Here is a 71400-nt window from a genome sequence, read left to right on the forward strand (position 1 = left end):
CCGCGGACGGAGCAGGGCGTGGTGTCGCGCCGCAGCGCGCCGTAGCTGATGTAGCCCTGCCCCTGCAGCACCCGCCGCACCACCGCGGCCTCCCCGGCGGTGGAGAAGCCGAAGCTGTCCTCCTCCTCTTCGCCGCCGCCGCCGACCACCCCGAGCTCCCAGCTGAGCGGCACGTCCCCGGCCCCCGCCGCCCGGGCACCCCAAGCCAGCGCCAGGAGCAGCAGCGCCGCCGCCACTAGTAGGACGTTCGCGCTGAGGAACCCCCCGCCCCTCGCCATGGCGCGCTCCAACTTCTCCTTTCTTCCGGTGGTGGTGGTGGTGGGGATTCGTTGGCCGCCTCGCTCGCTCGTGGTGGTGGATGGTAATGGTGGTGGTCACCGGCGGGGCGCGGGGTGGTTTATTATACCAGGAGAGAGAGAGGGCGAAGGGAAGGGAATGCGCGTGGGGCCCACGCAAAACCGAGCGGCGCGAGCGAGCTGCGTCGCGTACTGTCTCTCGTTAGGTTTGGAGTTGAGAGAGCCGACGATGGGTTCGACCGCGCGCGGGGTGTGCGTGAAAGGAGTCAAGGACGCATGTGTTTTTCAGCCTTGTCTTTTTTCTTTCATTTATCACCTCATCTTGGTTGTTCTTATGTTAAAATTTAAAGTTTTTAATCTTAAATTTAGGATAGATTTTAGATTTGTTCAGGTAAGTTTATATTTTAGCATGCATTGGAATCACTAAAAATATTTATAGAGGTTTATTCACAAATATTTTTATTTTCAAATATGCCGTGAAGAAGCCAAACAATTACCATTGTGTTGATGCTTATAAGCCAAAGGATTTTATCATAATTTATTTTGCATTATTCACTAATAATATATATATATAATTATTTTTAAGTAAATATGCAGGTTGGTTTTGTCCTATAAATATAAACACCAAGATGACAACCTTAATTTACCAACCCGTGGAGGTCAAAGCGGCTTGCAAGTATAGTATAAAAAACTGACCGAATTGGTGGTTGAACCAGAAATTACCAGAACCGGCATCCTCAATAGTTCAGTTCAGCTTAAAGACCATCCTCATAATTGGCCCAGTTTGACCCGATAAAAAACCGGTGAACCGGCCGATTCACTAAACCAGTCGTTTTTAAGAATTAGACCGGTTTTTTAAATCTGACCTGTTTTTTAATTTGTCTTATTATAGCACTGCATTATGAATTTTATTAGGCTACGTGCTATTTTTATGTTGTAGCCATATAATATATATATATATATATATATATATACATATTGGTTTACTTGTACATATTTTACTAATTTTTAATGATTATATATAAAAATGATATAAATTAGATATAATACTAATAAATAAAAAATCAGCTAGATGAACCGCCGGCCAGGGGGTCACCTCTAGTCCGGGCTTTTACCGGGTTATAATATAACCACTGGGATCCCCGTCCCGGCAAACACTAGTGGAAGCGTGCGGCTTCCTTCCAATAGGCGCTCTCCCCGATCTCTCTCGCATCGCATCGCATGATTACTACCAGGATGCGTACCGGTACTGCCCTGCCTGCCTCTGCTGCATCATTGCACTGACTCCTAACGAACCCAATAGAGTTTTAGATCAAGATTTATTCTCCGATAGAGATTGATGATGGTTTCATTTTCTTTCATATAAGCAACTCAATAATTAGCAAACTACTATTGATGATTAAAAATAATTTATGTATATATTATTTTATGTGTATTCTTATCGATCTATAACTTCCGTCCCAAAATAAGGTTGTTTTTATTTATTGTAGTTTGTCCCAATTAAATTTATTTTTTAATAATTGCATTGGAGTTTGTGAAAGAAAAAAATAAATACATTAAGAATAAATGAAGTATAGGATAGTTGTATTGGGATTTGATAAAGTGAAAGGTATTTTAGTTTTTTTAGATTGTACTGATATGTGTATGATTAGTGAAAAATTAAGTTATTTTAGGATAGATAGAGTAAAATAAAAGGTTATAAAGGAAACTATAATTATAAAAATCCTAAAATAAACTCTAAATTTAAATTTAAAAATTCAAGTTTTAGTTTAACAGCATAAGAGAAAAATGGGATTGTTAGATTTTTTTGTCAATTTGCAGGCATGTTTCTCAAACTATTAAACTATGTGTTTTTTTAAAAAAAATTATATATAAGGGGGTGATTGTTTGGTCAAAAGGTATATTTGTAACTAAAAAATAGTTTGTGAATAAAATATTTATATATGTAATTTTAGTGATCTAAAAGTTAGGGCAGAAAATAAACTTGGGGTGAAAAAAATCTCAAAATCAACTCTAAATTTAAGGTTAAAAATTAAAATTTTGGTTTATAAACATAAGCAGAAGTAAAAAGATGGGCATAAGTTTATTATCTCACAAATTAGATTTTAAAGTTTGTAGTAATCAGTTTTGTCACTCATATTATTAAATAGCTATCACACAAATCGGACAATCTATCATCTTTAATCCTCCGTTAATAAAAGAACACATCATTTCCTGTAACTCCCTCCTCTTCTCAGTCCCAGCATCATTCAAGATGTTCTCCGTAGATGAACCTAATGACAACGACAAAGGTATTCATTCATTAATAAATATATATATATATATATATAATTTATATATGTGTCTAGATTTATTAGCATCCATATTAATCTAGGTTACGCTAGACATTCTTACGTCGCGAAACGGAGGGAATATCAGATAATGCCGATAAGGGTATTAGTCTCCTGGCGCGCGCCTCTGCGTCCTGGCTGCCTTCTATCTCCTGCTCGCTCGTGGCTGCAGTTAGCGTAATGCTTCTTTGTTTTAGCAATTTCTATCTAGTGGGGCGTTGGAAGTTTTAAAGCCTGCACATGATGTGCTTGATAGAATGCTCGTTAGACATAATAACTTCACCATTCGCATTCATTTTGGGGGTTGCAGGCATCCAGCTGGTGTGGATTCAGTGCTGTCCCTTCTTGTTAGATGCATAGGAAGATCATTCTTTTCCAGCTCCGCCAATATTAGTTTGTGGAGCACAATTAGTTTTTTGGATTATGAATGTTTGTATAGGTTTGACTTACTTTTCGGTAGATCAAATGTATTGACACTTTTAGAAGGTAGCTAAATTCCAGTGCGTCTCTACATCCTGGCCACCGTAGGAGATAGTAGTATGATTTTGGAGAAGTTAAATCTCAAGGTAAGTGAGGTCGAATAGATGAAAATACATGAGCAATGGTTATCCTTGCATTTTTGTTTATCTGAGTTGCATTTTGGATATTATTCACAAGTAAACCTCACCATGCAATGAATGTAAAACCCATGCTTTAGACAACGTGTTTTTTCATTTTAATTGAGAGCATGTACATATTTGCTGCAATATTGGCCAAACCACTTCAGGCAATGTTAACCAAAAGCACTTCAGGCAATGTTTTTCTAATATGAACACTATTGGAAATTGGAAATCCCTGATTCCCTATGAGATGGTATGCAAATCTGCACGGACTCTGAATCTCTGATCAGTCTTCTTGGTGAGGCTTTATGGACTATAGATGTTGACCTTGAGAGCCAATATTTGCAGCAAATCTGAATTGTTCTCTCTATTAATATTTATTTGACCATTGTTCCATCAACCTATAGCTTGTGGCCGGCACTAGGCCCTGTTCTTTAGTGGAGATTGTGTGAGATTTTTTGGGTCACGGGAAACTAGGTGAGTCATTAGCACATAATTATAAAAAATAAATTTATTTAACTTTAAAAAATACATATAATTTTTTTGCGTAAAGTTTTAAATCGTTCGAAAAACGTGGTCACGGAAACAGGTGAAGTATCCATCTCAACATGCAGTAAATAACTGCAGATTTGAAGAAAACCAAGCAAGAGCAATGAAAGAGTCGTTGGCAATATGGCCATTTTGCTTGATACCCACAAAGTTTGAAAATAGCCATCTTAAATACCTCCGTCCTATAATAATCTTATTTTTCGTTTTTCCGTGTCTAACGTTTGAACATTCGTCTTATTTGAAAAATTTGTAAAAAAACTTAAAAAAATTAGTCACGTATAAAATACTATTCATATTTTATCATCTAGTAATAATAAAATATATTAATCACAAAAAAATTTCAAATAAGACGAATGGTCAAACGTTGGACACGGAAAAACGAAAAATGAGGTTATTATGAGACAGAGGTAGTATCATTTTAACAAGTGACGTTTTTTAGAACGGTCTCAATGCATAGTTTTATAACATAGTTACCAAGACTATGAATCTCCTCTCTCATCAAATAAAAGTCCTTTATTTAATAATCCTACGAAGTCAGTAATTTTTGGTGATGTGATATCATATTTAATGTATATGACACTCTCAAAAACATGCATAAAACATGCATTGAGACTGGGCTTATAAGAAACAAGAAATTAAAAGAGAGAGATGCACTAACTGGAACAAGATGTTAACAATTCACCAGGACAGGACAGAGTAAATCATCCATGGACTCTGAATCATCCATCAAATTTATACACGATTTATTTATAAATTAAAAATAAAGACGGCCACGAACACACATGTACATCTTTTGACTTTCGATCCAAACCAAAATTCGTTCGCGTCTCGAAAGGGGGAGGAACTTAAAATCGTCACAGAGAACTTGCAATAGACGAACTAATTTGAAATTTTGGATCAAATATCGCGTTTGGAGCAGTAGGTGGGAGGGGGAAGCGAGCGACCGGATCATCAGCCGCGGCACTGGGTGATGGCGGAGCAGCCGCGGGTGTAGGGGTTGGCCTCCGCGCCGGGCTGGCAGTTGTAGTAGGAGGCGCCGCGCACGGAGCACGGCGTCGTGTCGCGCCGCAGCGCGCCGTAGCTGATGTAGCTCTGCCCCTGCAGCACCCGCCTCACCACCGCCGCACTGTCCGCCGCCGCCGCCTCCTCGCCGGAGAACCCGAACGCGTCGTCGCCGCCGCCGACCACCCCGAGCTCCCAGCTCGTCGTCAGAGCAGCCGCCGCGCTGGCTCCGCCGGCCGTGGCCACCGCGAGGAGCAGCGCCAGCAGCAGCACGGAGGCGGCGGCTCTCGCCATGGCGCAGAGGGTGGGGGGGGGGGGGGGTGGGGGGATGGTCTGGCTTGGGTTGCTTCGTTGCTTGTGCTTCGCCGCGTAATGGTGGTGGTGGTGGTCACCGGGCGGCCGGCGATGTTTATAGGAGAGAGAGAGAGAGAGTTGGCGGGGGTTGTTTGGAGCGGACTTGGCGCGGCTGAAAAATTCAATAAAATTAAATAAATAAAATATAGGGAGGTAGTTACTGAAAATGCAAGCCACCAAAACTCCATTTTAAAATCCATCATGTTGAGTTCCATTGCCCCTTATCAATTTCTTCGCCCTTTCGATCATTTTCTCCTGTTCTCGTGCGTGCCCGTTTAAGTTATTAAAATCAGTAAAGCATGGAAAATTAAGAATCCACTATATACCATTTTAAAATTTTCACTTATTGTACAAAACATAAGAAATAAATATGAACTTGAATATAAACTATAAATCAAACATTACATTCAAATCACGCATCAAGGTGTGGCGTGGATAGGTTGCAAGGCCATCACGATCCCATAGTTTTCTTTTTAGGTTATAAGCGGTCATGATTATTTAAATTTATAATTTAATTTAGAGTTTCTTAATTGTAATTTGTGTTTAAATATTTTTAAATCGATAAAAACACACATATATAATTCTAGGTACAAATTACCATTTCACTAAATTTTGAAATAGAGGTTATCTCTTCTCAGAGCAACTTGGGGTAGGAGTGTGGGGTTGTTTGGATTGGATGAACCTGTCTACGGTCACAAATGACTGATGACCGATAGCATGTGCATATGCAACACTATAGAGAGTCAAACGTACGCGTGTGTGTGCGACAATCTATCTGGAAAATGCAGGCAGGGCTGGTCCTCCACCAATTTTCAATTGAAATCCTCAATGTAAATGCTCTCCAATTCTAGCTAACCTATTTTTTAATTGGTCTCTTTTGTTCCCTGTTGTCTCTGAAACAAGATTTGCGATGCTTAATTACCGGACACGTCTCTGTCCCGAATTGTTGGTTATCCCTTTTCTGTTCAACCTATAACCATTACAGATTCTGAAATCAAGAGGGGCAATACACAGCTGGGCTGCACTGACATTATAAATTTAAGTCACTGGGTGAGACAATACAAGTTGTGTTTTTTGTGTTGATGGTTGCCATACATTTTATCACGAACTACCCAACTACTTCTTTCGTTTTAAGACATAAGTATTTTTTATTTTGCTTAGATTATATACGTTAATTGATAAATCTAGACGATGCTACAAGAAATCTTCAAGGAGGATTGACAAACAGCATATTTGCAAACTAAAAATAATTTATGAATAAAATTTTATATATGTGTTCTTACGAGCTAAAAGCCAAGAATGAAAAATAAACTATGATAAAAATACCTTAAAATTAACTTTAAATTTAAATAAAAATTTAAATTTTGGTTTATAAATATAAGTAAAGCGAAAAAATCAAGGTGTTATAATATGATACAGTGAGGCGGTACTTTTCACCGCTTTTACATTGGATATAAATATGATCGACCCATTACCAACTCCGAATCCTTCTGTCGTTCTCCACTCTCTCGTCTTGATCTCGTATTAATTTTTCGCTGTGATATATTCATCGCGGTTTGTTGATATTTCATCTTCTCGTCATCACCTTAGTTCAATGGTGGGTTATAAAGTTTATAAACTATTACCTCCGTTTTATATCGTAAGACTCTCTAACTTTGTCTAAATTCATTACTTGATAATTATATATAGTTTATATATATGTCTAGATTCATTAGCATCCATATAAATCTAGGCAAAACTAGAAAGTCTTATATTATGAAACGGATGGAGTATTACCTATGTTTCAGATTATAAAGTATTTTGTTTTTTTCTAGATTATACGAATACTAGTTAATTTTAACATATATGTGTATGGTTCATATATGAATCTAGAAAAAAAATTAAAACATCTTATAAGCCGAAAAGAATGGGGTACATGAGAAATCTCTAAATACAAAGAAAGGATAAATGCACATATATCGGAACGCTCACTATTGGTGTTGAGGCTTTTTTTTACTATAAATCCTGTTCTTGAGAACAGAACTTTTCAAGCAAATGTGACTTGTTCTCTCCTTTCCTTTTGCAATATTAGAAATGGTAACTCTCGTGGGTTCTACACCTACTACAAGGTCTCCAACTCTCCATAATTTTAGTCGATTGTTTTTTTCATCTGATTTCCTATCTACCTTTTTTAGTAACTAACATGTTTGTTTTATGTTTGTCGTTGTTAAAATTTAAACGTCTGTTTAAACACTTGTCTTATTTAAAAATATGATTATTTTATAATGTTTTTTATTCTTAAGTAAACTTTAAACATGAGTTACAGATCAACAATATCAAATATAAAAAGCATGAGCAAGTATACAAAAAACTAATCTCTGGGTGCAGGACAAAATCGAGGCAGGTACTCCAGATACCATGTGCCCCGTTGACCGAAGGGAAGTCAAGTATAGGTGTGAGTGTGAAACCTATCTGACAATGGAGTCCTAGCTTACACCTAAAAAAGAAAGACAAATGGAGTTCTGCCCCTCATCTTCTGTAGTAAGAGAAGATCAAGAAAGAAACAAATTGCAAGCCCCATGTTATGTGTAGTAGTCCGTCTATTCATTTTTATTTTTATATGATGTTTAGGACGAAAAAAATATAACTATATTTAATTTAATCTGGTTGTCGTAAACGTTATATATTCAAAACCGGAGGTAGCACGAGACATTCTCAAAGTCGATCGATCGATCACGTTGCTACCATTGAAGACTCGGTCTCTTTCATTAATAGCCTCATCGTATCTGTCCGTCTCAATTTGTAAAGAATATATATATGCATGGTGGTGCATGATTGATTTGCACTGCAAATGGTGGAATGAATGGACGGTTCAGACATCTGCGTCCCACAAGGTTTGCTCTGATGATTCTCAGACCGACCAAGCGACAGTCGAGCTCAGCTTTCGATCATTGTGGACGAGGCTACTGTTTCAAATGGAGAGCACTGAGATCCTGTTTGTTTCCGACTTTTTTTTAAGTATATGTCATGTCGAATGTTTGTTAAATATGGACTATTAATAAAATTCATCTCTGGAATATTTCATAAGACGAATCTATTGAGACTAATTAGTTCATGATTAGCGAATGTGATACCACCGTAAACATTTGACAATCATGGATTAATTAGCTAAAAAATTTGTCTAATAAAATAGCATTTATTTATACAATTAGTTTTGTTATTAGTCTATATTTAATACTTCTAATTAATATCTAAATATCCGATGTGACAAGAGACTTAAAAAAATCTTTGAATCCAAACCGCCGCCATCTCGCCGAATCTCTCTCTCCCCCCCCTCTCTTGTTTTTCCTTTTTCTTGGAGCAACATACTCGCCGATGCGAACACTGGAGCGACCGTCTGTCCATACATGATTTAAGAGAAAAACCATATGAATGACTACTAACTATAAGATATGCGTGGGACACACTGAGGAGAGGATGCTCCATGCTGATATGGATTTGATTAAAGAATAAGTAGTCAGCTAAATTGGAACGGAGGAGGCAGGGATATGAACATGGTGGTCAAAGGTGCATAACCCTCACATCAATCGAGGTAGGCTCTATCCATATTTAATTATCTATTTACTATCTCTGTCTCTAAAAACCTTATTTTTAGCTCCTCATATTTATCGTACAAAGACTTCGTTCTAAGCAATCATTTATCGAAATTTAAAAAAAGTCTAAGGCCAAGTATAAAGGCATTCTAATCTTTATGGTTTTCTCCATGTATATGTGAGTTAGGTTAAAACTGAAGTTTTTTTGGGGAAGAGAGTGAACCTATTAACTGGTATATGTATAAAAAAAACTGGTATATAACTTTTACTGATTAAACCGTTTCTAACTACCGATGTACTTACTATTGACTAATCCATTTCCATTCGACCATTCCCTCGTATTAATATTAATAGGCTTTTTACCATCCTTAAAAAGTATCTCAAGATATTAAGAATTTTAGTACATATTTTTGGATACCTTAAGACACCACACATACTTTTTAAGTTTTTTTACCATCCTTAAAAAAAAGTACCTTAAGGTAATACATATTTTAGTGTAAAAAGTATATACCTAAAAAATTATATTAAAATTCTTGGTACCTTGAGATACTTTTTAAGGATGGTAAAAAAACCCATACTTTTTACACTAAAAAGTGTAGTATATTGAGGTATTTTTCGAGGACGGTAAAAAGCTCAAATAATTATGCAACCATATTATACCATCTTAATTAATTGTAGCGTCGCCAGTATACTCGATGAAACCAATAATTAGTGATGATTATATATCGATCGGTCACTCATCGCTCTCCTTGCTGACTAATTAGGGCCCATGATAACCCCACCAGATGGTCCAGATTAGCGCTCAACAGAATCCCATCCAACTGCCGTTGAACAAAGCCAACCTCTTTGATCTACAGCAAACAAGGAACACTAGCTAGCTTTATTCTCTTCCTCTTTTCTTTGAGATGCATACAAACGCATTACGCGGTAAAGGCAGCTAGCCGCTGGTCTCTCTACTCTTTTAAAAAAAATTTTATTGGCCAATGGTTACCTTCTCAGATTTCTTTTCAATGTTTATGATTATGTACTCTGATTAAATTATCGATGCGGCACTAGATGTTTAATTTACAAATTAACAGGTTGAGATTTGATGAGAGCAGAGAGAATACGTAATATACAATGAATCATGGACAGGACAGGACAGGACATTAGCCAAGTCAAAATATACAACGTACACGCTCTAGCTACCTACCTGTATTTTTGTTTGATCTCTTCACGTCTAGCTAGCTGTATGCATGTATGTTTTATAAGCTAAACTGGCATAAGCTAGAGTTACTACTACTAATTATATTATAACAAGTAGAAATGAAAACCCAGCCGAATTAAATAGAAAATTTAAAAAATACCACAACGAGAATGTCTTGCCAAACTGCTCATATTCAATTAACCATCTGCGACGCCCAAACACACGTCATTATGGCTGAACTTGAAGAAAAGAAACAGTCCCGATCGACTTACAGATATCTGTCCAGCTTTGTGTATGTACTTATGTTCCCTTTTTGCCAACTTCTGCCATTGCAGAAAAGAAACGGGGGTGATAAAGTATATTTTTGTAAACCAAAAATAATTTATAAATAAAACTTTTATATACGTATTTTTCGTGGCAAAAAAGGCTAGTGACTTAAAAGGTAAGGTTCGAAAATAAATTTTGGTTAAAAAAATACTAAAATTAACTCTAAATTTAAGATTAAAAATCTAAGTGTTGACTTACAAATATAACCTGAAGTGGAAGATTGATACATTGCAGACTACGGCTGCGTCTAGAGGGAGTGGAAGGTTGGTTAGTTATTCGACGCTTAGTAATAGATTAGTATATGATTAATTAATTATTAATATAAAAAGTGTAAAATAGATTAATATGTTGTTTCAAAATAATTTTTCTATAATTTTTTATAAAAAATATATCATTTAGCAGTTTAGAAAACGTGCTCGTGAAAAACGAGAAAATCTAGGACATACTAGCCTAATACGTTTCATTCAGTCATCAAGGTTGCAGATTATTTCTTGGTATTTATGCATATGTTTTTTAGTGTATCTTTTATAAAAAGTTTTTAAAATAATCATCTTTGTATTTCTAAAGTAGCAGTTACGTCATTTATATATTAAAAATAAAATATTTTTTATCTTTATCTAACAAAAAAAAAGAGAATGTAGCCACAGCCGTGTGTCGTTTGCTGGCCCATCAAATGCTTATTCTAGGTTTTCCTTTTCTTATTCTAGATGGAACCGTTGGGATATATACTGTAGTTCGTTTGGATACAGCTAATGACCAGCTGCCAAATGACCTGCAGTAGCCGCCGGGACGGGACGGGCAGGTATATATCTCTTTCTTGCCTCGTAAGTAGGGTTAATCAGTTAATCACATACACGGGTTATTTAGATGAGGCTAAACTTTTTAGCCCATATCACATCGGATGTTTGGATACTAATTTAAAGTATTAAATATAGACTAATAAAAAAGCTAATTTCATAAATGAGAGCTAATCCATGAGACGAATTTTTTGAGCATAATTAATACATAATTAGCAAATATTTACTGTAATCACATAGGCTAATCATAGATTAATTAGGCTCATTAGATCCGTCTCGCAAATTAGTTCAAGATTATAGATATGTTTTATTAATAGACCACATTTACTATTTATTTATAATAAGTGTCTAAATATCCGATGTGACTAGGGGCTAAACTTTAGCCTCTAGAAATAAACACCCCTCAGTATTGCTGCTCAGTTTTCTAGTAGCACTAACGCCTTGTTTAGTTCAAAAAATTTTGCCCCAAAAACATCAACATTAAGGCCTTGTTTAGTTAAAAATTTTTTTCCTAAAAACATCACATCGAACCTTTGAACACCTAAATAAAGCATTAAATATACATGGACATTAAAACTAATTACATTAAAACATTACACAGATATGGGAAAAATCGTGTGACGAATCTTTTGAACCTAATTAGTATAAGATTAACCATAAATGCTATAGTAACTAACATGTACTAATGATGGATTCATTAGACTCAAAAGATTCATCTCGCGATTTTCGGATGAAATCTAAATTTGTTTTTTAACTAAACTATATTTAATACTTCAAATATATGACCGTACGTGTTGATGGGACCATTCTTCCAAAAAAAATTTAGGAACTAAATAGGGCCGAAACATAGATAAAACGAAAAGCTAATTGCGCAATTTGGGAGAATTCATGAGATGAACCTTTTAAGCCTAATTAACACATGATTAGATATAAGTGCTACAGTAACTCACATGTGCTAATGATGGATTAATTAGGCTCAAAAGATTCGTCTCGCGGTTTCTAGACGAGGCATGAAATTCGTTTTTTCATTTATGTTCGAAAACCCCTTCCAACATCCAATCAAACGTATAATGCGACAACCAACAATTTTTATTTTTCCAATTAAACACCTCGTAATCGGAAGGGATAAGTTTGTGTTTCAGAGTTTGGTTGGCGTTTGCCTCTTGACTCATGTACCTGTATGCTTAGCAATAGCAGGTTATATGGCCTTCTTATGATGGGTGTTGTCTGCGCCTTTGGCTATGGTGTTTGTCATCATACTGTGCTTCCGTGCTGGGCTAAAACTGTACGGTGAGATATGCAATTTGTCTCTTATCTGGTCAAATTGCAGCTCCTACTTCAGTTTTTTATTTCTTGTGTTTTCAATGGTGTCCATGGAATTTCAGTTAAAGGCAGGGAAGTTCTGCAAAGCTGAACATTTTGTGGAGCTAAGATAATTTGCACTCCAAGTGATTTTAAGCAAATTTTCTTAACATGATACGGACTGGGGATTGAGGTCAAGCTCCTTTTCTCTTTTCTTTTTAGGAGTTTTGTCGAAGTCAGGGCAACCAATTTGACCTCTTAAGAGCGGGTACAATAGCTGGCTATAAGCCGGCTACTAATTTATAGCCAGCTGCACACAGGTTCCAAAACAAAATATGTATATGACATGTGGGACCATGTATTGATGTTTGGTAGATAACTATTATACAAATTGACTATTAGATTGACTATAGATGAATTGGAGCTAGTAGTTAGCTATAATATTGAACTTGCTCTAAGGACTCCCTCCACTCCATATTACGAGATGTTTTACTTCTATCTAGATTCATCCATAGATCAGGTGTATATGTTTTATATTTATATCTATATAAATCTAGGGATAGAAAAAGATGTTACAATATAAAATGCAAGTAATACAGTTGTGCATGGCTTTTGTGCGTAATATTTGCAGAAAAAAAATCAATTAAGCCGCTTATATCAGCCCAACTGTCCTACATTCCACCAAAGTGTCTAGCAAACAGCAAAAGGACAGATTTGATGCAGATTAGCTGCTTACTTCTAGGCCGCTTGTACTCTCCCTTGGAAGCCATATCTGACTAATCCTTTTCCGGAAGCTGCGTAGCCTCTCGGGCACATGCTTAATGTCTTCAAAAAGCAGGGAAATTTTTTTATTATGGTACTAATGAATGTTCACTTCTCACATATGGTGCTACTTCTTGTATATACCAAACTTGGAACCACATTTTGCTTATGCTATTAATGTAATTGTTCCATCCAGTCAAACCAAATTGACTCTGTCAGATGATCATATTATGCCTCTGCTCTGGCTCATCTCTTTCCTCGTACTCCCTCCTATCCTAGTGCTGGCCTTCTCTTCAACCCCATCGCTCTGCTGATCACTACGAGCCAGACTCAATTAGATTTGGATTCATTCCAAATAGCGAGAATTAGGATTCTTGATCTTCTCAATCTCTCCTTCAATTAGAGGATCCAGAGATGTGTTGTCATAGTTTTCTATGAATACTTGCTACCACTGAATTTTTTCGATTTCTATTTAAATGTCTTTCTATATGAAAATTGGTTATTTATAACGCACAATGACCCTTTTTAAGCAACCATGGATGAATGGTTAAAGTGCCCAGCTCATAATTGGTAAATTTGTACGTTCAATTTTCGGTTGGATGCACGCGAACCGAAACGTTTCGCTATAGTTCAATGCTAGAGAGAATGGCAGCACTACTGTCCATCTGCCCAACTACACCCTCTTATACATACAACACTGGAGAAGGGCAGGAGTCCAGGGACCAGGGATGACACAGAGAGGAACTAGATGGATGTCAGAGCGAGTTCAATAATATAGTCAACTACTAGCTTCAATTTATCTATAGTCAATCTAATAGCCAATTCATATAATAGTTACCTATAAAACACTAATACATGGTCCCACATGTCATATACAGGGTGTCTTGAAGCACGTGCTGTAGCTGGCTATAAATTAGTAGCTCACTTCTCTTCTCTCTCCCTCTTATCTCTTTAAAATATACTTATAGTTGGCTTATAGACTACTATTGTACTTGCTCTCAGTGGCGAATAGAGAGAATCGATGCCAGTGATGGCACCAGCAAAGGGGAATGGCACAGACCTCCATAGTAGTGTTGGGCAAATCGGAAAGGATCCTCTGACTTAAAGTCAGGGGAGACTTCTCTCACTGACATGTGGGCCATACACGGTGGAGCCCACATATCAGTCTCAATGTTTCTCTGACTTTAAATCATAGGAACCTCTTCCGGGCAAATCTGGGTAGAGCAGAGCAGTTGAGCAGCGGAAGAACAAAAAGGGAGATGAGACAGGGAAGATAAATCACACAATTTTGCATTACATGTGTACATCCCCAATTGGCAGAATGGGAGCAAAACAGCACTGGAGTATGGCTTGATACAGTAAATCACAGTAATTAGTAGCATACGCGAGAAGTTGGGCATTTATTAGTAGCATAAGCAAAATTTTCCCTCAAAATTACATTGGAATGGTCTATACATAGATAAGGGATTTAGTAATACAATGGAGAAGCATATGGATGATCAAACTGCAGCTGTACACACCTTCCTTAACGTTCCAATTTGCTTAGCAGATCTTCAAGTCGTGGAAGCTCCTGTAATATGTCGTTCCAATTCGGCATACCCTAAAAATTAAAGCAAACATACTTGGTTAGTGTAGACTTAGATTCTGTGTCGTTCAAGTCTAACTTATGAAATTCCATTCTCCTATAATTAAGTATAGATTTTCCTGTAACCAAATAAAATCCAGAAGAAAAGAATTACTCTTCCGGATCTTCTCACACGACCATCCAGACGGAGGATTATATAGACATCTTCACCAGGAGTGACACCTTCAGACTCTTGCTGGTCACGTATCCAACTGAACCATAAGAAAGTAGATGTCAACGATCCCTTAGGTATAACAAATTAAAACTTTTGGATATTGAGTTGATGAGTTCCTTTTATAACCATGCTACCAATAGCAGAAAAGAACTAGGACAAATACGTTTTTGAAAGAGGAATTAGGGAAAAACTTGAATTGCTGGAATATTCATCCAAAGGTACTACACAATTTAGTGATGCAAGTATGAAAGTACACATTTGAAAAGCAAGTATCTGCAAACTTGAGAGCAGCAGGAGGGCTACAACCTACAAGTCATTGTACAATGAAGGGTGAGACTTGTATTGACACTGTGTGTTCCTATAGCCTATGGGAGAAGAAGAGGCAGGGACTGTCACAACGATATGATCATTCCAATACTATGTGAAGCAAAAGGTCCATCAGCAGTTGTGGTAGTACAACAGTGTGGCTTCTAGCTATAGCTGCCATTGTGTGAAACAGAAAGAGACAGAGGAGGAAGTACAGCCACAGACATTGGAAAACGTAAAGGGAAGGGGGGAAAAACAAAATAGGAAACGGATATTCTAAACATATATAGAGAGAGGTGAAGTTATTCCTGATAGCAGGGGTGTTTTTGTTGCCAGCCAGAAAGAAAAATACAAGGGGTATAGATTCTTCAAATGAGCAAATGAGATTTCTTTTCCCATATGTAGTACTAGTACTCCAACCATTCAAAGATGTATGGCATATTTGTTCAAAGTGAGATTGAAAAAGACTAAGTTTCACTTATTATTCTCTCAAGCTACTATATTCAACACATGTATATAGGAACTTGGGTACTTATTAAAGGTGTAGTGTAACAATATAATAGGGATATGAAATATTTACATTAGCAAACAAGGCTAATCAAGACGTAGGCCTTAACATCAGTTGACAGAGGATAATACTGCGAAGGTCATCCAAAACATATGACCTACATGTGTGGACTATTTAAGAAGGCAAAGGAGGAAAGCATTGTTGAACAAGACAATCCAAAAAGGAATAGGTGACAGGGCGAGAATTGTGAGACAGGGAATTGTTTTCTTCTTTACCTGCAAACTAGGCCCATTATGATGGTAAATTAACAACAGCAAAATCTATTAGCAGAAATGTGTGACAGCTTTTATCAATTACGACAAGTATGATGTTTCAAGCTGAACATTGTAGGGGTGATCATAAGCTTACTCATTGTGCACTAGTTTTTCATTATTCCATGCCAACTAAACACTCATTTATTGTGTTGTTCTATGTATAGAGAGTGAAACAATCTAAAAGTAGAAGAAAAGGCACCTTTCCCATTGTTCAGGAGAGACAATATCAGCTTTAAATCGGACTTCAGCTTTTAACCGTGATTTTGCTGCAATAGATTCCGTACGCTTCTCAAAGTCATCCTGTCAAGACGAAAATTGCATTTCATCTTCATAAATATAGAGGAAGTTTCATGGTATAAAATATAAAAAATAAAAATCAGGTGGATTCTTTTGTATTTAGCACATATATGTAAGCCTAACCCCAACTGAAGGAACTGATGCAGCAGGTCTTGAACTTCCAAAGCCCCTTGGCATACTTTGGGCTTTCTGAGAAGCACCAAAGATCACAGGAATTAGAAGAACACCTCGTTTGAGCAGTTCAGTCCGATATCTCTCAGCTCTTTGCAATGCTCGAGTAACAGATGCTTTTGAACCTGCCAATATAACCTAAAATACTTGTCAATATAGGGGCAGGAAAAAACAACAAAAAGATGTATGCAGCTCAGGAAATATCAAGCTATCTATTGAGAGTAGAAGATGTAAAGAGAACTATACTAACTGGCCTAGTAATGTCCCGGAGTTGCACAAGCTCAGTAATGCGATTGGTTGACAAGCGCACAGGTAGCCTTGAAAGGGTTTCATTACGAGAAATTTGTGTTATCTGCTGCTCTTCTTTCTTGTTTTCCCAGAAATACAAAGCCACGAGCACAATAATACCTGCAGTGTGCTGATTCAAAAGTTGATTATCTTTTAGTTTAATTAATCATGGAAAGCAATGTATACAAGTTTCATCAATGATTATATTATACATGGAAAACAGAGAAATATCATTAGCTCAAGATGTGATCCTCTAGGAGCTATAACTGAAACAGTGAAAATCTTTGTATACTTTGTAATAACCCTGAAACAACTCAGCATATTTTGTTTGGTTGTCCACCTGCTATTTTTGTTTGGTGTGTCATTAGAGATGCTTTGAACTGGAATGGGATTCCATCTAGTTTTGAGGATTATAATATACAAGTGATAGGGAGAGCTGGTAATAGGAACAGCAGGTTGAGGATTGCTTTACTGATGGGAGTTTCTTGGTCCTTGTGGAATGTTAGTAATGATATGATTTTTCGCAAGAAAATAATTCTGTCTCCCCTTAATATTGTTTATCAAATTCTCTCTTTACTCAGGAATTGGAAAATTCTGATGAAGGACAAGGAGATTGCGGCTGGAAGTGATGATGCAAGCGATCGCTGGAAAAGCTTTGAATCTGGGAAGACAACATGGTAGAGCTGGTGTGGGATGATGCTTTTTCAGTTGTTAGGTGTTCCCTCTTTTCCTCCGTAGTGACTACTGGTAGAGTTTGTAAGGGTGTTCAAGCAATGTCTGCTTTTGTCCTCTGGTGAACGTTTAATTTTCTGTTGCACTCTGTCTGTAAGCTGGTAACCCCAGCAAAATAACCTTGTTATGCTTTCAGTAAAAGCAGGACTCTAAATGAGTCTTTTATAAAAAAAAAACGTGATTGCTATATTTGTATTTTTAATAAAATTTTGTGGCAGTAGGATAAGGATTGATAAAATAATAAAATACTAATATAACTATCGATCATTAAATTAAATGTGCTGAAGCATCTAAGCATCTCATAAAATTTATGGTCCCTCCCATCTCTCTCTGTGAAAGAACATACCATTGGTGTAGATATCACAAGGCTAAACATAAACATGGCAAAAGTGTTTCAATGTACTACCAAGCCAAATAGATTGTGCATGCATATTAGAGCAATTGTCTGGTAAAACATAGGAGACAAGATATATAACTCAACTATGGCTACAAAACTTGAAGTGTCTATCCTCAACAAATATGAAAATGACAGTTTATTTTCTTATGTCAGAAAACATCAGAAAGCATTATTGCCATGTAAAAGGTAGAACAGAAATCCCATGTGATCAAAAGATTAACTATTTGAAACACCTATCTTTTAGGACATATCAATTTACCTCCAATATTGATGGCAGCATTCCCAGCAGTTTCCAGCAGATCAGGGGCACCATCGCCACCTTGAACTGCAAATATAAGTCTAGGAATGGTAAAGAATGTTGAAATTCCAGCTGCTGCAGTTAACGCCACGTAAAAGAACCTTCGGACACCACGAAACGGTGCTTGTACTTCACTAATGAGTTTCAAGTCTCTTCGGAACCCAGAACCAATATCCTCTCCACCACGCAATGCCTGAGGCATTGGTCAAATTTTAGCCACGGTCAGTATATTACTTTCTTACACACAAGGTAGAAAAGCAGTAAAGTACAAATCCACAAACCTCTTCTTGAAGTTCCTTAAATTCCGGTGATGCCCTGAACGGTGCCAGGTCAGGATCATTAAGTATAGTACCAAACTTGAGATTATAATCTCGCAGGGCCGTCCTTAAACAATCTGCAGCTTTGTTGCTTTCTTCCCTGGTCAAACAGGTCCATCAATTAATACAAAAAGGACAAACAAAGCTCAAAAATGAACAGATTGATCAACAGTTTTAACCGTGCCGCCTCACCTAAAAGCATGGCAGCATGCCTTGTTGTAGAGTGCTGCCTGGGCCTCCACAGGATTTGGATCCAGCTCTAGGGCATTCTCAAATTGTTCAAGAGCATCCTTCACCTTTGGTAATGTGCAAACAATACCACAATAGAAATAGAATGCAGTTAATTTTTTTTTTACTATAGATGAATCGTCAATTAAATGATTTCCACAAACTAATGGAGGGATGCAAATGGGCATAGATGCAATGTACTTGTATAGCATGTAATAGAGATTAAACAATCGTGACATGCCCTGACGAGATTATGGCGAAATGCTACCGAATACTGACGCTTCTTCACTAGAGATGCTTCTGCGCCGAATTGGAACACCAATCTAAAGTTCTACTGGGACAATCCTTAGCTGAGATGCTTCATCGTGACGCCTTCGCTTACCCTGCCCTTGGAGAAGAGCTCGAGGCCAAGGTTGACGCACGACTCGGCCGTCGGCACGGCCTCCGCCTCCTTCTCCGGCGACGGCGGGGGAGACGGGGACGAAGAGGCCTTGGAGCGGAAGACGCAGCGGCGGTAACGGGGGAGGAGGGGCGAGACGATGGCGAGGGCTTGGAGAGAGGAGCTGGGGGTTGCGCCGCCGCCGACGCGGACGCGGACGCCACCGGAGAGGAGGGAGAGGTGTGGGCGGAGAGCCTCTGCTGCGGCGGCCGCCATTGCGGTTTCGAAGGTGAGCGGCGTCGTTTTTCCCGTTATATTATCCTCTGTCACAGAAATTATTTGTCCTCTTTTTTTTTTTAGTTTTTTTCCTTAGCCTGTGGAGGAGGAACGAACTGGTTATTTGACCCCAGCCTAGCCCAATGTACATGGTGGGATAAAAGAATCATTATACGTAAAATTTCATTAATGAATAGTCGAGTCTAATAAAAATATATAGGGACATATACTTTATATATGTTTTAATAGATAATGTCATTAATTTTTTGACACACATTTGACCATCTTAACAGATAATAACATTAAATTTTTTACACGCATTTGACTATTTTTCTTATTAAAATACTAATGTAATTATTATTTATTTTTGGGGATTGGATTTATTACTAAACGTATTTAGTTATAACTTATATTTTTTATAATAATTACATTTTAATTACTTTTGTAAATAATAATTACATAAGATTTTTTTATAAGACAAATGATCCAACGTGTAACAGAAAACCAAGTGTTATTTATTAAAAATAAGGATATAGTCCTGGGCCCATTCCCCCATTATTTATCAATAGTGTTATTTATGTAACCAGATTCACTTTTTTTCACGTACATGCTTTCCGAACGGTTAAACGATCTATTTTTTATGAAAATAGTATAAAAAAAGTTGATTTAAAATCATATTAATCTATTTTTTAATTTTTATATTTAATAATTAATTAATCATATACTTATTTATTATTATATTTTTCACGCCAGATAAATAACCCAATGCTGAACCGCCAATGTGGCGAGCAACAAGATCCTCCGAACCGCCGATGTATGTGAGGGAATCTTTAGAGTACTTCCCCCTACTTGCCAAAAGTCCTCATCACACCGGCAGCCTAGCCAGTTAGCTATCGGATAATGTATGTGAGGGAATCTTTAATGCAAACTTTACTTACGTAAAGTAAAGAAGTTACCTATTTGAAGAGTGTTCGCGCAGAGGGAGTTCGGGCGAACGTTCGCTAATTAGTCTTTTCCGCGAAAGAGGCTTTGCACCCACAGGCCGCAGAGCTCTTACCAGGCCGAGCCCACTTCCCCCGCGACATGTAAAAAGCCCAAAAAGGCGCAGCATAGGCGAAACCCTACCAGCGGCACGCAACATATAACCTCTCGCCCTCCACCTTCCTCCCTCTCCTTCTTTCTGGCGGCGGCGGCGGCGGCGGCGGCGGTACGAAGCAGCAGGGATCGCCAAGGAGGCAGGCAGACGACGGCGTGGTCTCCCGCGCCGCTAGCTCGAGTTCGCAGCCATGGTGAGCGCTGCCCCGTCTCTCCCTTTGATCTCTTGGTTCCCTCTCTCTCGTCCATCTCATGAACCCTTCGAGTTCGTAGTTTCCAACCGAACGCTAGCAGAATGGTTTGTTTTTTTGGCCCGTGTGGTAATGTTAAGAGAGATAATTGGGATATTTTGGGGAGCAATTGTTTGGTTACTGGGAACTGATGCGGTATGCGTTGTAGATTGGCGGGCAGGTGTGAGGGCTATGCAATCTTTTCAAATGTTGTGACAGCATATGTATGATGGCTACCTTGCGCTAGGGTCTTCAAGTTGCGTGCAGTGACCTTGATCTAATTGCTATATTTCTTATGAATTTTATAGGAATTAGTTTCCAAGCTATGCAGATAAATAGTATGGATCCTGCTGCTATCTAGAATTATGTTGTACTGTTTTTTGACGCCACAATACTGAGTTTGTGCTTAAGAATATACTTAATGTTGTCCAACTGTTATATCTGAATAGGCGAGGGGATTGAAGAAGCATCTCAAGAGGCTCAATGCGCCGAAGCACTGGATGCTCGACAAGCTCGGCGGAGCTTTTGTAAGTTTATGCAATTTGCTATGATCGCTTCAAATGTCCTGTGCCTATTGCTAGTATTCTATTGTTCAGTATTGTAATTCTCGAAACTGCTTTGTGATTTTCAGGCTCCTAAGCCATCATCTGGACCTCACAAGTCCAGGGAGTGCTTGCCACTGATCCTCATTATCAGGAATAGGTTGAAGTACGCGCTGACATACCGCGAGGTGATCTCAATCCTGATGCAGCGCCATGTCTTGGTTGATGGGAAGGTCAGGACTGACAAGACCTACCCTGCCGGTTTTATGGGTACGCGTTCCTGTTTTGATTTGATTATTACCAATTGGTACCTTGTACGATCAGAGGTATCCCAGTGGCGCTTTTCTAAAACATAGCGTAATAGTCATGTTCTCTGGCAGATGTCATTTCCATTCCTAAGACTGGGGAGAACTACAGGCTTCTCTATGACACCAAGGGTCGCTTCCGCCTTCAGTCTGTTAAGGATGAGGATGCCAAGGTTAGAATTGTTTCTTTTTATTCATATGCAACACATGTGAAGCAACTTTTCTTTTGCAAGTCAAATTTATATCTTTTTTCTAGTGTTGTAGTCTAAATGTTCAAGCTTTTTTATGCAGTTCAAGCTTTGCAAAGTTCGGTCTGTCCAGTTTGGACAGAAGGGTATTCCCTATCTGAACACTTACGATGGACGCACCATCCGCTACCCAGACCCTTTGATTAAGGCTAATGACACAATCAAAATTGATCTTGAGACCAACAAGATTGTTGACTTCATCAAGTTTGATGTGGGCAACGTTGTTATGGTCACAGGAGGGAGGAACACTGGGCGTGTTGGTGTGATTAAGAATAGGGAGAAGCACAAGGGAAGTTTTGAGACCATCCACGTGGAGGACTCTTTGGGCCATGCGTTCGCCACCCGTCTGGGCAATGTGTTCACAATTGGCAAGGGCAACAAGCCATGGGTTTCTCTCCCTAAGGGCAAGGGTATCAAACTCAGCATCATTGAGGAGCAGAGGAAACGAGATGCTGCTGCTCAGGCTGCTGCAAATGCTTGAATACAGTTGATATGCTGAGTTATTCTGAACCAGAATATCAGTGAGCATAGAGAATTAATGATCCATTCTATTCTGTTTTGAGGTTTTTTGCATTTTGTTTAGGTTGACAGCATTTTACATCCTAGATGAAATGTAGCTGTTTACAGTAATACTTAAGAGTTGTCAGATGCAGAGATCAATCATTTCCAGACCTTTTTGATGTTATCATCAATCCATTTTTTTTGTGCTTTTGGTCTTGAAGGACCCCTGGGGCTACTACCATCAAGCAGTCATTATAATATGATCAGTAGCCGTTTGCTATCATCTTTTTGGAGAGGGTTGTTCTCATACTAGTGTTTTACTGAACCTGCGTGTCAAAGATAGTTCTGTAGCTATTATAAGGTTATTTTTCTTAAAAAAAGATGGCAGGTAAAATGTATTGGAATTAGTAAACATCTTCCCTACTATCTAGTCAACTGATATAAAGCACCAAGGATTGAGGTTCAGCAGGTAGCCACCTTTCAACCTCTCTCTCTTAATCTGCTATTCTTCCCTCCCTTGATGGCGCTTCATGCCATCCCAGGGTGAGAGAGTCTCCGTATACTGGTATTTATATGTGCTCTCTTGCTACATATCACAACACTTCGTATGGATACTAAAATATTTGGATATATATAAAACGAATACTAGCTCTGTTCTAAAATATAAGCATATCTAGATTTCTAGATTGAATAGGTAGGTTAAGAATATATCAAAAGATTCATATTTAGTCATTGGTTAATTTTTAAATTTTGACGATTATATTATCTTTCGAAGCATCTGATTAGTTCTGAAATCATTGGAATAATTGAAATTGTGGAAGTCAATACAAAAATAACTGTATTGAGATATAAGTTTTGAATCTAAGAAATACTTATATTTTAAAACGAGAAAATATATTGATCCATGGATTAATTTCGACAAAACTATAAAATCTTGTAAAATGTTTGATTTTTTTTGGGTTGTGACCATTCGTCTTATTCAAAAATTTAATATTAATATAAAAAATGACAAGTAATGCTTAAAGTTTTTCTATAATAAAATAAGTCACAAGCAAAATAAATGATATTTCTATAATTTTTTGAATAAGACAAATGATCAAAATTGTAAGAAAAAAGTCAAACATGCTAGGGGAGTACCTAATTAACACATGCACCACACGAGACATCCGCCATGGATGTATGGTTGATGTGCATGTCTAGGCAGAGGGCGCATAACGTGTGGATAACTCATATGTTAGTGGCTTGGCACTTGGCATGTTAATGATAAAACTTGGTATTAATGGCCATTAAAGAGTTAAGATTGAATTGGTCGGAACATACATAGTAAAATAAGATTTATTAGATCCGGATATATAAAGATAAGTGGGGATAGAATCGTCGTACGTATCTAATAAGGATAGTTAGATACCAGGCGTATAAATATGTGACAAATTCAGAACAATACAACACAAAAAAAATTCATGGACTTTCAGTTCTTTTATTTAATAATTTATTCTCACTTAATTAACTGTTGACTTGAGAAAAATAATTTCTTCCATGATTTCTTGTTATCACACTCGGCCCACTGGCGTGAGAGAATACAGCGTAAGAGGTTTTCACCGGCTGGCCGCAGAGCTCCTACCAGGACGAGCCCATTTTGCCGTGACCTGTAAAAGGCCCAAAAAGCCCATCTCCCCGCATAGGCGAAACCCTATCAGCGGCACGCAGCATATAACCTTTCCCACCTCTCGACCTCCACCTTTCCTCCCTCTTCTCCTTCTGGCGGCGGCGGCGGCGGCGGCACGAAGAAACAAGGATCGCCAAGGACGCAGGCGAAACAAGGATCGCTAGCTCGAGTTCGCAGCCATGGTGAGCGCTGCCCCGTCTCTCCCCTGATCCCCTCTCTCATCCATCTCATAAACCGTACTTCTGTAGAACAGTGTCTCCTCTTCATAGTCTCGAACCAAATGCTAGCAGGATGGCTTGTTTTTGGTTTGTGTGGTAGTATTAAGAGAGAGAATTGAGATGTTGGGGAGGAATTGTTGGGTTATTTGTCAGCTGATGCGATATGCGTTGTAGATTGGCTGGCAGGTGTGAGGGCTATGCAATCATTTCAAATGTTGTGACAGCATATGTATGATGGTTACCTTGTTGTAGGATCTTATTTAAGTTGCATGCAGTGATCTTGATCTAGTTGCTATATTTTTTTTTACGAATTTTATAGGAATTAGTTTCCAAGCTATGAATTATTTTGTACTGTTTTTTGACGCCTCAATACTGAGTTTGTGCTTAAGAATGTACTTAATGTTGTCCCAACTGTTTTATCTGAATAGGCGAGGGGATTGAAGAAGCATCTCAAGAGGCTCAATGCGCCGAAGCACTGGATGCTCGACAAGCTCGGCGGAGCTTTTGTGAGTTTATGCAATTTACTACGATGGCTTGAGATGTCCTGCGCCGATTGCTAGTATCTTCTGTTGTTCAGTATTGTAATTATCAAAACTGCTTTGTATGACTTTCAGGCTCCTAAGCCATCATCTGGACCTCACAAGTCCAGGGAGTGCTTGCCACTGATCCTCATTATCAGGAATAAGTTGAAGTATGCGCTGACATACCGTGAGGTGATCTCAATCCTGATGCAGCGCCATGTCTTGGTCGATGGGAAGGTCAGGACTGACAAGACCTACCCTGCCGGTTTTATGGGTGCGCATTCCTGTTTTGGTTTTTACCAATTGCTACCTTCTATGATCATGGTATCCCAGTGGTGCATTTCTAAAACGTAGCATAACAGTCATGTTCTCTGGCAGATGTCATTTCCATTCCTAAGACTGGAGAGAACTACAGGCTTCTCTATGACACCAAGGGTCGCTTCCGCCTTCAGTCTGTTAAGGATGAGGATGCCAAGGTTAGAATCGTTTCTTTTTATTCATATGCACACACATGTGAAGTGACTTTCTTTTGCAAGTCAAATTTATACCTTCTTTCTAGTCTTGTAGTCTAAGGGTCTGTTTGTTTCCCTCTGACTTTTTTTTAAGTCCCTGTCACATCGAATGTTTAGACACTAATTAGAAGTATTAAATATAGACTATTAATAAAACCCACCCAATATTCTGGACTATTTCGCGAGGCGAATCTATTGAGCCTAATTAGTCCATGATTAGCGAATATGATGCTACAGTAAACATTTGCTAATTGTGGCTTAATTAGGCTTAATAAATTTGTCTAATGAAATAGCCTTTATTTATGCAATTTGTTTTGTTATAAGTCTATATTTAATACTTCTAATTAACGTCCAAACTCCAAACATCCGATGTGACAAGGGTCTACAAAAAAGTCCCTGGATCCAAACAACCACTAAATGTTCAATCTTTTTTATGCAGTTCAAGCTTTGCAAAGTCAGGTCTGTCCAGTTTGGACAGAAGGGTATTCCCTATCTGAACACCTATGATGGACGAACCATCCGCTACCCAGACCCTTTGATTAAGGCTAATGACACAATCAAGATTGATCTTGAGACCAACAAGATTGTGGACTTCATCAAGTTTGATGTGGGCAATGTTGTTATGGTCACAGGAGGGAGGAACACTGGTCGTGTTGGTGTGATTAAGAACAGGGAGAAGCACAAGGGAAGTTTTGAGACCATCCACGTGGAGGACTCTTTGGGCCATGCCTTCGCAACCCGTCTGGGCAATGTGTTCACCATTGGCAAGGGCAACAAGCCATGGGTTTCTCTCCCTAAGGGCAAGGGTATCAAGCTAAGCATCATCGAGGAGCAGAGGAAGCGAGATGCTGCTGCTCAGGCTGCTGCAAATGCTTAAATACAGTTGATATGCTCAGTTATTCTATCTGAGAATTTCAGTGAGCATAGAGAATTAATGATCCATTCTGTTGAGTTTTTTGCATTTTGTTTTGGTTGACAGCATTTTACATCCAGTTAAAATGTAACTGTTTACGGCAATACTTAAGAAGTGTCTGCTGCAGATTGTGCCATTTTTTTGTGTTTCGTGCTTTTGGTCTCGAAGGACCCCTGGGGCTATTGCCATCGAGCAGTCATATGATATGATCAATAGCCGTTAGCTATTATCGTTTTGCTGAGGTTTATTCTCATACTATGTTTTACTGAATCTACATGTCAAATATAATTTTGAAGCTATTGTACGGTTATTTTTTTTAAAAAAACGTGGCCGGTAAAATTTATTGGAATCATTAAACATCTTTGCTACTATCTATCCGTGAACTGCTATAAAGCACCAGTCGATTGAACTGCTATAAAAACATTGCATGTAAAAATTATTGGAATCCTTAAGCTCTTCAGTTTTGGGAATGTAGAGCATGCCATTCTAGTCTGTGAAATCCAATCAGCCGATGAAAGGTTTGGTTACATTGTACAGTTATCTATATCAACTTCTCAACAAGTTTGGGCATGCCCATCCATGATGGAAAATATGAGCTTTTGTGGGCAGCTTGTCAGGGCATGTATGACAAAATTTTCAAAAAAAACCCCGCCCATCTAACAGACGGCCATAGCGTCTCTTGGCGAAGAGACAGTAGGGTTACGTGCTCCAATGCCAAATCGACACCACTAGCACGGTTGTACGTCGTGTCTCGTCTATTCGCTAGTACTATTGATTAACTTGATAGACAAGTCATTGTACAAACCGTCTATTTAGCTGTCTGTGTGTGTCAAATAGACAACAACTATCTATATGTTATACTTGCCCTCATGAAGTCTCTTGCAATTGATCTTCCCTCCATAAACAAAGGATAATTCAGTGTTTTCACTTTTCCCTTTGAAACCTACTAGACCTTTATTGCATCAGCTGACCACCGATGTCCCTATGCTCCTGCGCTCCAACATCACTGCAATTCGAGTTAGTACCTGCTACAAAAAGGACTGTAAATTGTATAGAGTGCTTATTTTTTCAGAGAAATATTCAATATAGTTTTGGATTTTTAGATGATGAAAGTAGATTTTTTATTTTTTTTATTTTTTAGAGAAGGATATTTTTACTCGGTCTCTATATCCGGTTGGATATTTGCAACCATTTTTATTTTCTTTAATTTGGGAACTTAGCCTAAGTAGGGGACTTAGACCCTGTCAACGCCAAATTTTGGCAAATGGGCGTTATCGATTGAAGCACGGGTTGAAGACCGAATCGGATAGGAAGGCTGGAGACAGGAAGCTGTACACGAGGAGATCCCAGCCGATAGAGGCCAAATCGGACAAGGACGAGAGTGCGATTGGGCCCAAAACCTGGAGATAGGTTCGGTGTTTAACCGTGAGTCCGTGTAGTTCAATTAGGTTTTATTCCAGAGTTTGTTTAGGATTATGTTATTTAATTAGAGTCTGAATAATGTAAAGTTAGGTAGTAACGGATTTTTATCCGGTTAGTTATTTCCCGGGGCTATAAATATAGGTGCTCGGGGTCCTTGTAAATTATCTCTAAATCAATTCAACTTGGCGCATCGCCTCAAATCTTCGACTTGCTTGAGCTTTCGGCGTGGGGTTTGTTAGCTTCGCAATGTAAGTTCTAGTTCGTCAAACCTGTCGATCGACTTAGACAGAACTGTCTCGGTTAAAACCGATCTTCTGCTTGGTTGATCGGCAGGCTGAGTTCTACTATTATTTTAGTCTGTTCTAGTTTAAGGTAGTGGTAGTTCTCGATCAAATCCTCGTAAGTTCCTATATTCGGTTTGGTCACCTGAGTTTAGTCGATCTGATTCTGCCTCGGTTCGGTCCGATCAATCGGGTTTGCTGGATTTGTGTCACCAGATTGGGATGGGGGCTTGCGAGGGTTTATCGCTGGAGTTTTAGCCAACATTATCTTAAGTAATTTATTGAGTGATTTGTTAGTCTCGTTGATCTTCATGTTTCTGTGGTTATATCGTGATAGACTGCATACTGTCTCGGTTAGATCTGATCTATGTATGTTTAGAATGATCTGTCCATAGAGGTCCGTTTGAACGGCTGGGTTTAACGGATTGGTTGATGGATTACGCTATTTTGCTATCTCGTTATTCGCATGTTACAATATTCATCTGATGCTATGTGTGGTTATGCTTAGATCTGTACTGTCTCGATTAGGTTTGATCTTCTAGATCTGGTATAGGCATACATGTCATTGGTTATTATTGTTTTATGTTGGTGATTGGTATAGCATTCCAGTATATGTGTATTTCCCCATTTAGTTCCGTATCGGCTGGTAAATTCATGAGCGATAAATACCAAAGCGGTCCGATCGGCTAATTAATCTTAAGACTGTCTCGGTTAGGTCCAATTTTTTAAGATTAATTGGCTGCTTGGCCTATTTAGTGTTTATCCTGCTTTTGACTCAGCTGATTGAGCATATTATATTTATAAATGTTATCATGAAATTCCTGTAAGCCGATCGCTTAGTCTATCGGCTGGGGTCCTGGGACGGTATCGGCCATCCAGCCGATAACAGTTTCGGGGTTAACTGTTTTCCATGCTATATCTTTTCAGTTACAGGATCAAACTGACTGACACGTCCGATATCTCTAAGAATTAGGTCCTGCACTGGAATGGTCTAAGATTGATTCCCAGGGCTACGTGTGTGACCGTTAATTGTTGTTTTCAGCGTCAACAGACCCTCAGATAACCCAATCTAAAATTCATGTTTCTATGGAAATTTGAACCCAACACCTTGAGTGCTACTCAGGTCACTGCAACAACTAGGTTGCATGCCCTTTGACAAGATGAAAGTAGATAGCGGGCAGTACTTTGAACATAACCTTTTCAGTTACAATAGCACATTTAATCTGTTTCCAATAACAGGTAGGGCAACATCGTGCATCAGATCATGTATCTTACATAACCTTTCAAAACAATGCTCATTCTTGCTTTCTATGTCCCTGAAACACGACTCCTCTACATGTAAAAAAACTCACGCTCGTGCCACTCATCCCCGGGGCGACACGGGCGGCGATAGCTCGCCGGGGCAAACCTCCTCCCTCCTCCCTCTAGCCTCGCCGTTGCTCGAGCGCCTGCCGGCAAAGCCGGCCAGCCGCCAGGACGGCGGTGGCAGGGCCATCTCTTCTCTCTGCTCGCACCGTTCGTCGGGGGGTGCGCCGGAACCAGGCGGAGGCGGGCTGCGATGACATGGATGTTGGCGGCCATAGCCAGCGCCGCTGGGGCTAGATCTGGTGCCTAGGCGCCCAGATTTGTGCCTTGGCCTGTGGAGCGGCTGCGGAGAAGGCTGCGAGGTGAGGGTTGCGGCGGTGGTTGCGTCGGCTGGCCACAAGGCGAGGCGAGGTGAGGAGAAGGCTAGCTGCGTCTGCTCGGCCAGCGCTTGGCGGCATGTGCATGGCCACGAAGGGGTGTCCGCTGTGTGCACCGTGGCTATCGCAGGGCGGCGGCGCCATCCACGTGGCTAGGGGTGTAGAGCAACAATGCGTGGTTGGGTTCCACGACCGGGGTCGCTAGATCCATGGCCAGCATGCTCGGATCTAGCTGTCCTCGGCAGGTCTTCCTCGTTGCTGGCCGGGCTCTCTCCCTCTATTCGGATTTTCCCCCTTCTATGGTTGGACCTTGCTCTGGTCGTGGGGAACTTTCGAGGGTGGGCTGGCGCTCCGGCTTGCGCCACGAGATGGCAGCGGTTTGTTGGCACTACCGTAGGTTTGGCCGAGGTCCGATTGCTTGCGAAGTGATTTAGATTGTTCTTTGGGCGTCAATATGAAGGATGCTTATGGGGGTGATGCGGAGACGCTGGCGAAAGCCTTGTTGTGCCTTGGGCCGGCTTGACAACGACGACGCCTACGGGCGCTGGTTCCCTCCTTCGAGGCATTGTCGCGGCGTTCTCTCCCATGTTCCATAATTCTCTAGGTAAAAACCTTGTTCCGACCTTTGGACGAGCGGTGGTGGCGTTCTGCGTCATATCCCTCTTGGGGGCATCGCTTTGGGGAAGCTACTTCGTGCATTGACAACCATTGACTAATGGCCAAAACAACAACATCGGTAATCGATGTAATGTTAGCAGGGCCATTAACCTAGAGCCGTAATAGTGGCTCAAGATGTGGCGGTGGAGTTCAAATTAGAGGAAGAACTCAACGACTGATGATGACTAGTGTTGATAATGAGGATGTCAATACACGAATGGCGGTGAAGATGAAGCCACAACACTGTGACCCAAGGGGACATAGTTGCAACTCCATGTCAATGTGGTGACGTATAACTATGAGCGGTGATGATGCAGTTCGAGGGGATGACGCTGTAGGATCGAACAAGATCAAACAAACCTACCAGAGGGGGGTGAATGGTAGGGAAAAACAAAACCCAAAAATCTTTCGCGGAATAAAGGATTACCTCTGTCGAAGAAATTGACGAAGACTTGCTACCTTGATCACGTCGCTCCTGTGTCGCCGCTACCTTGATCGCGCCGCTCATGTGCCGCCGAGCAGATCATCGAATCGCGCCACTCCTATGACGTCGATCGGATCGTCGGAATCCAAAAAATCACCAGTAGATAAAAGTCGAAAACGTAGATTGAATGATCTTGACTTTATTGCATCAACTGGTATTTACAAAGTGCACCAACAGCACTCCTATCAAAATCGTCGATCTAGAATCAACAACTAAGTCTCACAAAAGCACACCGGGGGCATACCCCTCGGTCTCTATTTATATCGAAAAGTCTATCACCAAATAGGAGTAGGACTCCTTATACTAATATGGCTCATCCCTTAGTTTTCCTAATTAAATCCAACATGCCAAAATCAGGCGTGCTACAGTAGTCCGACTGCTACAGTACCCACCGCGCTACAGTAATCCGGGTCCGCTACAGTAATCCGATCCGGTTGCTACAGTGCCGCGCGCTACAGTGACGGCGCTGCTACAGTGTCCGAACTTGTAGCAAATTCCTTTTCTTTTCTCATCCAGTTTTGATCCGATTTACTTCCCGATTTTTCCGGCACTTACACATACAACATGTGAAGCCCGTTACGATTCTATCCCACACGGTGTTGCTCCACCATGTGCCAACTCGTATTCAATATCGTCACCTGGCATCCTCGATCGTCCGGACCTCAGCTCCTCCCTGAGCCTAGTCACGATCCCACCGCCATTGACCGATATTGACTTCAAGTCACCTGCACAACTAGAGACAAACCAACCGTTTTCGAGCACAGATATCGCAACCTGACTCACATTAGTTACACACACTCGCACCAACGCCTTAATTGTTTCCAAACCAAATTCAATTTATAAACCAAATCGCAAGCCAATTGTTCATCAGAAAATATTAATCATGCTTATGATCTTACAGACGCAGCGACAACCCAAAGCTTGATGGCGTATAGCACCAGACTCAAAGATGATCGGTCACAGAACCTTATCATTGCCAAGCACTTTATTGGGTGATCTAACTGATGTTGTGCGAGCGGGACAACGGATAAAAAACCGAAGTCAATGTCGATGTCGGAGACACACAATGCTCGACGAGTTGGTGAGTGTCCTAAACCTGATCTCTAATCGACAATAAGCAAAATCAGGACGATGAGGGTTAAAGACCAGGGCCGCGACCACGGTCTTGATTGAGAAAATGAGAACACTGCATGGAGGAGGGGTAGAGCCGTAGAGCCTAGATGGCAGGGCCGATAGAGCCTAACGATGTCCATGGAGATTGATACCTCCATGGAGGAGGATATCTATGAGAATGATGACGTGAATAAGAGTTCACTTGAGGGGATTGAGATCCTTTTCGGTAGCAACAATAATGACGAACTAAAAAAAAATAAAAATTCAGGTGGCCAGCCTGAGAGATCAATATCTCCCTGAGGCAACGTTCTGCAAGTGTGAGAGAGGGACGACTAGGTCATTTGCTCTGTTAACTTGTTTAAGAGTATAGTGAGAGTCCGAGAGAGTGATATACTGTGTGTATTGACTAATGTACTTGTTGGAAAAGTAGATGCACATAGAAGATACATAGATTTAACATGGAAACCCTTACAGGAAAAATCACCGGTGCCAACCGACAATAAACACTATGAGGAGATAATTACAACACAGAGGAATACAACAGGCCATCTAACCCTTTCTGTGTAGCTTACAAGAGATATATAAAGGGGTAATATAAGAGTCCTAATAAGAAAGGACTAAGTTCTATTAGTAAATTCTAAGAGTCCTAAAGGAAGAAGACTAGAAATCATATTAGGAAACTAATATCATAATCCAAATACATTGCATATATTGTTAGAAATAAGCACAACTATCATAATTGTTGTGTGAATATTGTTATGCAACCCTAAAAGAATCAAACCGTTATACCATTGCCTAGGAGCTTGCTTCAAACCATAAAGAGACTTCTTCAAATGACAAACTAAATATTCTTCTAAATCTCTATGTAATAAGGCAATTTTAACATCAAGTTGCTCTAATTCCAAGTCAAATAAAGCAACAAAAGGAAGCTGAACCCGAATGGAAGAGTGGCATACAGTGAGAGAAAACACTTCATAAACACTTCATTGAAGTCAATACCTTTATTTTGATCAAAACCTTTCACCACTAATCAGGCTTTCTATCTTGCAGGTTCAACTCTAGAAATACGTACCTTACTTCTTCTTATAAATTCATTTACACTTTAATGACTTTTTACCTGTTGGAAGCTCTATCTAATCTCATGTATGATTTTTATGAAGGCTCTCAATTTCTTCATTTGTAATTGTCAACCACATAGAAGAATTTTCACATGAGATAGCTTCAGAATAATAAGAAGGTTCAATGACATCATTAACATCTTTAGCATAACATGACATATCATATATGTTACGATATAACTAGCAATGGAATATTTCTTCTAGTTCTATCTTGAGCCAAACATTGACCATTATTGTCAGAAGACGATGAATCAATAACTTGCTGTCTAGTAGGAGAAACTGAAGATTTAGAATCGACAGTAGGCAAAACTAACTCAAATTATGCACCCCTTAGAACATATCTAACAACTTCAGATTCAATAGTGGATAAATTATCACTACCTGGGGAGATAAAAAAGTTTTCTTTAAATGCGACATGACGTCTAATGTTCTATTTATGAGCATTAAAACACCATAAACAATACCTATTGACACCAGAACCATCGCCAACAAATATGCATTTTCTTGCTGTAGGTTCTAGCTTTCTAGTGCTAGCATGAGCATAAGCAAGACAACCAAAAATTCTTAGATTAGAATAATCAACTGATTCACTCCACCAAACTTCATCTAGAATTTAAAAATTGTCAGCTTAATTTGGAGAGCGATTGACCAAATAACAAGCCGTAGAAACAGTTTTAGCCTACAAACCATGCTTATTCCATGTGCTTGCATTTGAAAGCATGCAACAAGCTCTTTCCAGGATAGTGTGATTTATACGCTCTACCACACCGTTTTGTTAAGGAGAACCTCGAACTGTCAATTGTCTTGCAATACCATGATTAGCATAAAAGTTGTCAAACTCACCACTATAAAATTCCAATACTATTCCTAGTTTAATAGTTAGTTCAATACTAGTCATATTCTAATTTGTGTCTATAGATATAGGTCACCTTTTGTACGTGTAATCCATTATAATTATTAGTTGATTTTAACTCCCGTGGTTTTTTCATTCCACCTTGAAGGTGTTTTTTACGTTAAATCCGTGTCTTTTTTTGCTCTATTTTCCTAATAGTATTGAGCCTAGAGGACCGGTATGTATATGGGAGTATGTGAGGGGAAAAGGAAAGAGTCACAAATCAATAATATTCTAATATATCTCTAATACCTGTTCATGACAACATGAACATGGCAATAAGCTGTCGTAAATGCATCACTCGAACTTGCAACCATGGTCCATGGGACGCAGAACTGAAGCATTTTGTGGGTCTGACCATTACATTTAAACGATTACCCCATCCGGCCGGCCGTCTTAAAACAAAATAACCTAACCTTTCTAGATTCATAGCAGTAGGATATATCTAAGCCAATACTAGATTTTAATATTTTGGGGCAGATGTTGTATTTCTTTTATCTGTAGTTTGTTCGTGTAGTCTGGAAATTTATGATGGACAAACCAGTCTGCTATCTAGACCCCTTAGATTAAGGAGATTGATATTGAGACAAACAATGCTGCTACTTGATCAAATTAATTTGATGTGTGGAACATCGTTATGGCCACATAAGGGCAGTTTCGGGACCAATCCGTGTGGAGGATGCTTTGTGCCAAGAGCTTTACTCTTATCCTTCCTTTTATACTGTGAGGTACTAGTACTGTGAGATACTAAAAACCTTACTCGTGCTATTCATCTCACGATCAAGTTGATACTGAAATCCCGACTGTTGACGATGATAGATCAAACGGTCACGATTGCATGGTATCTCGAGGTACCAGTTTATTCACACAAGTGTGGATATTAGTATCTCGCGGTATAAAAGGAAAGATGCGAGTAAAACTCATGTGCCAATGCCTTTGCAACATGTCTGGGCAATGTGTTCACCATTTATAAGGGTAACAAAATATGGGTGTCCCTATCCCTATACGGGCAAGGGCATAAAGCTCAGCTTCATCGAGGAGCAGACGAAGCGAGATGCTGCTGCTTAGGCTGTGTGAATGGTTAAATACATATGCTGAGTTATTATTTAGCAGAATCACAACGAGCATAGAGAACGGGAGAAGTATGATGATCGTTGTTTCTGTTTTAAAATTTTAGTTTTGCCCTTTGTTTGAGTTCACGGCATTTTCCACCCGAGTTGTAATGTGGCTGCACAATAAAAAGTGTTTGTGAGATGCATCCTCTTTCTGGTCTTGCTTCATGTTATCATCATTTCATTGTTTTGTTAGAGACAATTGTCATCAAGTAGTCACAATAAAAAGCGTTTGCCAAGAAAGTTTCATTAGGAGATGAACAGGCACAACGAATTCGGGAAACTTGAATATTGGAAAGAAAAACCATTTTAGAAGTGCACCTTTCATTATGAAGATATATTCAACTACACAATTTTCATGAAATCAGAATCTTGAACACAATATAATGAAACAGTCGACTTCGAATGTTTAAGAAAAGAATAGTATGCATTACCGAACAAACAAAAGTCTTCATATATCCAAAGACACTATTCAAATTACTCAAGAAAGATGCTATTCAAATTAAAGTCCTCTGAAGACTTCTTTATTAATGTGAAAATTGTATTCCCGATGGGTAGTGAATAAACAATTCTCCAAATTAGATTTTCTGCATCTAGATGCGCAGGGAACATTCTGCAAATAAGAAATACACAATCAATGACAGAAAAAAGGGCAAAACAAAAAAAAAATCAGAGGTCAATGAACAGGCAGCAGTTTAAAGGGTACAAGTGTTGCATGCTCACCAAATTGAGAACATAGCATCTCCAAGGTCGTGTTGATGTTATATTCTGCTTGCTAACTTTCCTCAATATGTCTATTGATATGACAGAGAATACTACTATCTGCGAATTGCATATTTCCAGGGCGCTGGTTTCAGTAGCTTTGGCCCTGATCACAGGCATTGATGTCAGAAGACGCACATATATGTATAATTAATGTACCATGAAAAAATATATCTTTAGAGGCATTAAGCAAGAGTTAATGTGGTACTAGTTATTAATAATAACTAGGAGCAAACATGTACCAACTAAGTTCATGTGAACCAATGTTGAAGAAATCCTTAGCTAACAGAATGTCAAGATGAAGCATATATCATATATGCTGTGACAAACATAATTAAGTGGTACAGAACATATCATGCATTGATAGGAAGCAGAATGGGTTTAGCAAAATCTCAAACCAAGAACTATCCTGTAAAATATAAGCACTAACCAATTGCTGGAACTTATTATCCCCTAATAATTGATAACTGAATTTGGCTTAAAGATCAATACACTATGTAAAGAGGAGTATTGACGTGAACACGATCAAACAAAAATGAGATTTTAGGTTAAACGAATATTTCTTCAGATTTTTCATCACTACTTTTCATTCTATTAATACTATTCTATTTGACAACTTCTTTTTACACTCACTAGTTTGTCTACATGCATCTGTTTCACATGAACTTGAAAGTTTTAGAACCACTTACATATATTTGAACAAAATGCTTCTAGATGCCTAAAGTAGTGCATATATTGGAACAAATGATAAAAAATCTGGTGAATGGTCAGATCGACTGGTTGGTTCAAGTAATGTGGGAAATAGAGAAATAGCATTTGTTGCATACTTTCGTGCCGGGTGTCGAGATATTTCTCTTTAATGCTGCACAGCCGTTGCTGCAGGTATGTGGGGAGCACTTCTATAGCAGGGCATCCCACAATTTCAAGAGTTTGGAGGGATGAGTATGCTTGCGGCTCGTTGGGTAGTGATGCTAGGCTTTTGCAGGACCAGAGCTGGAGTTGTACCAAGGATGGGAGCTCGCTTGAGTGAGAGACTGACACGACATCGGATGATGCCGTGTTGTCACTGCAAGGCCCTCCAATTAATACTGACCTCCTGCATCTCTGTTTGCTGAGTATGGACTCAACCTTAGGGCAATGATGTATGCGCAATATCTTGAGAGATTGTGGGGCGTGGAACATCTCTACCAAACTTTCACATTTATATATTTTTAGGGACTCAAGACGTGTTAGGAGTTGGCCCCTTCCTGATGTTGACTGCTCAGGGGCTTGTGGCCGGTAGCCCTTCAGATTGTTGCAACCCGATATTATTAAACTCCTCAAGGCTACCAAGTTCTGAAATTCTCTCTCTGGCCAGTATATGAGCACATTGCATCTACTAATTTTTAAAACTCGAAGCTGCACAAAACATGCCCATAGCGCCTGTGCATCTGAATGGAAGAATACATTGCAGTTGTCTAGCTCCATATCTACCAATGGGGATTCAGAAGTGCAAATCTCCTTGCCAAAATCCGTTTGCTCAATCAAACTGTGTCCTGCTGGTGGTGTCGTTTCAACGTCTTGGATCTTTAATGTCAACTTGGACAGCGAGGTCATGTATCTGACAGCTAACACGGGCATTTCTTCGCCGCCATCTATTATACGTAATGAACTAAGCTTTGGTGCTTCAGGTAGAGTTGTTAATTCTGGACAATCAATAATACAAAGACTTTCAAGGTTATTGAGCGTCGGTTCTTTGCCATTTGTTCCTTGCGTTTCACCCCATATTTTGAAGCACTTTCCATGGACCAACCTGAATTCTTTTAACTGTGGAAATGCTGACCACTGCCTAATATCATTACATCCATATGGTTCATCTAACAGCGGTGCTTGCGGTAATGCTACTAACTCTGGGCATTCAAACATCTCTAATTTTTCAAGTTTAGGAAATATGATATGTTGTTCTTCAATTCCATGAACTGTCTCCCATCTCTGAAAGCTAGCTAAAATTTTCAGCACGAGTACCTTCAATGCTGGAAATGATGACCGTGCTACATTATAATTTCCACCATACGATTCTTTCAGTAATGCTGCTGCTGGTAATGCTGTTAGCATTGGGCAGCGATCAATTACTAATACCTCAAGTTGAGGAAATATAATTTGTCGTTCTTGAATTCCTTCAACTGTCTCCCATCTCTGAAAGCTAGCTAAATCAACCAGCTTGAGTACCTTCAATGCTGGAAATGCTGAGCGTGCCATTGTATGATCTCCCAGCTGTGCAGTTTCTGGTAATGCCGTCAGCTTACAATCCTGAATAATCAATTTCTCCAGCTGTGGAAATATAACCAGCTCCCCATGCCTCCCCTCTATCTCACACCATATCTCAAAATCCACCAGGTCATCTAGCCTAAGCTCTTTCAGTTTTAGAAAAGTGAAAGGTGTAACACCACTGCACAAGCACCGCAACCTTTTCATTCCATTCAAATGAAGAACTTGAAGAGCTGGTATGTGGGACAGTGGAGGAAGCTTCTCAGACTTGCTACAATCAAATAGGATAAGCTCGACCATGTTCTGCATCATACCTATCCATGTCGGGAAAGTGGAGCCATGGTAGGAATATATACTTAAAGCCTTTAGCCCATCATGAGGTTTCAAATTCTCGAGCACATTATTGTAATGTCCTTCGTCCTCCTCATCATGAATAGTCCATTTTAGTGTCAGTTTTGCAAGCTGGTTCTTATCACTGAGTATTGGAGCTTCACAATCTGCCTTTCTAACATTTTCAAGATGAAGTAGCTCCAGTTGACCACCTAGGTTTAAGTGATTCAGCTCTTGAACATTACAGGAGTCAGAGCTATCACCTACTACAAAGCAAGAAAGTGTTTGTAGGCAAGTGAGTTGCCCAAGGTCCTGAGGCATCCCCTTCAGGTTTGGACAATTATCTGTGTAGAGGTGACGAAGAGGAGTCATATATTTCATTTGTCTTGGCAGTCGATGAAGATTATAGCAGTAAGAAAGGTTCAAAGTCAGCAGGTTATATAGAATGCTTATGTCCTCTGGAAGTGATTCGATAAGACTTCTTGAGAGATCGAGATACCTCAGGTGATGCAGATGCTTTGGTTTCAGTGGGAATGTGCTTCGATATAATTGTATTGCTATTGCTTTCACAGACTTGTATTTTGATTGCTTCATAGAACAGTCAATCATGCCATCACATAGCACTGTTTGGATAGCTGGGGATACTTTCTTCAGAGAATCATTCAAGAAAAGTACATGATTGGAACGCGGCAAAAAAACATGTCGAGCAGCACATGGAAACAACTCCCTTTTCATTGAGTCATCAGTTATAGTAGCACATTCCTTTCCCATTATAGATAGGGCAACGTCGTGCATAAGATCATGGATCTTACATGTAGTTCTAGAACAGTACCCATAAGTGCTTTCATCGCTGTAATGTGGGACTTGTTTCACGTCCTGAAAGAATGATCTAGAGGCTAGCTCGTTGAAAATCTGATTTCCAATGGTTTCAAGCTGAACACCTTGATATTTAGGTATTAAGTCATGTGCAATCCACATCTGGATCAACTTGCTCACATCAATCTCGTAATCTTTGGGAAACACAGCACAGAAGGCAAAACACTGCTTCATATGTGATGGTAAGTCATTATAGCTTAGCATAAGTACTGGCAAAATTCCAGACTCCTCACTGCAATTTGTTCTACTTATAACAGCCTTCCATTCTTCGAGGCTAGTCTTGGTACACAGTACTGAGCCGAGTGCTGTTGCAGCTAAAGGAGAGCCAGCACATTTCTTGACAACCTCTCCAACCATCTCAACTAGCTTACTCGGCTCACTCCCATGTGACCTGAATGCTCTTGATTTGATAATTTCCTCTATGAAGTGGTCCTCCAAAGCTTTCAGATTATAAGCTTCGCATGTACCCATGATTTGAGCAATTCCTTTCTCACGAGTTGTTGTTAATACAACACTACCAGAGCTACCATGTTGAAGGCAAGCCCTCATTTTCTCCCACTTATCAGCATCTCTATTCCAGACATCATCCAAAACAAGAAGGAACTTCTGCCCGCTCACTAAATTTTGAAGCTTCTGCAATGGTTTGTTGGCCTCGGTTTCTTGACCATCTATGTGTTTTTTTCCATCTTTGCTTGCTTGATCACCCTTGCTTCGATGTGCTCCTTTGACAATATTTTCAGCAATAGAATCAATATCAAAAGTGTCAGATACGCAGACCCAAAGCAACAATTGAAAGTGCATCTGGATTTGAATGTTGCTGTAAACCAGCCGTGCTAAAGTGGTCTTGCCTAGGCCCCCCATTCCAACGATGGGAATAACCAGGAGATCTGCATTGCAATCATGACCAACAAGAATATCAACAATTTTTTGCTTGTCAAGATCTCTTGATCTGCTAGCAGTGTTCATTGGGTCAAAAATGTGAGAATCAGTTTGCCTCCATTCCTTGTAAACCGAAGGCTGAGGAAAGAATCTGAACCCAAAAGCATTCATCTCCACGACAAGGACTTCGATGCTCTGCACAATCCGGCAGAGCTTCTTGCCCATCCTGTATCGAAACACGACACGGTTGTGAGTAGGAAAGAGTTTTACCGCAGTGACACCGAGCTTAGTGTAGTGCCCGTTCTTCTTGGCTTCACGCCGAAGAGCCTCATACTTGAACTCGTCGAAGACTTCGTTTGCTTCATAGGCCACTGCCTTGAGCTCCTCAAGCCAGGCTTTCGCTCCTTCCCTCTGTTCCAATGCCTGCTTCTCAGCATCAGAGATGACATCTAGAATGGCCGGCAGCTTGCGCTTGAGGATCTTGTGCTGTGCTTCCATGCCTTCCATCACCTTGTACTTCTCCAGGAGGTAGCTGGAAGCCTTCTCATTCACCGTGCGAATCAGTGGACCGATCACCGTGCTGGCTACCAGTTCAGCCATTGTTCAAGCTCACACACAAAGCAAACAATCAAAGAAATTCTAGGTCGATGGAGAGGGAACTGGAGATGAGTATTATAGGGCATGCCCACAATTTGTAGATAGTTTATTCTCCTTGCTGTGGTGGAAGAAAAGGTGGTCATGGTGATCTTTGGCATACAGCGTACCTTCATTTAGTACAACATGGACCTCCACTAGTGCAAGAAATGGTGCCCTCGTTGTTGCTGTGTGCAGCAAAGTTGCACTAGTTTTTTCTCCTGATGAAGTCAGATCTTGTTAACGTTCCTCTAGATCAACACTCTAGACAATGAACAAACATAAAACATATCTCTTTAACTAGAAGTCAACGTGTAGGTTAATATAAAAATGGATAATCACAGGTAAGCAAACAGTGAAAGGTGCAATTAATAATCATACCATTTTTTTGAATCCCTGTCCTGCGGAATCATTCTTATGGACAGCAATTCTATAACCATGTGTACAAACAAGTTTCAAACAATCCTACATCAATTTTGCTGTTTGATGCTTAACTAAAATATGTTCAAGAAAGCCTAAAAACAATGTACCAATCTCTATATATCAAATCTCAGTCAACACTAAACTGAAGAAATTAAATAAGCTTTTCTATTGCTAGAGTACATTCATTTATGGGTATATTAAGAATGCTATTCTATATTATGCGTTCAGGGTAAGAATAAGAACAATTATACAGTCTCTATATGCACAAAATTGAGTATTCACTTATGTCATGCTCATTTAACCAAATAAATTTGAAGAATTCAGCAGCAGTAATTATTATTGCCAATCCCATGCTAGCTCCGTCGAGAGCTGAGAATTCTGAATCACCTCTTATATTTCTCACATTATCATTCATTATATTCATTTCTTCTGTCTTGGTTTTCTCTGTATCATGCTACAAAATTGTAGGGAAAATGAGAATTGAGGTAGTATCGAGCAAATATCTCCATATATTTGTACCTCTGAAGAGAAAAACGCCCTTATACAAATTCCTAATACAAAAACAAGTTCTTTTCACCCCCCCCCCCCCCCCCCCCCCCACAAACATTATGAAATTCCTCTTGATTTGAATATACAAAGGACCAATCATGCACTAACTTTTGCAGGGGAAACATCTGAATACCTATCTAGTAATGATGCCATGTTTTTGCAACCAACAATGGAGACAGATTCCAATGATAAGAGGGATCCTTGGAATGACTCCACCAATCTCAGCTTTTGACAGAATTGAATATCTAGATGCTGAAGTTTATCAAGCTTTCCTGACAGGACCTCAAGCTTAGGACACTGAAATAATTAGAGTCCTCATGGATGAAGGAAGAGCAAGAACCTCTACCAAGCTTTCACAATATGCTATTCTTAGATATTCCAAGCATGGTAGGAGATATTTGCCTCTTGATGTTCCTTGATCTTCTACAGTTAGAGATGCACTGAGGTCACTGAACGATTCTGATATTGACATGCTGTTATTGTGCTCAACATGTTTACTTTCGACTTTTATATCCTTCCTTCCATATATAGACCTAAGCTCAGGGCAGCTCCAAATGTGTATTTCCTTCAGATATAAGTAGGGGTGGACAAAAAGCTCGGGCTCGTGAAGCTCGACTCGGCTCAAAAACTAAATAAGCCAAGCCCAAGCTGCCTCCATAGCTCGTTTGCCAATCAAGTCGAGCCCGGGCTGGCTCGCAAGCCGCTCAGTAGGGTTGTCGAGCTGTGAAAAAACTATCTTGGCCCATTAATAAGTTGTCTAGCCCATGAGAAATAGAGAAACCCTAACCTATTATGTGCTTGCACAACAGAAACTCCCCTCCCCTTCCTGGCTTCTCACGTGCCTACGCCGCCGTCACACCAAGACCGAGATAACGAGCACGACTGGGCGGCGAGAGGAGTTGCCGGCCGCCATAGCGCCGACTCCCTCCCTTGTGCGGCTACGCCGGCTCCGGCCTCTCTCTCCTTTGCCGCTCAATCTCGATGCCCTCGTGCCACCGGCATCCCTGACCAAGCTGGCTCGAGCTGGCTCGAGCTTTGAAACAAGCCAAGCCGAGTTGCCTTTTTCTTTATCAAGCTGAGCCAAGACAAGCCTGTCCTTGACCATGCTTTCACAAGCCGAGCTGAGCTTGGCTCGGCTCGTTTCCACCCTAGATATAAGGGAAAATCGAGAAGCACTACTAAGATTTTACAACTTATTACTGTCAGAGACTCCATACATGGTAAATACTTATATGTGATCAATGATGATTGTTCATGGGCATCTACAGAGGCTATTAGGTTGCTATACGATCTGACCTCAATTCATCTTGGTTTTCATAATACCAACTCTTATTTTCACTGCCCTTTTTTCCCCATATGAACTCGAGCTTACGACATCTCTCGATATATATTTCCCCTAGTGATGGAGGCATGATGAAAACTCCAAGCATGGGAGCAGCTGAATTTTTGATAATGGCACTTCTTATGGACCATCACCAGATTTAGTCAGATTATTGCAGAATAAATTGCTAATCTTTTCAAGGATATCAAGCATTGGAGTTGTTTAAGAGGCCAGTAGATGAGTTCATCGCAATGTTTGATTACCAGATCTTGTAATTTCACAAAACATTCCCATACCATATAGAAGATGTAACATCCATGTAGTTCCATAGTTGCATTAGAAGTTTTATGACTCCATTCATCTGTATCGCTGACATGCTGTATTAAACATTGTACTTGTGTGGAGGAAGGTGCAATTTTTAATCTCACATGACACAATGTTGCCATATATCTTGCTATGGATAACCACATGAGTGGTTTATCTTCAGGAAATACCAATACTCTCAGCTTTGGTGCTTCAGGTAGAGTTGCCAACTCTAGACACTCCAAAATATTAGCATTCTCATGTTGGGGAAATATTGATTGATATATTTCTTGTGTTCCCCATGCCTTCAATCTCTTCAGATTATGCAACTTTGGTTTCCTTAAAGCTGAATATACAAAAAAAAACTCGATGTAGTTGTGACCTTCAGCTATAGTAAAGCATTCTTTTCCAAAAACAGAAACCGCAACATCATGCATGAGATCATGGATGCTACATATAGTTCGGTAACTATGTCTACTTTCATCCCTGTGTAAAGGTACCTTCTTGACATCTTGAAAGAATGATCTTGAAGAAAGCTCATTGAAAATCTGCTTACCTTTTGTTTCTGGCGAATTGTGATGGAATAAGTTTTCATGCTTACCTTTTGTTTCTGGCGAATTTTGATGGAATAAGTTTTCGTACTATTGGTCTTTGTGGACCTTTTTATCATCTTACACTAGCTCTTAGAACTGCATTTAGAACAGAGCATCTTAGACTAGCTTTTGACTAGCTTTTAGGACAATACTTGGTTGGCTATAAATATGTATCCCCAACCACTTAGGTTGGCATGGCATTGTGTGAGAAATAACCAGAAAATTGCCCCAACTCCTAGTGTCATCCTCTCGATGAGAGCAAGAATTCTGGTACAAACATTTGGTATTGGAGCCGTTCTATCCAATAGCGTAAACATTTCCTGCTCATCTCCTTAGCTCCCCCTTGTTCTCAACCCGTTGTTCCTGCTCATCCTTCTTTCCCTACGCTAACGAGCAGTAGCCCATTGGAGGTAGCCTCTTCCCCACACAGCAATCCCCTAGTGGTGCGACATGTCCGCAGGACAGTCTCAACACTCGATCAACTCGAGTGCACGACATCGGCAGGAGGTCAAGCTCATCGTGACACAGGAACGCGAGCGAGCGGTGGCAGAGATCGCTGCGACGACTGCAAGGGTGTCAAGGCTAGGGATGGCAATGGGTCGGGTCGGGTATGGGTAGAGTAGGGACATACCTGACCCGATGCCTGCAATTACGTACCTGACCCATACCCGAAATAATTCACGGGCAAAATACTGTACCCGAACCCAGACCCGTCGGGCGCCCAAGTACCCGTCAGGTACCAGCCAGCTACTTGCTACCCAGATGTCGTCGTCGCCAGCCCGCTCCTCCGCCGCTGACCGCCTGCTCTCCCGCAGACGCTGCCGGCCGCCTACGCCACGCGGACGTCCCGCCACCAGAATCGTTTGACAGCGTCGCTGATGGCCGCCCGAGCTGCCACGTGGAAGCCCCATCGGCTATCGCCGTAGCTGTTCGCCCGAGTCAATGCGTGGAGTCCCCGCCGCCATCGGCCGCCTGAGCCCCTATCGCTGCCTCGCTGCCGCGATGTGGAAGCCCCGCCGGTCGTCGCTGACTCGCTGCAGCGGTCCGCCCCGCTGCCGTCGGCCGCCCGAGCCACCGCTTGAGTCCCCCGTCGCTGGCCACCCTGCCGTCACCGCAGCTGTCTGCCCCGCCGCCTTTGGCCGCCTGAGCCACCGCCGGAGTCCACCGTCGCCGTCTGGCCACCCTGCCACCGCCGCATGAAGTCCCGCCGCCGCTGTGACTCAGCAGTCAACACTGAGATGGTGAGCAGCCGAGTGGCTAGTTGCTAGCGGGAGCAATCTTAGCCTCCTAGGGTTTTATTGTGTGTGTATATATATGATTGTTTATATGAGCTAACTAATCCAAAATAAGGCTAATGGGCCAAAATCAAGTTGTATGTATGTGGCTGTGTCAATCAAACTTAGCATGTATATATATCGGGTCGGGTACGGGTTACCCATGGGTAAAAATCAAAACCCGGCTACTACCCATTTAGTATTCAGGTCACGGGCAGGCATAGCCACGGGCAAAAAATCACACCCATACCCATACCCATCAGGTCGGGTACCCACGGGTACCCATACCCATGGGTAAAATTGCCATCCCTAGTCAAGGCTAGCGACGACAGAACTAGCAACAGCAAGGGCGAAAGTGGAAGTAGCAGTGGCAGCAGATGCAGCACGTGTGGCGGCGGCGGAGCTCAAGGCTCTGCGCGACTGTAGCACCAGCAACTCTGTCTTTGTCTATAGCAGCACAGACGATGAGCTCAAGCTGACGAGGGAGGTAGCTCGTGAGCAATCGTAGCAGTGGGCAGCCGCGTAACCCCACATGCGTGGTGGCAGCAGCCTAGACAGGCAAGGACGTGCCGGCTAGGCTCCTGGCAAGGGTGTGCGTGGCGGTGGTAGCCCAGACGAGCGAGGACGCGCCGACAAAGCCCCTAGCATGGGCGCTCACGACAGCGGCGCTCTCGGCGGCGACGACTGGGTCAATGGAGATCGTGGCTTTCGCAGACGGCGCAACTCTTCCTCCCAAACCGGTACCGTGGTCACCGCGGAATCTAGGTCGTCGTCAAGGACATCGGCCCCGGCGGTGGGTGGCCTACCCTCACCATGACCAACTACGTCGAGTGGCCTGTGGTGATGAGGATAAGGCTCCAGGTGTGGCACAAAGAGGCAGTTCAGTACGGCAACGTCGACTACGACAAGGATTGACAGGCGCTGGATGATCTTATCGCTCCAGTCCTGCCCGAGATGAAGTTCACGCTATCCAAGAAGTGACTGCCAAGGAGGTCTGGGACGCCATCGCCGCGGCATGCATCAGTAGTGACTGCGCCCGCAAGGAGTAGGAGAACCTGGCCTTAAAGTCAAGTGAGGGCATTGATGACTTTGCCCTCCGTCTCAACACTCTGGTGCAGAAGATGGTGTAGTACGGTGATGACAACTACGACGAGGAGAGAGTCATCGAGAATCTCTTCCGTTGCATCCTAGAGAAGTACAAGCTAATCGCTCGCTCGATCGAGTTTCTGTTAGACCTCTCCATGATGTCGATCAAAGAGGCGATATGTCGTCTCAAGGTCATTGACAACGATGAGCCACAACCCTTCTCGGGGCCTATCACCATTGGCGGGAAGCTCCATCTCGCTCGAGAGCAGTGGGAGGCCTGTCAGGGTGACGAGAGGAAGGGGGAGTCCTCTTCCTCGACTGGCGGCTGTAGGAAGCCATGTAAGGCATGCGGAATGCCCAGGCTGGGGCGCGAGGACACACCGAGGGTGGCGCCTGCGAGACGCCTAGGGCGGTGCCACTGGCAAGCAAGCTTGGCCATTGGGCCAAAGACTGTCGATAGTCACGACGCAGCTAGGCCCAAATCGCACAGGTGGAGGAAGAAGAGTCGGCTCTGCTCCTAGCACATGCAGGCATCGAGCTACGTCCTGCGGCATCGGCCGCAACGGTTGTCCTCCACCTTGGTGAGCCGAAGGCACGCACCCTCCTCAATGATGGCTCCAACAACGACAAGACTGACAGATGGGTCCTCGACACCAACACTACCCATCACATGACCGGTCGACGGGAGTTCTTCACCGAGCTTGACACCAGCGTCCGAGGCTCCATCAAGTTTGGGGCCCCCATCTAGCATAGAGATCAAGGGCATCGACTCTGTTATCATCATCATGAAGTCCAGTGTGCACAGGCTGCTCACCGGAGTCCACTACATCCACGCGTTGAGGAACTCTATTATCAGCATTGGACAGCTAGATGAGAACGGTTCTAGCATGGAGGTCAATGACGAAGTTATGAGGATTTGAAATCAACGAAAGACCGGGGATCGCCATCATCGTCCTCTTGCCAGGGTAACCAAAGGCACCAATCGACTCTACGTCCTCAACATGCAGGTGGCACAACCCATTTGCCTCACCGCTCGTTGGGACGATGAGGCGTGGCGGTGGCACAAGCACTTCAGGAATCTTCACTTCGAGGCCATAAAGCGGCTTAGTGCCAAGCAGATGGTGCGAGGCCTGCCGTGCCTTGACCACGTGGAGCAATTATGTGATGTCTACACAGTGATGAAGTAGAGGCGGCTCTCCTTTCCCCAGTAGACGAGCTTTCGAGCCAAGGAGTGACTCGAGCTCGTGCACGGAGACTTGTGTGAGCCAGTGACACCGGCCACACCAGGAGGATGATGTTACTTCCTGCTACTCGTCGACGACCTCTCCCGCTACATGTGGGTGATGGTCCTCGGTAGCAAGGGAGAGGCTGCGGACACCATCAGGCGTGTGCAGGCTGCTTCAGAAGCGAAGTATGGCCGCAAGTTGCACGTGCTGCGCACTGACAATGGTGGCGAATTCACGGCGGCTCAATTCGCGTCGTATTGTGTTGATGAGGGCATTCAACACCACTACTCTGCACCATACAACGCTTAACAGAACAACGTCGCCGAGCAGCGCAATCAGACGGATGTGGGGATGGCTCGGGCTCTCCTCAAGTAGAGAGGTGGTGGTGACGGCTATCTACATCCTCAACCGCTCACCTACCATGGCCCACGAAGGCGGATGTCGTACGAGGCTCTTGTGGGTCTTTGGCTGCCTCGTGTTCGCCAGTGAGCTCGGCCACATCGGCAAGCTCAACAACAAGAGCACCCCAGAGGTGTTCATCGGCTACACCGAGGGCTCGAAGGCCTACCACATCCTCGACCCGGAGACACAGCATGTGTGCAGAACGCGCAACGTATTGTTCAACGAAGGGTGAGGATGGGCATGAGACAAGACGGTGGACGACGACTCGACTCCGACATACGACTTCACTATATCGAGTACGTCCATTTCGAGGGAGCTAGCGGAGTAGGTAGCTCTTCTTCACCGAGCGTGCCTACCCCAGTCCCCGAGCCTCCACCAACTCCGGCACCCACCACTCCGGCAGTACCATGCTCTCGAGCTACAACGAGTTCTTCGCCGACACCACCACAGCCGGCAACCCCACGCACTCCAGCACCAAGAGCCACCCCTCCAGACATGTCCACTCCGACACTAGCTCGTGTCGAGCACAACCCGGTGGAGTTTGCTACTCCGCTCTCCCATGATGAGGAGCGCATCGATGCGTACCACGACGGTGAGCCTTTGCGGTACCGTACGATGGAGGACCTTCTCGGTGACCAACCGGTGCCAAGACTGGTGTCTCATGACTTGGAGGTGCAATTGCACCTTGTGTGCGACAATGGCGAACCTCGGTCTTTCACACAGGCCGAGAGACACGACATGGTGTGCCGCGATGAAGACTGTGATGGACGTGGTTGAAAGGAAGCACACCTAGGAGCTTGCTAACCTCCCTCGTGATCACTGCGCGAACACCTTAAGTAGGTGTTCAAGTTGAAGAGGGATGAAGCTGGAGCCATCGTCAAGCACAAGGCTACTTGGTGGCACGCGCTTTCGTGCAGCAGGAGGGGATTGACTTCGATGATGCCTTCGCCCCCGTGGCACTAATGGAATCTGTGTGACTCCTTGCGTTGGCAACTCAGGAAGACTGGCACGTTCATCACATGGACGTCAAGTCGATGTTTCTTCATGGTGACTTGAAGGTCTACATGCACCAGCCGTTGGGATTTGTGATCCCCAGGAAGGAGGGCAAGGTGCTACGCTTGCACAAGGCCCTCTATGGCTTGCGGCAGGCACCAAGGGTATGGAATGCCAAGTTGGATTCCACGCTCAAGAGGATGGGCTTTGAGCAAAGCCCGCACGAGGCGACCATCTACTGGCGGGGAAGTGGAGGAAATTCTACATTGATGACTTGGTGATCACCGACACCAAGGATGCGGAGGTGGCAGTGTTCAAGGAAGAGATGAAGTGCACTTTCTAGATGAGTGACCTGGGGCCTCTCTTCATCTACCTGGGGATCGAGGTACACCAAGACGACTCTAGGATCACACTTTGACAGATCGCCTATGCCAAGCGCATTGTTGAGCTGGCTAGGCTCATCGACTGCAGCCCAGCAATCACTCCGATCGAGCAGAGGCTGAAGCTGAGTCACGATAGCATGACAGAGGAGGTGGACGCTACTCAATACCGGTATCTTGTGGGGAGCCTTCGCTACCTCGCCAACACACGGTCGGACTTAGCATTCTCCGTCGGCTACGTTAGTCAGTTCATGCAGTGACCGACGACAGAGCACTAGCAGGCTGTGAAGAGGATCATCCATTACGTTGCGGGGACTCTCGACCATGGTCTCTACCACCCGAGGTGCCCTGGAGAGGCACGTTTCGTCGGGTACAACGACAGCGACCATGTCGGCGACAGTGACACCAGCAAGAGCACGAGCGGGATTCTCTTTTTCCTCGGCAAGTGCCTCGTTAGCTGGCAGTCGGTCAAGCAACAGATAGTAGCCATGTCCAGCTGCGAGGCCGAGTACATAGCAGCCTCCACTGCTTCAACTCATGCGCTCTGGCTTGTTCGACTGCTTGGTGATCTCCTGAGCAGAGACATTAGAGCGGTGGAGCTCAAGGTGGACAGCAAGTCCGCTCTGGCCCTAGCAAAGAACCCTGTATTCGATGAACGGAGCAAGCACATCTGGGTGAGGTACCACTTCATCTGAGGCTGCTTGGAGGACGGGAGCATCAAAGCGAGCTACATCAACACCAAGGACCAGCTTGCGGACCTGCTCACCAAGCCCCTTGGGAGGATCAAGTTCCTTGAGCTTTGCTCTGGGGTGGTCCAACTTTCCCACAAGACGACGCACAAGACTTAGGGGAGAATGACGGAATAAGTTTTTGTACCGTTGGTCTTTGTGGTCCTTTTTAGCATCTTAAACTAGCTTTTAGGACAAGGCATCTTCTAGGACAACATCTAGGATAGAGCATCCTAGACTATCTTTTAGAACACCTGGCTGGCTATACATATATATCCCCAAACCCCTCAGGTTGACATGATATTGTGTGAGAAATAAACCAGAAAATTGCTCTAACTCCTAATATCATCCTTTCAATGAGAGTAAGAATTTAACTACTAACAAATTGCTTCTTCTGATGGGATAAAATCATTTGCCATCCATAGCAGTATCAGCATTTGCACATCAATCTCATAATTTTTTGGAAAGATTGCACAAAGAGCAAAACATTGTATCATGTGTGATGGTAAATCGTCATAGCTGAGCTTCAGTATAGGTAAAATTGCATTTCATCATCACATATGCTACTCCTAGTTAATATAGCCCTCCATTCTTCCACACCTTTTCGCGTGCTTAACATCGAACCCAAGGCTTTTGCAACTAAAGGGGACCCGTGACATCTACCCATAATCTCCCTACCAATTTGAACCAACTCATCAGGTTTTCGCTCATTGAAACGAAATGCTCTGCTTTCAAAAATTGAAAGTAAATCCTCTTTTTCCATCTTTACCAATTGATGGGCTTTAGTTGTTCCCATTAATTGAGCTACCCATTGATCGCGTGCAGTAACCAATATGGCACTCCCAACACCACCATATTGTTGAAGGCAGAATTTTAGCTTTGGCCACTTACCGGCATCGCAATTCCACACATCATCCAAAATAAGGAGGCACCTCTTTCCATGGACTTCCAGCTGGAGCTTCTCTAGGGCGTTTTCACATTCTTTCTCAGTCGACATGCTGATCTTGTTAGCAATGCTTGTAACATCAAAATCATCCAACACACACACCCACTTCCGTAGCTGGAAATACTTTTGGGTCTCAGGATCGTTGTAAATGATCTGAGCAAAAGTGGTCTTGCCCAAACCACCCATTCCGATGATTGGAAGGACCATGAGATTCCGGTTAGCAAGAAGTTTATTAACAACATGCTGCTTCTCTTCCTCCCTGCTAACAATATTCTGAGAGTCAATGATGATTGAATCTGTTTGTCTCCACTGCTTGGAAAATGGCATTTGTGGCCTATACAGCTATACTTGAACCCAAAGGCATTCATCTCAGCAACAAGGACATCAATAGAGTGAACAATTTTACGCAGCTTCTTGCTCATCCTGTAACGGAACACTAACAGATTATTAGCAGGGACTAGGTTAGTCCTGAAATTTCCATGATACCCCCCCTGTTAGCCTCACGGCGAAGAGCTTCATACTTGAACTCATCAAAGATGTCATTAGCTTTGTAAGCAACAACCTTGAGTGCTTTGAGCCAAGCGCTTACCCCAGGACAGTGAGCTCCTTGCTCCTCAGCATCAATGATGACATCCAATATCGCTGGCAGCTTACGCTCCAAAATCGTGAGCTGCTCCTCCATACCATCCAGATCTTGGTATTGCTGCAACAGGTAATTGGAGACCTGCCGGTTGACCATGGCGATGAGAAGCCCAAGCAACATGCTTGTAGTCTAGGATACCCACCCAGGGTTTACAATTTTAAAATGCAAAAAATATTTTCAGGGGCGACCAAAATTTCAGGAAATACTTTTGAACAATTATTTTTTAAATTTCAACAAATTTTCACTGAATTTGAACAAACTTCTGCTAATTTAAGATCAAAAGCCTGAAAATCACAACCCACGCACACGAACATGATACACGAAAATGAAGAAAATGCAAGGTGGAGGAGAGATTGGCCTTAGCAACAGTTCTTTAGATAAATGGAAGAAAATTTGAGTATTGACTTTTTGCAAACCAAGTGTATATTTAGGCTGGGTTGGTAGCGCCAACTAATACAATTGACAATGAAATTACTACATATGATTGGTCACTTAAAGTTCATTCCTTTGTACAACTTGATCTGTACTTCTTAAAACAAATGAGATACTGACTAACAAATCTTACTTCATGTCTGTGCAAGCCATTAGATTTGGATGACTAACAGAGTAGATATTAGCATTTAGCATACAATTATTAGCTGAGCCTTCTAATATGACGTTTCCAGGTGTAGAGATGGGTACATCATACCAAACATCTACTTGCAAGGTATCAGCTCGGTTAATGCATCTCGGACCCAACAGATCAGGGAGGAAAATAATATTAGTTCTATAAATTTGTTAAATGCACCACATGCTAGTGTAACTTTGTGACTTCAATTTTGAAGGCATATATACCATTATCATATGTTAACAATGATAAGCATGATATATAGCAGAAAACCCCTAGTACACTGAGGAATAACCACATCATATGTTAACAATGTAGTTTTCATCTAAATCAGTAAGTGGGAGGGATTTAATTCATCCCTTCCATCTGTTTCTTTTATTTTTCGAATCATACTCATGTTTTGAATAAGCCGTAAAGCAGTGCACTTGGGGGTGGTTGGTACAAAGGTTGGTAACAGAAATGCATAAGGGATTAGTTTACAGGGGGAAAGCTATATCTGTTTGGTTCTATCACATCACAGCTAGCAGCCGGCGCCGTATCAACATTTGATTAGAAAAGTGCTTATGCTGGTCAAACCCCTACGATAGTTGCTGTTGGCTGCATTACCACATATTCGAAGAGTGGAGTTCCAAGGGATGACAAAAACCAAAAAAAAAAAAAAGGGTTATAAAGTTAAAAACGATGGAAACAATGTACCTCTACGGCTCAGTGGTCAACTCATCCGATTCAAGAAGCCCTCCTGGTCTCCTGGATCTTCCCTCCACGACATGGCGGCGGCACCGACACAGCTTAGGAGCCACCGTACCGCATCTCCTGGCGAACCTCGTGCACGCCGCCACTCACCCATTCCGTCGAACACCTTCCGGGTCGGGTCCCTCGAGCTGTCCGCGTCTCGCCGTGCCGTAACACGCCGCGCGGCAAGAGCAGAACAGTCCGCGCCCCCATCCCTCGTCACGAAGATGCCACAGATTTTTCGTGTCTTCGGAACACCAAACTGACCTGAGCAGAACGGAGGTCAGGCCCGCCGCAATCCTAGGGGCCCTTACCCTCGCCACCTCAATCTCCTCCTCGCCACCTCTTCGGCAGTCGGCAGTTCCGCCTCCAGGCTCCAGTCCTCCTCCTCCTCGTTGATCGCTCGTTCTTGGCGTCGGCAGCGGCAACGGATCGGCTCCTGCGTCCTTCCGGACCATTACGTTAGAGCTGTATGGTAGGGAAGATTTTTTCAAAAAAAATTATTTAAGTGGAAAATCCCATAAGTAAGGGTTGGATATCAAAAATAGCAAAAACTGATGGATACCCACGCGTTGCTGCGGGAAAACTGTGTGATAATACAGTAGCTATAAATTTAAAAAAAATCTTAACTACTATATAATTTTTTTCATGTGTTTATATATTTTTATGTCTTTATCAATTATCCATAAATTATAAAATGGTTAGGTGGTGTGTCTTTTGTGAGAATGGATGTAATTTACACTTTTGATGAATTATCCAAAGGCTAAAAACAATTGAGATGATGTAAAGAAATGAAATTTACACCCTTGATATATCATCCTAAGGCTAAAATCAATTGAGATGATGTGGCTTAATTTACACCCTTGATGTATTATCCTAAGGCTAAAAACAATTAAGATGAGGTGGCTTCTTGAGAGAAGAGAGAATGGCATTAACTTTATAGAAAACATAAAATAATTGAGATGATGTGACTTAATTTACACCCTTGATGTATCATCTTAAGGCTAAAAATAATTAAGGTGAGGTGCCTTCTTGAGAGAAGAGAGAATGACATTAACGAAAGCATAGATATGGCTCTTTCGAATTGGCCAGGTTGACATAGCTTTTGACATGCACAGTTAGCCAACAACATATCCATACCCATATCACTTGGGTAGGGCATATCTAATATTAATCACCCATTTAAATTTTGGGTATGAAGGAGGTACTCCTCGTTTTACCCAGTTTGTTTATACCCCATTTAGCAGGTACTACCTCCGTAACGAAATAACATCATTTTTCAGTTTTTTATACATTGTTTTAACTTTTCGTCTTATTTAAAATTTTTTGTGATTAATATTTTTATTCTTACTAGACGATAAAACATGAATTGTACTTTATGCGTGACTAATTTTTTTAAGTTTTTATATAAATTTTTCAAATAAGACGAACGGTCAAACGTTGGGTACGGAAAAACGAAAAATGGAGTTATTATGGGACGGAGGTAGTAGAAACTAGGATATCAAAATTTTAAACACATATTCATAATACAAAAATTACATACAAAACCATACAATGGTAATTCTCAGCTTATACCATTAATTAGAGGATCCCTCTCCAGTGTATTCTATAAACTAATCTCAGTCATTGATTAAAAGAGTATTTTTTACTTTGTTAATTAATTGATTAGTAGTATTTTGTAATTTGTTTTTTGAAATAAAGATCACAATAAAAAGGATGATATTGCCCCTTTAAATTTCTACTACACCTAATATTATTGATAGTATAATTTAATTATAGTTGTTCGATAAAAATAAACCAGCAATGTTAATTAAATTCTATTGCTAATAGAATGCCCGGTCAGAAGTTCTCGTCGTGGGATCCAAACTTAGTGTTTGTCGTGTGGGTGAAATCTGCTGACAACTGGCTTAGCTGTGGAACCAGCACAGGCTCACCACAGTAGAACACACCTGAAGAAAAAAGAAAATCAAGGGTTAATAGGTGATGGATCATGGATATTTCTACTACTCGATTTGAGAGGAGAGAAAGAAGAACATACCGACGCGCTGGTTCTCATGGCTAACCGCAACCTTCTTGAAGACACTTCGCCAGTTCAATTTCTGACCCATTCAAATGAGCCCTCTTCTCTTGTGCACCCAGTCCGATGAGAAGCAACACATCATGCATATTCGCGGTAATCTTGTCCCGGTGCACCATACGGCCCATCGACCAAAAGGAAGAAATTAAAGTGAATATCTGGTTGCATATGAAAATGTTTGTAGGTCGTGTTGAGCAATAGTTAATCTTGCAAACCTCTAAAAGAAGCCTCTTCACGGGCTCAGTGGTGCTGGCTCAAAAATTTCTGTTTCGACGACGAATGACATATTTCCAGGATTTTGGTTCTAGCCGTTTAGGCCCTAAATTATAGCAAATGCCATTACTTATCTGTCAATTAGAACTCCACAGTAAAATTAATCGTGGAAACGATCAGAATTGGGATAAGCATTTGCATGAGCAAACTGTCAAAAAGATGGATGAGTTGATTGTGCAGACAGTACAGGACAAAACATGCAAAATGTCAAATGGCCCTCCTTTATTTAGAGAGTGAGGCTTCCTTTAGAATATTGCAATTTCATTGGAACTTCTCATACTTTTCACAAAATCATGGTACGCGAGTACATGGCGTCCATTATTACCACTGAATAAAATGGGGAACGCTAAACCATCACAATCGCCTTTAAATTTTGCAGTTCAATAAGAATAATAGTTTTGGGCCAATACACGCATAATCTAGGTCTGCATATCTTAATTAACTACGAATGCAGTGTCATATGTTCTTCAAAGTCTGAAGCTAGACATTATATTTGGGAAAGTTCGTGGTCTGTGGTTTTGGTAAGATAGTTTTATCATGTATCAACCCTTGATAGCCATGGGCTCAGGGTTGCTGATCCAGCAATTTAGCTAGCTTGTCCAATTCATCTTCAAATCGATATATAGGTACAAACCATTAGCACTAAAAATCAACATGCCACTAGTAATCATAACATCTTAAAGATCTTACAAGTATGGCACATTATATAACTGCAGAGCTGTTTTAGGGTGCTCCCTCTTACCACTCTAGAGGTAAGAGTGGAAATTGATCTCAAACTTGGATTGCTGAAGGGTAGTTTTGGCCACTGTAATCACGACATACGCATAGTGTTTGCATTATTAATTTCTTTATGTGTTTGCATTTAATTAGGTAATTAAGAGTAAGTAAGGAAACATGCCACTTAATTAGACTCTTATAATCGACGCATTCTATATTTGCATACAATTTTTTTTTGTCTAAGACCATATCAAATTAGTCCATCACAATTTAAATGCTTTGTAAGGATTTATATGCCTATTATACATATTTGCTAAAAGAATTAAAATTCAAAATTTCACATACTTTAACTTAAAATATTCATAGCAGGATGAACAAGAATATTCGGTTCAATTTGAACGAAACAGGGAATAATCACTTGATTGAATTTAAGAATAAGCTTGAGATTAGCCAAAGCGAAAATAATCAATAATGCTATCTGGAGTTAAAATTTGAAATATTTAGTTATTCTTTTGGTTCAACACTTTTAAACTTGAATCTACCATGTACATGAATCATCATTTTATTCAAAATATCTGAGAAGAGAAAATCTAGAACATGCGTACACATATAATGATCTTATAGTATGATTATTACTTTCCTTGTGAGTTTATGGCATTTTAATGGTGATTACTGTTTTACTTAATTACATTCTTTCTTTATGTGTTTGCATGCAATGCATTTTACCCTTATTACCATTTGGTAAGCTATTATTTCTCTTTCACCTCTCATGAAGTAAGAGGTATCTTGACCATTGGATCTAATAGAATTAATAGCTCATATTCATTTAGAAGCACTATAAAATTTTCCATAGTTGCAATCCACATCATCGTCTATTAGCCATTAGCATGCCACACATCTACAGTTTATTACATTTTGGAGATTAACATGCAAACATGTCAAATCATCATTTCACATTATTTCAACATATATATACAAACCACGGGGCATCGTCTGCACTGTTTTAAATAGCGGGTTATAGCGGATTTGACGACTAAAAGCTAGGAGATTGTAATTCAGCAGCTAAGGCTTATGGACACGGTTAGCTGTAATTAGCGGGCTATAGCCGCTAAATGGGATGAAAAATAGCGGCCCGCTAAACATTAGCCGTGGCCCGTGGGCTGAAAACAATCCATTGTGGCCCATACAACCAGCCTAACCTAACCCGTCCCCTCCCTCTCCCCCCTCTCTCCCGTGTGAGCCTGCGGCTGCTCTGCGTGGCTCGGCGCGGCGACGGAGGGGCTCAGCGCGCGGGTCTCCCGGCTCGGCGGCGGAGGCGCTCGGCAGCGGCTACGGAGGGGCTCGGCAGCAGATGCGGAGGGGCTCGACGACGGAGAAGCTCGGCGCGGAGGTAGGGCTCGGCGCGCGGCAGCGGCCGCCGCTCGGCTCCACTCCTGGTCCCCCCTCCTGTGTCAAGTGAAGAACCGAGCATTCCTCCTCTAATGGTAATGGCAGGTAGCTCCTCATTCCCCATCTTTGTGATTCAATTAATTACTTTGTGTGAATGAGAAATATTCTATTCATGTTTGCATGAACTATGAAATGCCGGTGAACTATGTTAATTTTTAGGTAGAGTTCTATCATTTTTTTCAATTTTTCTTAGTATTTTTACAAAACCGCTAAATTACATAAGCTACCGCTATAGCCCGCTATACCCTATCTTAGCTGTTGGAGAGACGGACCGCTAAATGTTATAGCTCGCTATTTAGAACATCGATCGTCTGGTACTAATATATGCAAGGATGCTTTTTCCCCTTATGAATATAGATGCATACATTAAGACAGAAAGTCCATTAAAACATAGGAAAAGAGTAAACACGGTTTGAATAAGTAGAATGCGTACTGTAGGCAAAAAATATAGCACGTTAAGAAGTATTCCTGAATTTACTGTCCATGGCATGAGCACACGAGGGATCGATAGCTCACAAGAAAGAAAAGGTGAAGTGAGAATGTACCTTCAAGTGGATTGCTGGAGCGCATGTACGATAAATCCTGTAGCTCAAGACTATCAAGACGTTGTTGGAGCCTTCCTGGAATCAACTTCATAGCTTGGCAGAACCTAATTTCAAGTCTCTCAAGGGAGGAGTATGATCTCGGCCCATCCGGCAAGGATGACATACTTCTGCATCTATAAATGCATAGCCTTTTCAATGACGGCATGTCTCCCAAGCATGCCAACGACCTCACTCCCTTGCAGTCACTAATATGCAAGATCAAGAGTGCATCCAGCTGACCTGACAGAAACCGAAAATCACGACAGCTATAAATCTCCAGTATTTGGAGTGATGGAGGAACATCAAGAACCCCTGCCAAGCGATCACAGTGCCCAATGGACAGGAGTTCTAGGCATGGTAGAAGATGCTCCATTGCTGGTGATGCCGATGGGCCTGGCGAGCTTGTTCTCAATGCTGGGAGTTGTTCATCATGTGCAGTTCTCGATTCAGTGTCCTCCTGTTTACCCCATATGGAATTCAGCCTAGGGCAGCGGTCAATGTGTATAGACATGATGGATCGGGGTAGAATAAAAATCTTCACTAAGCTTTGGCAATCACTTATTTGTAGAGTTTTAAGATTTGGTAGGAGCTGTTCCATTCCTTGTGTAGACTCTTGGTCCATTGGCATGGGGCCATTCAGATTTTTACAGGACTTAACAATTAGTTCCTGCAACTGTAAGCTATGGAATTCTCTCTCGGGCCAATAAACGAGCGCATCACAAGATTTAATTTCCAGTTTTTCAAGATGTTTGCACCATTTCCAAGGTCCAATTGTTGGTTGTGACCGAGTTAGGTAGAAGAAAATGCTAGAGCCAAATAACTTCATTTTTCTAACAGAAGCCTCATGATTTAATATATTGTTGCCATATTCAGAGTGCACAAAACTTTGGTCTGGTTGTGGTAATGTTGTTTCTGTGTCCGAAATCGACAACTTAATGTGGGATAATGAAGACATGTATCTAGATCCAACAATCGACTGTGACAGGTGTGGTTTATTTTCTTTCAGCTTTAGTATTCTGAGATACGGTGCTTCAGGTAGAAGTGTCAAATTTGGACAGTTCTTGACATGTATATCCTCAAGCACAGGAAACATTGGCTCAATCCCTAGTCTTCCTTCCATTGTTCCGCAGCTGTTCAAATTCTTCAGATTTTGCAACTTGAGTTTCTTCAAATTTTGAAATACAGATGCAACTGTACAACTGCATAGGCATTGCAAATTATCCAATCCTCTTAGATACCCCTCATCCAGGATCTTCTCAGAGTATGGATCCATAATAAACACTTAGTATTTATCATTAGTGATCCGATCCTGGGACCTGTCTTTCACAACATAGTGCGTACGTTGTTACTCGATCATAAATCATATACTATTGCGCAATTCATAGTATAAATATTCATTAAATCTGCATCAAAGTTGCTCCCCATGTCGAAACATGGTTAAACTAATTGCCAATGAAATCAAGCCTGTATGCATCCAGACTGAAATCTATTAGTCCATGCGCTTGAAAACCAGACTTCGGCCCAAGAAAAGCAAAGGGAAGCCCAGGCAAGGAAAAAGAATGGAAAAAGAGAAAACGGTCGCTGGAAGTTGATTGAATTTTAGGCGACTTATATTCATTGAAATTTTAATCCATTTTCTCTATAATTTCCACTGTAAGTTCTGCTAATCTTTTTCCACACAACAAACATAACAAAAGTATTTGTTGCCTTTGGGTCCAAATAATCAAATGAATTTATTTTTATTGAGTTAACTGTTGACTTAAGCAAACTTAATTTATTTATTTCCTTCTTAATTATTACTTAATCTTAGAGAAAAACTCGGATTATTATATAGCCTAGCAGTCTAGTTTACTATTGTTAGTTATGTGTGATCACCTCTCAAATATAAACATGTATTATTATTATTATTATTATTATACACTTACTTGACCCATTGTATGAATTAAAACCCAAAAAGCATTGTTTTACCATGATCTAGTAGTAATTATGCAGTGCGCAAATATTAATTCTATAGTTACACTTGGTCAAGTTTCATGCCAGCAAAATCAGTTTAGATGCAGTGTGCCTGTGCCACCGTCACCTTTTGATCTTAGTCCATTAATTGTAGGATAATGATGATGATGTGGCTGGCCCAAGGGATGATGTCATGGTATCTCTTGAGGAGACGACAACTTTTGTACAATTTTAGCATCAGTGACTGAGTTGTTTGAGTTACGATATCACAAAAAAAATTTACCTTGCTTGTTGAGGCCATCCAAACATTATTTTTCTTTTTTTATTTATTTTATCTCATGAGAAGGGATGAATAAGCTTTTACATGTAGGAGTTTTGCTTTCTGTAGTTCTATTTATATTTGCATCTAGCAACTAATAAAATTGAATTTGGAAATTAATTCTTTTTTTTTGCAACGTGACAAATAGTTCCACTCCATGAAGCTCTTCTCCGTCTGTGGACTGCAGTGGAACATTCTGAAAATAAGAAAAACATGATCAAACAATAAAAAGAAGGCATGAAACCAGAGGTCATAGAACTACACGCGGTTTTGCTGTATGCTCACAAAATCAAGAATATAGCAGCTCCAGATAGTAGGTTAATTAACTTCAGTAATAATGCTATAAATCTGCTAGCCAACTTGTTCGTTATATTCCTACGTACGGGCACAATACTGCTATTTATGGATTGCATATTTCCATGTATTTGGTTTCAGTAGCTTAATTTGGCTCTGATCACAGATGATGATGTCAGAAGACATGTATGTAAAAGTTATCATATACAAAAAGTATCCTAGGTACTAACTACTCTCTCCGTTTCGCAACGTAAGACTTTCTAGTATTGACTAGATTTATATGAATGCTAATGAATCTAGACACATGTAAATTATTTACATTCATCGATGAATGAATTTAAGTAAGGCTAGAAAATCTTACAATATGAAACAGAGGTACATGAGCGAACTCCGTAACACCCTAAAGCTTTAGGTGACTCCATGTTAATAAGAAAAAAAATGCCAACACATGTTAAACATAGTCTACCTCTGTTGTAACAAAAAGTTGTAAAACAGACGATAGGTAGAATATGTCTATATATAACACTTCAATACATCCTTCCAATCTCCCAAAAGGAAAAACAAACCAGAGAATAAAGCCATTGGCATGAGTATTGCCTTTTTATGTTACAAACACTCGATTCAAGAAGACAATCTTCATTGGATTGGCATCCTGTACCACAATATAATGAAATAGTACGCATGCCAAACAAATGGAAGTCTTGGCCTATCAAATATACCATTCAAGCTAATAGGAAAATGGATATTCAAATGCTAGATTTTTTTTATTGTTAGATGTTGCATGTACATGACTAATCAAAATTTAATGTGGAAATTGTATTTAGGATGATGCCTTTTCTTGTATGGGGGATAAATAGCTCTACTCCATCTGTGGATTGCAGGAGAACGTTCTGAAAAGAAGAAATACACCATCAAAAAAAAAATCAAACCAAGTCAACGGACAAGAGACCGTTGTGCTGTATTGTACGCTCACCAAATCGAGAAGATAGCTACTCCAGATAGTAGGTTAACTTCCATAATTCTACTAGCTTATCTGACCGTGTTGATATTATAAATCTTCTTGGTAACTTGCTCGGTATGTTGCTATGAACACAACAGTACTATTTGTGGATGGCATATTGCCATGTCATTGGTTTCAGTAGCTTTGGCCCTGATCACAGGTGATGATGTCAGAAGACATGTAGGTAAAAGAACATTCGTACCAATAAAAACAAGAATAGGTTTAGTTTCAATCTTGTTGGTATCTGGCAGAACTCAGTTTCAAACGAAGAAAAAAATTATAAACTATATGCATCAATCAATTTGTAGGACTAATCCCCCCTACTCATTGATAACCAAATTTTGCTTAAAGATCCCGATTATCTGAAGAGAGACCTATTCAACAAAAATGAGTAGTTAGGTCAAAGGAATATGATTTCTTCAGTTTTTTTTTTCACCAGTACTTGTCATTCTATTCTATCTGATTACTCCATTTACTACTCACCACTTATTCTACATGCATTCGAATCTCACGAGCTCAAAAAATTAAATCTTTTACTATCACTAACAAATCACACGCTGATCAAATCACTTGTAGATGCCTAAAGTAGTCCAGCCTAGGATCGATGTCCAAGCAAGCTGGAACAGCAGAATAGTAAGGTGGAAAATTGGCAAGACATCGAAAAACCGTGTCGGTTCGCTGTGGGAAATGGAGAAATTGCTCCATACCTTTGTACCGGGCGTCTATATCTTTCCGCTGGAGGCTGCCCATCCTTTCCTCTAGGCATGCAGGGAGCGCTTTTAAAGCATTACAACTCCTAATCGTAAGTGATTGGAGGGATGAGTATGCTTGAGGCACGTTGGGTAGTGATGCCAGCATTTTGCAGTGACTAAGCATGAGTTCTTGCAACGATGGGAGTTGTGCTTCGCATCGAAACGAGTGATCCCCAGCTGATGGCTCTGACACAAGAGTGGACACACTGCAAGGCCCTCCAATTAATGCCGGCCAGTGTCTCTGCTCGTGGAATATAGACTCAAGCTTAGGACAACGCAGTATGGTCAATTTCTTGAGAGATGTTGGGATGTTGAAGATCTCTACCAAAGTTTCGCAATCAGATATTGCTAGTGACTCTAGATGTGGTAGGAGTTGGCCCATTCCTGATGTTGACTGCTGAGGAGCTTGTGCGTAGCCCTTCAATTTGCTGCACTTTTCTATCCATAATCTCCCTAAGGATACCAAGCTTTGGAATTCTCTCTCTGGCCAGTAGATGAGCGCATCGCACTCACGGATCATCAAATATTTAAGAAGCACAAAACACGGCCACAGTTCTTGTGCACGAGAATGGAAGAGCACATTGCAGTCAAATAACACCATATTTGATATAGGGGATTCACCATTCCAATTAGCATCCCCGTCCACCCACTCAATCAATCTGTGTTTAGTTGGCGGTGTTGTTGTTTTTGCGCCTTCGCTCCACAATCTCAAATTGGACAATGAAGTCATGTATCTCGATATGCAAAAGAGCAGCTGTTGTGAGCCATTCCATATGTCTAAATCAATGAGCTTTGGCGCTTCAGGTAGACATGCCAACTCTGGACAATCCTTAATCGAAATTCTCTCAAGGTCATGAAAGGTCGGTAGTTTGCCATGTGTTCCTTCTGCCACTTGATATCTCTTCAATTTATCTAACTCAACAAGTGGGACTTCCTCTAAAGAAGCTGGCAACTCAGGGTCAGACGGCGATGCTAGCGTTATGTCCCACCATGCCTTGAGACTCTTCAAATTTTCTAGCTTGAGTTGTTTTACTTTTGGAAATATTGAAGATGTTGTGCTGTTCTCACCAATTGTGCACAAATATTGCAACTCATGAAATCCAGCCAATCGAAGAACTCGGAGACACTGTAGCTGCCACAAGTCAGGAATATTTTTGCACTTTGTATAGTCAGTACTAAGATCAAGCTCTATAAGGCACCGCAACATACTCATCCATGATGGAAAAGTTGTGCCTTTGTATGAAGCCACCTTGAGAACCAGCAGCTTATCATGAGGTCGTAGAGCTTCCATCACCTCGTTATGACGAAAATCTGCTGTCTCATTGCAAGCTTGATCTTCCCTCCATACTAAAGACAATTCTGTGATTTTACTTTTTCTTTGAAGACTAATATTTGTTGCATGTGGCTCTCTTACATTATGTAGCCGGCGTAGCTGTAGTTGACCACCAATGTCTAAATGCTGGAGCTCTCCAACATTACTGCAATTAGAGCCAGTACCCGCTACAAAACACGTGAGTGTTTGTAAGCAAGTGAGTTTTCCCATATCTGGAGGCATATGCTTCAACCTTGTACAACCATGAGTGTAGAGGTGACGGAGGGCAGCCATGTACTTCATTTGTCTAGGAAGTCGACGTAGGTGCCAACAGTAAGAAAGGTCTAACGTTTGTAAATTATATAGAATGCTTATTTCTTCTGGAAGTGCTTTGATATAATTACTTCCTGACAGATCTAGGTACCTAAGATGATGCAGATGCTTTAGTTTTAGTACAAATGAACTCCCATAGTGAAAAAATTTCAGTGCTCGAACTGATCTGCATACTGCTAAATGCTGCAATGGTCCATCAGCAGGTTCATCACATAGAAGTGTTTGGATGGCTGAACATTTCTTCGTCAAAAAATCATTCAACATAATTTTCCTCTGGGATGGCTGAGCAGATGGCAAAAGTAGATGGCGGACAGTGCTTGGAAAAAGATCCCTTTGAAGAGGATTTTCTGTTACGGTTACACATTCTTTTCCCATAACAGTCAGGGAAACATCGTGCATTAGATCATGCATCTTACATAGCCTTCTAGAACAATTCCCGTACTTACTTCCATATTCCAGAAATGGAACTTCCTTCATGTCCTGAAAGAATGATCTTGAAGCCAGCTCGATGAAAATATTGTTTCCAATGGTTTCTAAAAGCACTTGATTTTCCTCTGGGATAAAGCCATTGGCCATCCATAGTTTGATCAGCTTGTCTACATCAATCTCATAGTCCTTGGGAAACATAGCGCAGAAAGCAAAGCACTGCTTTATATGTGATGGCAGGTCATCATAGCTCAGCTTGAGTATAGGTAAAATTCCAGTCTCCTCATTGCACATACTTCTACTCAATATATCTTGCCATTCTTCCACACTTGTTTTAGTACGAAGAACAGAGCCTAGTGCCTTTGCAGCCAACGGAGAACCAACACATCTATTGACAAACTTATCAATCATTTCAACTAGTTCATCAGGCTTTTTATCCTTTGTCAAACTAAATGCTCTTGTGTCAATGATTTCCTTAATGAAGCTGTTCTCCAAAGCAGTAAGGTTATAAGCATCAACCGTCTGCATTAGTTGAGCAACTCCTCCAAAACGAGTTGTTGTCAATACTGCACTACCAAAGCTACCATGTTGAAGGTAGTCCTTTAACTTTTCCCACTTATCAACATCTATAGTCCAAACATCATCCATTACAAGGAGGTACCTCTGCCCACTCACTAATTTCTGAAGCTTCTGCAGTGGTTTGTCGTCCTTGGTTTCTTGACCATCTATGTGTTCTTTGCTATCTTTCCTTACTTGATCACCCGTGTCCCGGTGTGCTTGTTTAACAATATTTTCAGCAATAGAATCAATATCAAAAGTGTCAGATACGCAGACCCAAAGCAAAAGCTGAAAGTGCGTCTGAATTTGTGTGTCGTTGTAAACCAGCTGTGCTAAAGTGGTCTTGCCTAGGCCCCCCATTCCAACGATGGGAATTACTAGGAGATCTGCACTGCAATCATGACCAACAAGAATATCAACAATTTTCTGCTTGTCAAGATCTCTTGATCTGCTAGCAATGTTTCTTGGATCAAAGATGTCAGAATCAGTTAGCCTCCATGACATGGAAACGGAAGGGTTAGGATGGAACCTGAACCCAAAAGCATTCATATCTGTGACAAGGGCTTCAATATCATGCACGATGCGGCAGAGTTTCTTGCCCATCCTGTAACGGAACATGATACGATTGTGAGCAGGAAAGAGTTTTACGACGTCGAAGCCGAGCTTGGTGTAGTGCCCCTTCTTCTTGGCTTCTCGCCGGAGCACCTCGTACTTGAACTCGTCGAAGACGTCGTTCGCTTAGGCCACTGCCCTGAGCGCCTCAATCCATGCCCTTGCTCCTTCTCTGTGCTCCGAAGCTTGCTTCTCAGCGTCGGAGATGACATCCAGGATAGCCGGCAGCCTGCGCTTGAGGACCCTGTGCTGCTCTTCCATGCCCTCCATCACCTTGTACCTCTCCAGGAGGTAGCTGGACGCCTTCTCGTTCACCATGGACAGCAGTGGCTTCACCACCATGCTAGTCACCACCTCTGCCATTGTCGTACGCACACACACAAACAGGAGAGTCAGGAAAGAACAAGAACGTCTAGTTGCGCAGCTTAAATGATATAATTGCCCATATCCTTCCAGTTGTGCATCCAATAGCGTTTCTTGAATTGATCAATATTTTTCTGGCAGCTTTGATAGGAAGAATAAAGAGCTTTTCGGTGACTCAAGACTTAAAGTGGGTCTGGTTTCTTGATGCCATTGTCAACATACGGTGTTCTCTTTCACTTTACTAAAAAAATAATCAAAAGGATTCTGCTACTTTGTAGCACGGGGAACAATTGCGAAGAAGCTAGCTACCTCATAATAAATTTATGATCTAGTCTTCAGCTCTAGGTATGCACGTTGATTCCTCGATCATTTTTCTTGGTTGGCCGAGACGTTGCTTTGAACTGAACACATGTAGCTTTAATTTAGTAGGTCCGCACGACTAGATAAAAAAGGATGCTAGCTGTAGAAATGACATAATTAAGCCAATTATCCTTGGAGGTGATCATTTGGCTTTATCGGCATATTTGCAAAATAAAAATAATTTATAAATAAAACTTTTATAATTTATCAAAAATGATCTTTTGTCTAATAAAAAACTCCATTCTCCAGGAGTGCTTTTATTGCTCAGTACCGAGCCTAATAGTTTGAGCAACTTCTGTAAGACCAGTTGTTGTTAGTATTGCACTGCCAGCACCATCATGCACAAGAACACGTCTTCAATTTTGCCCACTTATCAGCATCATGATTCCACACATCATCATACACTAGAAGGTAACTTCTTGCTGGAGCTTCTAAAGTGCCTTGTCACAATCTCTATCAATTGTAGTCATGCAAATCTTCCTTGCAACTTCAGTAAGATTAAGCTCATGTGACAAACACGCCCATCCCCTCAGCGAAATTCTCCTGTATTTCCGGTTCATTGTAGATAAGCTTTGCAAAAGTATTCTTTCCAAGGCCACCCATTCCAACTATTGGAAGAACCATCATGTCATCATTCTCAAGCAACGATCTTATAATCTTCTGCTTCTCTTCCTCTCTAGATATATCTTTCTCAAAGTAATCTACAGTGGAATGTGCTGCCTTCTATCTAAAAAATGATGGAATATGTTTGCCTCCACTGCTTAGATGCCAATGCTTGCCACTGATATATGAAGCCAAAAGCACAATACTGTTGTAGGTAGCGAAGGGTTTTACCACAACCATGGCAAACATTATGTAATTCCTATTCTTCTTGGCTTCATGACGGAGTGCCTCATACTTAAAGAATAGTGCTAGAGAATGTTATCCCGCTTGGACAAGCACTAGTAAAGAACACCCCCCCCATCGGTAATGGCTAATTTTTTTCCAAGAAAACACGGTCCGTTGCGGATAACTCATCCGTAACAGCTTAAGATGTAGCCGTTTCAGATATGCCCACTAGAAATGACTCGTAACAGGTATAAGATTATCTATAATGGGTTGTAGTTACGGGCTGTTACGGATGATCTAAGAACCACAACCTATTATGGACCAATCGTTAGGGAAAACTAACCTAATCTGTAACAGGTCATAATTATGGCCCATTACAGAAAGTAGTTATCCGTTACCGTCAGTAGTTGCAAAGCGTTACAGATTAGAAAAATACCCATTTTAAAAACATATATATATATATATATGTTTTTAAAATTATTCCTGACGGAGATATGCCCAATAGGAAACTTGTAGATTCCATAAGATCTACAACTTTGTACTTGACATTATTTTCATTAGAGATTATTTATATGCTTGAATATGTGTTGCAAAATATTAGATGTATTTTGAAAAATGATTTTTTGAATTTAACAAACAATGTTGAATAGATATGTGCTCTATAGATAAAGCGTACATTTCGGCTAGGTCTACAACTTTGTAATTAAAAATTTTCTCATTTGATATTGTATACATGTCTAGATTGGAATTTCCTATTAATTGGATATATTTGAAATACATGATATTTTTGAATTTTCAAACAACCTCGGATGAAGATATGCTCTGTATCGAAGTTGTAGATATTTAGTTTATCTAAAACTTTATAATTGACTATATTTTCATTTGAATTTTTTTGTTGCCCAAATATACGTTATAATTTTTTAAATATATTTTAAAAATGAATAGTTAAAATTTTTAAATGACCTCGGATGAAGAATATATGAAAGCTGTAGACCTCATAGAGAACTCTAATCTTGTAGTTGAGAACTTTTTATTTTAAGATTATAGAGAGATTCAAATATGTATTATATGATTTGAAAATTAATAGTCAAAAGAATAAAATGGAAGAAACAATCAAAAGTGCTTCATAGGTGAGATAGTTAGGGTGTTGTGTGTGTAGAGGTGGAGGTCCTAAGTTCGAATCCTCAACTACCGCATATATATGAATAGATGGTTATAGATATAAGATTTACCTGTGACGGATAAGGTGTTCTGGTATTAGTGAGGATGATTATAGACACCAGCACACTTCAACCTCACTCCCTCTCTACACCACTAGCCAACATATAGATCTCACTAAGACGTGGCATGTGAGCATCCCCACTTAATAGAAAGCATCTACAGCATACCATGTTCCACACGTGGTAGTAATGATACCCAATATCTTACTTGATATGGTACTTAGGCCGCGTTCGTCCCCCTCCCTTAGTTAACTTATACCTCTCGTTTTCCACGCGCACGCTTCCTAAACTGTTGAACGGTGTATTTTTTGCAAAACTTTTCTATAGAAAAGTTGTTTTAAAAAATCATATTAATCTATTTTATATTTTTTAATAATTAATAATTAATTAATCATGTACTAATCTATTACTACGTTTTCCGTGCCGAGGTAAGTTAACTTACCCATGCATGAACAAACGCGGCCTTAATATCTGATACCGACATATACCATACCTTTCAAGAATCATCACCCCATCCCATCCTATCTACCATCGACTAGCTAGCCTTGTTGCCGCCCGCGAAACGGCTATTGAGCTAGCCCTAGTCGCAGCCACATATCACCGCGAAATGAGCACGTGGCCGCATGGCCCACATCGGCGAGGTGGTGACATCACATGGTGCTCGGCATTAGCCACCTGGTCACCCAACCTTGCCAGTTGCCGGTCACCCTAGCTTAAAATGCAGGTGGCCGTCAGGTTGCCCATGGGCTGTGGACTGATCTAGGCTTAAACCAGTGACCAATATCAATGGCAGAACCAGGAGTAAGATATAGATGGGGCGAACTTGATAAAGGAAAAACGAACACAACCTATTATAATTAACAAATGAAGGCTTAAAGAGCATGGGTGACATCTTTAATTTCAAAATATAATTATATATAAATATATAATTAATTGACCATACACCAAAAGATAGTACAATAACTATCAATTTACAAAGAAGTAAGTCATTTTAATAGTTCTCTAATTAATGTATTTAAAAATTGGTTAATATATAAGAATGTGTACCGCTAATAAATCACCAGTGAGCCATAACCTTGCATTATACAGTGAAGATGAAGAGCTTGTTAGCAGCAGCAGCAGCGAGCACTTGGTCTTCGAGGCTCCGAGGAGGGCAGACCAGCTGCAGCATGCCAGGTCGCCAGCACATCATCACACAGTAGCACCTCACCTCTGCGCTGCAGTCTGCTACTCTGTACTGCAGTAGTGCACCGCTACAGACGGACAAATTTGGGTCTAGTGGCCAAAATTTAAAGAGCTAATTTATCCTATCCCTTGTACGCTCCTGATATTTGCTTAATATCTTATATATCCCTAGAATTTTATTTACATCTTTTACATGCCCATTCTGTTAGTTGACCACTAGATTTAACGTTAGTTATTGTCAAAATAACTTTATTGTGCTCAATGTATTGCTAAAAGCTAGAAATATTGGATGCGTTAATTATTTGTTGTAAAAAAACAAAGGGGATGTAATTATTTCATCACAAAATAAAAAACATATTTAAAATTGTTAAATAAATTTCAAATCAAACTTGATGAATTTCATACATCTTCCCAAAAATTTATACTTAAATAACATATAGTTTTAGTTCTCAATTTTCTGACGAAACTAATATATGAATTTAATCATAATTAAGAACAAAAATTTTTATTTTTCAAGTTTGGCATTAAATGATTATATCCCTTTTATTTTAGCATAAGTTAAATTTTCACATGAAAATTTATTGAGTAGGTAGCGCATATGTATGAGAGGGGTATTATAGCAGTCATTTTAATAATATTTAACGGTCAACTAATGATTAACTAATGGAAATGGTATAGAGGGGATCAAAATAAAAACTTAAGGGTATATAAGAAATGAGGTAAAATTCAGGGATATAGAAAGGATTGAGCAAATTTTTAGGGGTACATAGGGAATTTTCTCAATTTTAAACTAGAACATAGACATCAGCCAAACCAGACTACAAATGGACTGCAGTGTATTACATGAAGTCATCAAAGATATCACTAGGCTCATAGGCCCTTTCCCAGTGCCTCTAGGGTTACGTTCGTTTGGAGAGGGAGGTGGGTTAGTTATCCAGCATGGAAAAAACGTAGTAATAGATTAGTACATGATTAATTAATTATTAATTATTAAAAAATATAAAAAGATTAATATGATTTTTTTAAAACACCTTTCCTATAGAAAATTTTCGTAGAAAATACACCGTTTAGCATTTTGGAAAGCATGCGTGTGAAAAAAATAGGTGTTAGATATCTAACTTGGGGTGGCCGAACACGGCCTAGGCATGCTTTCGTTCCTTCTATGTGGGATGCATGCCTGCTCCTTGGTGTCAACAATGTCATCCAGTCCAGGATCGCTGGCAACTTGCGCTCCAGGATCTCATGCTGTTCCTCCATGCCATTCATCACCTTGTACTACTCCAAGAGGTAGTGTTGGAGGCCTTCTCTTCTTCAGCATCGACACCAGAGGCACGGTTACCATGCATGCTGGTCACCAGCTCAGTCATTGGAACACCGTGAAAATCACAAGGGTGGTGAAAAGACAATTTCTAATTAGTTACAGTTTTGAGGTAAATGGAAGCCGATTCTATTCACCTAGTGAGAGTCAATTAGATGCGTTTGTTTGGCCACACCCACTACTACTATACAAAATAACTCTGGTACAAATGGCCGATCAATTAAATACCATTCCTTTGTACAACTTTTTTCATTTGTAGTATAAAACCTTTTTTTTTTTGGGCGAGATTCCTGTGCACAACTTTTCTCTAAAACAAATAAAAGGCCAGCAAACCAGCATTGCAATAGCTCAGCGTAGGGATTATTTTTGGACCAATGGTGTAGATAGTAGTAGACGCTAGATAGTTAGCCAAACCTTTCAGTGTATTGCGTTTGTAGCTGTTGAGATGGGAACACTTTGAGTTCATTTTTTTTTCTCTGTTTTTGTGTCTCCTTTCTTAGTTAGCCAAACCTTCGATGCAGTTTCCTCTAGTGTACTCTTCACCGCATTTTCTTTTCCTTAATCGCGCCAAACGTCCTTTTCTTTTGTCTTGTTCTCATGCTGAGCCTCAGAGCCTGAGGCCAATCGTCAAGCTAC

General features: G+C 40.9%; 5 protein-coding genes, 1 long non-coding RNA gene and 2 pseudogenes across 8 annotated transcripts in view; 1 reads left to right on the top strand and 7 right to left on the bottom strand.

Moving 5' to 3' along the window:
* LOC102699918 (rapid alkalinization factor-like) overlaps positions 1–391 on the bottom strand; it is a 753-nt gene extending 362 nt beyond the window's left edge. The window contains exon 1 of the mRNA XM_015833155.2: positions 1–391. This exon is cut by the window's left edge and continues 362 nt beyond it. Within this exon, the coding sequence (XP_015688641.2) occupies positions 1–278 (278 nt within the window). The 5' untranslated portion in view covers positions 279–391.
* Positions 392–4409: 4018 nt separating this feature from the next.
* On the bottom strand, positions 4410–5096 carry LOC121056730 (rapid alkalinization factor-like). The gene has a single exon (XM_040529992.1). The coding sequence runs from the start codon at positions 5068–5070 to the stop codon at positions 4726–4728; it is 345 nt and encodes a 114-aa protein (XP_040385926.1). The 5' UTR covers positions 5071–5096; the 3' UTR covers positions 4410–4725.
* A 9228-nt stretch (positions 5097–14324) lies between these two features.
* Positions 14325–19446, bottom strand: LOC102700200 (protein LOW PSII ACCUMULATION 1, chloroplastic). The gene is made up of 9 exons (XM_040520090.1): positions 19114–19446; positions 18696–18799; positions 18468–18603; positions 18148–18379; positions 16722–16879; positions 16424–16609; positions 16203–16303; positions 14816–14912; positions 14325–14676 (listed from the first exon to the last, which is right to left on the bottom strand). The coding sequence occupies exons 1-9, from the start codon at positions 19384–19386 to the stop codon at positions 14602–14604; spliced, it is 1362 nt and encodes a 453-aa protein (XP_040376024.1). The 5' UTR covers positions 19387–19446; the 3' UTR covers positions 14325–14601.
* Positions 19447–20542: 1096 nt separating this feature from the next.
* Positions 20543–26431, top strand: LOC102717936 (40S ribosomal protein S4-like). 3 transcript variants are annotated; one of them, XM_015843754.2, is made up of 5 exons: positions 20543–20675; positions 21161–21238; positions 21343–21523; positions 21634–21731; positions 21850–22724. In XM_015843754.2, exons 1-5 carry the CDS (start codon positions 20673–20675, stop codon positions 22285–22287), a joined length of 798 nt encoding a protein of 265 aa, XP_015699240.1. In that variant the 5' UTR covers positions 20543–20672; the 3' UTR covers positions 22288–22724. The 3 variants fall into 3 exon arrangements, with proteins under 3 accessions (XP_015699240.1, XP_015699241.1, XP_006644163.1); XM_015843755.2 differs by lacking the exon at positions 21850–22724 and adding an exon at positions 25664–26431 and having other exon boundaries at positions 20556–20675; XM_006644100.3 differs by lacking the exons at positions 20543–20675; positions 21161–21238; positions 21343–21523; positions 21634–21731; positions 21850–22724 and adding exons at positions 24042–24155; positions 24620–24697; positions 24806–24986; positions 25091–25188; positions 25664–26430.
* Positions 26432–35399: 8968 nt separating this feature from the next.
* LOC102700762 (putative disease resistance protein RGA4) lies at positions 35400–53296 on the bottom strand. Its single transcript, XM_040528469.1, has 6 exons — positions 52796–53296; positions 39818–40889; positions 38176–39772; positions 36488–38106; positions 35622–35766; positions 35400–35511 (listed from the first exon to the last, which is right to left on the bottom strand). Exons 2-5 carry the CDS (start codon positions 40590–40592, stop codon positions 35717–35719), a joined length of 4041 nt encoding a protein of 1346 aa, XP_040384403.1. The 5' UTR covers positions 40593–40889; positions 52796–53296; the 3' UTR covers positions 35400–35511; positions 35622–35716.
* Positions 50281–51588, bottom strand: LOC107303446 (annotated as a pseudogene).
* A 1415-nt stretch (positions 53297–54711) lies between the features above and the next one.
* LOC107305201 lies at positions 54712–54949 on the bottom strand. Its single transcript, XR_001551348.1, has 2 exons — positions 54870–54949; positions 54712–54780 (listed from the first exon to the last, which is right to left on the bottom strand). It is a non-coding gene; the product is annotated as an uncharacterized LOC107305201 (long non-coding RNA).
* Positions 54950–62058: 7109 nt separating this feature from the next.
* LOC102701319 lies at positions 62059–65853 on the bottom strand (annotated as a pseudogene).
* Between the last annotated feature and the right edge of the window lie 5547 nt (positions 65854–71400).

The sequence above is a fragment of the Oryza brachyantha genome, chromosome 1, assembly GCF_000231095.2.
Source record: "Oryza brachyantha chromosome 1, ObraRS2, whole genome shotgun sequence".
Classification (NCBI taxonomy): Eukaryota; Viridiplantae; Streptophyta; class Magnoliopsida; order Poales; family Poaceae; genus Oryza; species Oryza brachyantha.

Bases quoted from the DNA above. Each gene is read 5' to 3' on its own strand.
- LOC121056730 (XM_040529992.1), bottom strand. From the start codon at position 5,070: ATGGCGAGAGCCGCCGCCTCCGTGCTGCTGCTGGCGCTGCTCCTCGCG.
- LOC102700762 (XM_040528469.1), bottom strand. From the start codon at position 40,592: ATGGCTGAACTGGTAGCCAGCACGGTGATCGGTCCACTGATTCGCACG. The intron at 38,107-38,175 runs GTCTGAGAAGCT...TGGAATGAAAAG, and splicing joins ATCCTATTTGATTGTAGCAA to GTTGCGGTGCTTGTGCAGTG. The intron at 35,767-36,487 runs GTATGCAACAAA...GCCTGTGATCAG, and splicing joins TCTCGACACCCGGCACGAAA to GGCCAAAGCTACTGAAACCA.
- LOC102717936 (XM_015843754.2), top strand. The intron at 21,524-21,633 runs GTACGCGTTCCT...GTTCTCTGGCAG, and splicing joins CTACCCTGCCGGTTTTATGG to ATGTCATTTCCATTCCTAAG. The intron at 21,732-21,849 runs GTTAGAATTGTT...TTTTTTATGCAG, and splicing joins TTAAGGATGAGGATGCCAAG to TTCAAGCTTTGCAAAGTTCG.
- LOC102700200 (XM_040520090.1), bottom strand. From the start codon at position 19,386: ATGGCGGCCGCCGCAGCAGAGGCTCTCCGCCCACACCTCTCCCTCCTC. The intron at 18,604-18,695 runs GTGAGGCGGCAC...CTGTTTGACCAG, and splicing joins GCATGCTGCCATGCTTTTAG to GGAAGAAAGCAACAAAGCTG. The intron at 16,304-16,423 runs GTTAGGCTTACA...TCGTCTTGACAG, and splicing joins CATCAGTTCCTTCAGTTGGG to GATGACTTTGAGAAGCGTAC.